Source organism: Carassius auratus, unplaced genomic scaffold, assembly GCF_003368295.1.
Source record: "Carassius auratus strain Wakin unplaced genomic scaffold, ASM336829v1 scaf_tig00023106, whole genome shotgun sequence".
Classification (NCBI taxonomy): domain Eukaryota; kingdom Metazoa; phylum Chordata; class Actinopteri; order Cypriniformes; family Cyprinidae; genus Carassius; species Carassius auratus.
In genome coordinates, this window is record NW_020525236.1 from 316 (window position 1) to 72,404 (window position 72,089).

General features: G+C 36.7%; 3 protein-coding genes across 3 annotated transcripts; 2 read left to right on the forward strand and 1 right to left on the reverse strand.

Moving 5' to 3' along the window:
- Window positions 1-2,071: 2,071 nt before the first annotated feature.
- Window positions 2,072-6,815, reverse strand: LOC113077664 (matrix metalloproteinase-9). The gene is made up of 13 exons (XM_026249976.1): window positions 6,569-6,815; window positions 6,204-6,442; window positions 5,967-6,115; window positions 5,753-5,881; window positions 4,814-4,987; window positions 4,499-4,672; window positions 4,248-4,421; window positions 4,013-4,168; window positions 3,670-3,874; window positions 3,436-3,569; window positions 3,188-3,338; window positions 2,975-3,078; window positions 2,072-2,865 (listed from the first exon to the last, which is right to left on the reverse strand). The coding sequence occupies exons 1-13, from the start codon at window positions 6,701-6,703 to the stop codon at window positions 2,765-2,767; spliced, it is 2,025 nt and encodes a 674-aa protein (XP_026105761.1). The 5' UTR covers window positions 6,704-6,815; the 3' UTR covers window positions 2,072-2,764.
- Window positions 6,816-25,728: 18,913 nt separating this feature from the next.
- On the forward strand, window positions 25,729-30,453 carry LOC113077665 (arrestin domain-containing protein 3-like). Its single transcript, XM_026249977.1, has 6 exons — window positions 25,729-26,148; window positions 28,140-28,200; window positions 28,452-28,599; window positions 29,405-29,501; window positions 29,638-29,894; window positions 30,179-30,453. The coding sequence occupies exons 1-6, from the start codon at window positions 25,896-25,898 to the stop codon at window positions 30,311-30,313; spliced, it is 951 nt and encodes a 316-aa protein (XP_026105762.1). The 5' UTR covers window positions 25,729-25,895; the 3' UTR covers window positions 30,314-30,453.
- Window positions 30,454-64,794: 34,341 nt separating this feature from the next.
- On the forward strand, window positions 64,795-70,888 carry LOC113077666 (adenosine receptor A1-like). The gene is given in 3 exon segments (XM_026249979.1): window positions 64,795-65,769; window positions 69,326-69,512; window positions 69,514-70,888. Coding segments are annotated over 3 exon segments (1,014 nt in total). The 5' UTR covers window positions 64,795-65,428; the 3' UTR covers window positions 70,000-70,888.
- The last annotated feature ends 1,201 nt before the right edge of the window (window positions 70,889-72,089 follow it).

The window sequence follows — 72,089 nt, forward strand, 5'->3', positions numbered from 1 at the left end:
TACACATATTAAATCATTTATATTGTCTCCCACTATTAAAATAATTCATACTCTATATCCAAAAAAAAAAAGATTTGTTAAAATCATTATATAGGAGATACAGTGGGTTTATATAGTTTTTTTTCTAGAATTATATAATACATAATTGTTTACATAATTGTGTAAAGTGTTTTGCAGTAATCAGTGAGCTATGCAAATAAAAACCCATGTAAAACCGCTCAATAGCTTATTTTCTTTCATCCAGTTTTAACTGGACAGCTTCACTTTGCAGAAAAGCTTTTTTTTGCAATAAGGTTGCACAACTAGATTTTTCTAAATAAACTACAATGTCCAAAATATGTATTGCACCACAAGATCTTTCTTTTTAATCATATTTTGTGTTGCATTGTATTTGTGGTTTCCTGCTCATGAATACAGTTGTCTTGTGATGAACCTTTCTAGGTCACTCAAGCACATTACAAGCTTCCCAGCAAAACCACAAGCCAGCGTTGTCCCCGTTAAATTCATTTAAGTAACAGAAAACATCATCTAAATCACTGAATTTCTCAGGTCGCATCAACACCCATCTAGCCGTGATTAGGACATAAAATATTTCCCTTCACTCAAACCTATCAAGGCCAAACGGTTTTTGTCCTTGCTCAACATGTCACGTTCTTGTGCTAAGCACACCGACAATTTTATGAAGAAAATGTCACTACATTAGACGCTAATGACACTTGAGTCCTCTCAGGGACCGTGGCGTTTCTGTCTCTAAGCGCGTGTATGTGCTGCCCTTCATCCTGCCTGCTCGCGCAGCGCCATTTTCCCTCCCGCCGCTGCGAGTTTATTTTTTTTCCGCTCAGGCGATATGAAGAACCGCTCGGGGACCTCGAGGGCCTGAGCGAGAAGGGAGAGCCAGTTCGCCCGAATGTTTTTCTCTTGCTCATCATGGAAGAAACTGTATTTGTACACAATTCTACACCATTATTTTGAGCTACGATTTTTCTTACCTTGAATTGACGAGTATTTTGCTCTTCACGCTCGCGAATGAGGCGAAATAAAATAGACCTTTGAAAGCGAATAGTCGGTAATGGTTTCTAGTCGGGCGCCATCAGCGTCTCCTCGCTTCCTGTCCTCAAAGATGGCCGGATCTCATTTATCCGTCACAGGGAAAATACGAGAGGGACAGACCCTTAATCTGTTTTATAATGTATCGCGATTTGTTTTAAAAAAGTTGTACTATTTAAAAGAACATGGATGCAGAACATCTCACTTCATCCTTTAAGTGGTTTGTCAAATAATGTCGTGAACACGGAGGACTAATTGCTCTCAGAGGACGAAACCGCCAAATGTCTCGCGGATTAATATGACACAAGTTGTTTATCTTAAGAGCATCGTTTATAATTTTTGATTACGCCAAAATAAACATCTTTTATTTCACATATTTAATGTGAGGGGTTATACACGAGTCAGGTTACATGTTTAAAACAGTTTACGTGTCTGTTAAATCTGTTCTGTTGATGTAAATGAGACGTGTACACCACTGCACATTCAGTCATTCCGCGTGAACTTCGATTCATATTTTTACTTATAATCTAGGTTTTATTTGTAAAATTAGTCTAGCGCTTTCACTTGTTTTAGCATTTTCTCTTACGGTGAATCGGTAAAACATTTAGAGCAGCGTTAAAATATTAAATTCAGGTGTATTCGTATAGCGATACAAATCAATGCAAAGCAGCTTTACGGGGAATAAAATTTCTACAATATATTTAGTAGTTCTTATATTAAATCATTATAATATCTGCTTTTTGTATTATAAGTGACTATCTTTAAAATGATAACTTTTATATCAAATGGGCATGCTTTCGTGTGTGGTTGTGTAAATGTTTACATTAATTTCTACTGCATAAAAATATTAAACTTTCTTTCGATATTGATCAGCTGCTAGATGTCAAACACAAGTGTGGCAACAGTTTAAAATGTTCTGCCGTAAATATGTTTTGAATATTAAAGAACTAAACTTAACGTTCTAAACTGCATTAAAAAAACGATTATTTGTCTAGATATAATGATAGAGCAGTTGCACAAGGACTGAATGGTCTTGTTTAAAATTTATTGAGTAATCGTAAACAATGCAACAAACAAATACAAATATAAATAAGTGGAATGTGGAAAATTAAATTAATAATATTAATATCATTTACACCAGGCAAATGATTTCACAATATGCCAAAATCTGGGCTAAATAACATCTCAATATTAGCTCTAAGGCTAAAAATAAATCATTGCTTAGAAAAACATGTGAGTGGGGTCAGTACACAGAGAATGGATGCTTTGTTGACAACAAATGCATTAAGGCTACAATGTTCCTGAGGTGACTCCACTCATACATTTACAAACAAAGTTAATTCCTAGAATTAGCCTGGCAGTGCCTCATTGTAGTTTGATAGAACAAGATTATAGTTTCTCTTAAAGTGTCATTAAGAAACTCATCGTGGACAAAGCAGTTATATAGTAAGCTGAAATAAATTATAAGACCATGCTAAAGCTGACAGACAAATATGCCTAACATCCCGTTTCATGTGCCTAAGATCATTTCAGTGTTAAAACAGTTCATTTCCTATAACAGTTAAAGTCAAAGTCCCCATAACAGAGACTTTAAACTTAATACATTCTGTCTGTGTCTTCCTCACTACATTTTACACTGAAGAGAAATGGTTTCTCTACTGAAAAGGGCTCTGTCATCAGGTTAGGATGTTGTCACTATGCACAGCGACTGCACATCTTAGCATTTTAGGAGGTCGTACTTCACATAACCCACTTTGTCAACCTGCCTCTTGGCATTCCTTCTCCAGTAGAAATTCTCCCGGCAGAAGTAAATGAATCCTGGAAAATATTGACAAATAGCAGAAACAAATGTCATTTGCTTGATCAGATAAATCATAGTAGTTAATCTGACTTTATTAACGTTTTTAGACTATTAACTTTTAGTTACCCTTGTAGAGGAATACGTCATGTGAATCCAAGGGCACTCCAGTAAAGAAAGATTCGGTGAATCGTGGGAATCCACTGTCTATCAGCTGAGCCTTCACATCAAGTCTGTGAAAATAAATAAGAGATGAGAATACTGTGGAAAAACTACAATGAAAGAGCTTTACACTCTCAATCAGCTTTTGCACATTACGGTCCTGAAGCATAGGTCTCATACCTCCAGTAGCTCTCCCTGTTAAACAGGAGCACCTTGCCTTCTTTTCTCTGCACAGCTCCATCTACCCTGTCCAAGTTGTTTGGCAGGCCAAGCTTCTCGATTTTACGTGGTCCAAATACCTCATTTCCAGTATAAACCCAGAACTGTTTTTCTGTGTGCATGAGATAAAGTTGAAAAAGCACTATTATATATCAACTTCAACATGTTTGACAATATTGGCAAAACATCTCAACCAGGATAATAAGTACCTGCAAAGAAGTAGATCTTCTGTGTTAGCTGGTCCTCAAAGGCTGTGTTAATGACAGATGGCAAGGCAGGCCACTTCTCAGATATCAAGAAAGGACCTTCGCGTTCTCCTTTGTTTGAGACCTTCCAGTAGTGCCTTTGAGAGAGAATTTAGAAACATGTAATTGAAAATCAGGCATAATGAAGTTGGTTTTTGTAAGTTCATAACCCTATATATGTAGAGTTATAGCTCATACCCATTCTTGAAGAAATGAAGCTCTTTCTGGATTTCAGTGATGGAATCAAATTCCTTGATTTCGCAAGCATCCTTTGAAGGGTCGACGTGTACTGTGGTAGAAACGGTGGTTGTTTTCTCACTGGGGGTAGGCTTAGTTGGCAGAAACGGAGAGTAAGTGGTGAACTCTGGTTCTGGAGGAGTGGGATTAGGGCCAGGATTAGGTCCTGAAAAGAAATAATCAAATAATATCGATATTAAGACCAGGATAGTAAAAGACTATTGGGTTTCAACGTTTTTGAATAAGAAAATTTACAGTATTCCTAAAAATCAATAAGTGATGGATTGTTTAATTGGATAAATACCATAGAGATACTGAATGCCCCTAATATCATCGCGATGCAGAGAGAAATCCTCTACGTATCTGTACATGGGATACATCAGTGCGTCTTTGACGTTGGAGTGCTCCAAACCAAGCGCATGTCCAAACTCATGAGCAGCCACCAGAAACAGACTGTATCCTGTGAGAGAAAAGACATGTTAGCCAATGTCTCCCTTTCATATTTGTCATAATGTCTGAAGGGGATGATTATCACTTACCCTTATCAGGGCAAAATCCCCATTTTTTATCTGTGTCATAGTTGCTGGTAGTCGCACACCAGAGTTTTCCATCGCTGCGGCCTTCACTGGTGCAAGAAGAGTATTTGTCTCCAAGGAAGGTGAAAGGAAACTGGCATGGCTCCCCTTCGGAATTTCCACCAATCACAGCTGTGTCTGTGAGGGGAAATATTGTGTTATAAAATATCTTACTTCATTAAAGTTTCAGGGTCCAGTCTGAAAGTACTGCTTACCTCTGTTAGGACAGAATCCATACTCCTTATCACTGTCATAGTTAGCTGTAGTGGCACACCAGCGATACCCGTCATCTCGTCCATCTGTGGTACACGAGTCATATTTTTTACCACCAAACACGAAGGGAAAAACACATGGTGCTCCATTGCCGTTCCCATCAAACGTGAAGAGAACTGTGGGAAAATGGAGAAAAGAATGTAAGGCATGGTTTTTGAAATCTTGAGACATTAATTCCACATATTAAGGCCAAAGGAGTCAGTTTAAATGTCTGTTTTGGAATTAAAGCCTCATAAAATCTTGACTGGAACACTTACGCTCACTGGGACAGAAGCCATATTTCTGGTCTTTGTCGTAGTCTGCGGTGGTTGCGCACCAGGGGAGACCATCTGTGCGCCCCTCCGTGGTGCAGGAGGTGTAGGACGTTCCCTCAAACAGGAAGGGGAAGTGACACATCGCACCCTCTGCATTACCATAGTGGGTTTGAATCGCTGAAAGAACCACAATGTCATTGTCTTCTCCACTCATTTTAAGACAACAGGGTATACACAAGTAAACATGCTGACCTGACCTGAGTGACATTTTTAATACTGTATGTAAGGACACCTTACATAATTTATGAAAATGATTAAATGTGATATTATAAAGACAGTGTGTTTCCAAATTTAATTAATTGGCAATTTTATTTTTATTGAATGAAACCTAAAGCAAACATTTAAAATATTGCCCAGACCCTGGTTTAAAAACAGGGCTACAAAATTAGAAAATACAGTTTACAGTATATGAAAGAAATGAAGGAGAGGGATAGTATTAAGACAGTATGTTTCCAAAAAAGAAAATAATTATAATAATAAGTAATTGGATTTTTTTATTTCTGTTGCATGGAACCCCAAAGTAAGCATTTACAATATTACCATTAGCTATAGATTTGAATGTATAAGTACTCATTTGTACTACACAGGAAACATAATATACAAAATTAATGAAATGGCTTATTTATTGATATTGGGTGGAACTTAACATTTCAAATATTACCCCAGATTAATATATTATCAGTTTGACAAACCCTATTTTAGGACAGACTCCAACTGTCACACTCAAAACTGCAGAGGGAGCTATTGTTATACTGTGCATCCCATGCAGCTTTTAGAGAGTATGATGCTACACGGTGTTTAAAGTACTTATATATTAAATACATGCAGTGAAAATAGGGAGTGTTGGAATATTCAATACTCCCTATCAAGAATCACTCTCACCTGGTCCAGAGCCAAGGGTCCAGTATTCATCATCATCGAAATGGGCATCTCCCTGTATTCCCTGACCTGGAGGGTAAGCATGAGCCAACAGCCCATCTTTCCCATCAAAGGGATAAAGATCGCCATGATCTGAAACAAAAACAGCAGCTCAATCAAACTCGTTCAAACATTGTTAAATCGTAATACTTTAATATATTACAAAAACTCAACACACCAGCTTTGCCAAAAGAGATCATGATGTCAGCATTGCCGTCATAGAGGCGCGTGAACGTCAGAGGGGTAACGTCACTCCAGACTTTGAAAGCTCTGGCAAAGGCGTCATCAGTCAAAGAGGCGTCCAGGTCAGGTGAGTAGTTCAAAATCCTATTTATCAAAACAATGCAATGGATTACAGTGTGTTCATTACAAATCTATGACATGTGCTGTATTCAAGGTGCAGATAATATCCCACCTGTATGTAACGTCATTGTGATCCCACTTCAGGTCTCCTCTGAAAGTCTGATAGTTGCGGATGTCTGGGACCCCACAGCGAGGCTGCTTCATGGCATCAATCGTGGCCTGGTCAAGAGAGCCCGTCTCCTCCAGCCCGAGCTGGTTCTGGAGCTTCTGCAGTGCTTTAGAAGTGGACATGACTGCCTGCAGTCCGCTCTTCTTGAGAACATCTTTGTAGCCATAACGCTCCAGGTACTCCTGGAGTTACATATTTAGATAGAAGAGGACTACATTAGAATAGTTCAAATCAATTGCATTGTACTATTTTAAAAGCAGATGAATGAATATCCAGAGAACCCATGAACTAAAACTTGATATACTCACATCTGCCAGCTGTGTGTCTGTCATGTTCTTGATCACATCTCCTGGGAACGTCACATACACGGATTTGAGCGGCACACACCAGGTTCTTAAAGAACAGGTTCCCAGAACCAGAAATGCCAAGACTCCAAGTCTCATGGTTAGCACTTCAAGTCACAGATCACGCTGAAACGATAAGAGCAGTGTTTGAAGGAGATGTAGTACAAGCGATGCTGTTGTTCTCTCTTCTCCTGCTCGGTCTGTCTTCTCTGGTGTCCTGAAGGCAGTATTTATGTGATCCCCAGGGCTTAGTCATTGAGCAGCCACCCACCATTTCAGCACTCCCACTTACTAGCACTTGGCCACTGAGTTTTTTTTTTTTTTTTTTTGCATCCATTCAAAAAAGAAGGGGCTTTCCAGCAACCTCACATTAAGCTTGAGGACACAAAAAATAACAAACAAAGACTGTCTTGTCTTAATTCAAGTTTCTTAAAATAAATTGTGATGCATAAATATAAACATAAGTATTAATTAAAGCATCTTTTGCAATAAATATAACGTCTTTAATAAATGTAAGAAATTAGCAATGTGAATATAACTGTTTTTATGTAAAAGAATAAATAAATAAATAAATAGTACATATTTTAGCAACTGGATTTTTTTCAGCAATTGGTTGTATGAACATAAAAGCACTTAAGAACAAGAAATATAAATAAATAAATAGTATATATATATATATATATATATATATATATATATATATATATATATGTATTTAGCAATGGTCTATAAATGCATAAATGTATTAATGGAAAATAAGGATAGATAAACAGTATATCATTTTAGTAAATTGCTTTATGAGTGTAAATGTATTTATGGAAAACAAACAAACAAATATATGCATTTGAGTGTACATAAATATAAATAATTGTTTTGTTTTGTTTTGTTCACAGTTGGGGACGGTAATGGAGGTAATGAGCACCAGAGAATGTTAATTTTGGATCATTTCCTGTCAAGAACAATGAATGGGCATACAGTCATTCTGTATTGGAAAACATTGGGAAACCCATAAACTGAAAGAGTGGGGGTAAGCAGCCTCATTGCACAATCTCCTCATATTTTTGAGCAGCATTGATAAAGCTGAGTAACTAATATTTGCAGGTGTCTTGCCAACACAGCCCTATTAACTTACAGTATTGTGCAAGGGTATTCATGTGCGCTGTGTTGACATGCAGGTTCTGACTCGTTTTGTGCCCAGAGGCAAAGGAAATCCTAAACCATAAATGGCCATAAATTAAACCAGTTTTGGCAAAAAAAAAACTGTTGCCTTATTACAAATGAGGGTATAAGAGTATTGTTAAGTGATGCAATCATATGCTTATTCCTAATTTCAGTCTCTGACGTGTGTCTGTGTCCGTTTTTGGGGAAATTCTGTTACATACGCCTCACATAATGTAAAACACTGATGAAATATTTGATATCATTGCCTTTTCTAGTCATGAACATAAACAAATGCATCAGTACATTAATAAACTGTGACACACACTGAAACAGGAAAGTCTTCTTGCCTCGCATGTTACTAAAATTATCTTGCATGTCTCTATTTTGGACATTAAAACAAATTTCCTCTCTCAGTGTACACTTGAAAATGAATCAGCAGCTACTGTATAGTGAGGGTGGTGACTGCCTGTATGTTTGCTCTTTTGAGGATATTAATTAAATTAGTAATACAGAATAAGGTACGTAAAAGTGATATGGTTTTTAAACAGAACAATCTAAGGCTGTAAAGCCAAAGTGGGACAAATCTGAACGTATATTAATTGATTCTGACACAGTGATGGGAAAAAATACATTACTGCATAAAACCGTAATGTATTGAAAGACTTCCAACGCAAATGCAATATCCTTTTTAATTATTTAATCAAGATTGAAATACAAACTTTAATCCCTTTCAAAAACATAACGCAGATGCATAATTGCCCAAAATTAGACAATGGGGAACCAGCAGCATTCAGAATTCAAATATAAAAGCTTTTTCATATCTGTCCTCCATTCTCACATCCATGCCAGTGTTTTCACATGCATAAATGAGCCCCATGTCAGCTTTCATAGGATTCATATGTTATTTTCTGAAATTGTTTTTTTGGTCATTTTCTGATTTAGTGGACACCAAAGGCAAGGGACACATGTTTGAGTTGTTTGTGACATGACATAAAACATTTCAGGACAAGTGGATACCAAGCTGACGTTTTGTCGCTTGCATGTTTTACCCCCAGAATGTTTTTATAAATAACTAAAAAGTGCTTTGGAACTGTAATCTGTATGTATATGTAGGACTACTATTCTTCTGCTTTACCTGAATTTAGAGTGAACTGATATAGAAAGCATGACTTATATAGCAAAATATCAAAAATACTGAGAGCATTTTATCAGAAATAGTTTTTATGGTCCACTGTAACGTCTGTATTATTTTGGTGGAGTTTGATTGGGAAATGAATTTGTTTTTTTAAAAGGATAATAAAAATTACAATATAATGAGGCCACTTTTAAACCAGTTTGTGTTTGTGTGTGTGTGTGGACATTGATGTGTGTGTTTAAATTTAGGGTGTGACACTCAAAATTGTGAGTAATAAATTATTAGTAAATCTTCTCTGTATATCTTCTCTTCTCTATATATCTATATATATATATATGCTGAATGAGATCTTTATCAGATCTCATTAAATTCAAATAGAAGCTTAGTCCTGCATCACATTTAAATAATAATAGCTATATAACTATACACACATATATATATATATATATATATAATGCAATTGGAAATAATAGAACAATACTGTATTTTCTACAAAAAAATGTTTGATCATGCTGAGGTAGAGTAAGTCCACATGAAGACTGAAGTCACAATTTTCTCTGTAGACAACAAGGGAGTGACTCTTTAAATTTAAAGACAAAACAAGGGAAATATATTGGTGTTTATGTTTTTGAGACATAAGGCTGGCATTTGATGTGGAAAGCTCTGTTGTTCATTTAAAACCCTTTTGTGGACAAGCTTTAGTGCAACAATGACGGATGTCAAACTTTGACACAACACAAGAAAATAATTTCAATATGAATTAGCATAACAACAACATCATGCACACACACACACACACACACATGCAGACAAGCTACATTTAGGAAGCAACTAAAATCAAGCATAACCTAATTTGCTGATGTGGTCACATTTGTTTATTGCACTGTTGGTATTACTATAAAAAAGATCTTGTCAAAGGGTTTCTCACTTCGTATAGTATTCCTATATTCTGACTTGCTGGCACACTGTTTATTTTTATGGTAAATCAAGTCCTGTTGCTATATCTATTTATAAGCTGGGTTTATTTATTGGACATATATTTACAATCATTTATGCACAATCATACAGGCACTATTATTTCCATCTGTCACATGAGTTCATCCAGATTACTTACGCGGAAACATCTGTATCTGTTTAAGTACGGCGTCAAGTGAGCAATAAAAAAACAGCTCCAGGGTTGTATAGAATGCCGCAGTGTTTTTGTTATTTTACTAAAAAAAAAAAAAAAAAAACGCCTAGCACACAACCCCAGCATTTTCTGCTGTGAATAAAATATATCAACCTGCCTTGTTTGGCAACAGTGAAATTACCCTTAATTTGAGAAAACAATTCTCATGCCATATGTTAAAAGAGGCGACCACAGCAGACATACGATGAGGATGTGTGTGTGACGTCAGTCTGAAAACATCCTTTGTGAAAACAGCATGCTACTGTTCACCCGATGATGTTCAGTCGATGTTGGACGAGTCAAGGAGTGTCCACGACAAGTCCGCCTCTTCTTAACTCTTAGGGTGAAGCATGAAAATAATTATGCTTTAAATGTCACAGGCAGAGATTGCTAGCAATAAAACAACCACATACATAGTCTGCCCTGCCCTGGTCCTCCAGCCAAAGCCTACACAGACACTGAGCCCTCAGACGTGGGTTTGTGTTACAAAATGGCTGAACAACCGAATAAACCGTTCATAAATCATTGAGAGTAATTCTGTATCGTGTTTTACACCAATGAACACTAGTAAAATGGAGGGCTGCACCCCAGCTATGTATTCTATAAAAATATGCTTATATCATTCAGATAACTGAATGGGACTACATCATCCAGCAGACCAAATCATGTATACGACAGAATTTCTATTACTTAATTCTTGAGAAATGGTCTGAAGTGTCATTGTACTCCCTCTGGAGTGAACTGGTACACCAGAAAAAGGTTTTTTTTTTTTTTCCTGTGAAAATTACTCCTGTCTCAGGACTTCTCCAGCATTTTGATTCATTCATTTATCTGCCCCTATTTTTTAACCAAATTTAAAATCCATGCATAGAACCTACATTTTATTTATTTTTTAGAGAACTGATTATACTCGGATGTAAGTCACAATATGGAAGAAAAACTCCATTGCATTGCATTGCAACTTTAAAACAGTAGCTTGCCAGGCTACAGGACAATCATAATTACACTAGTCAATCTAGTCATTTGAGAAATACAAATAAAAAACATATTTAACTTCATATAAGTTACATTAAAGGCTGAAAATGCATACATTTACAATGTCAAATTATTTAATTCATAATATAAACAGTGTTTTATTTTTGTTGGCACAAAAACATTGAGGTTTTTGATTGGCAAGTGATGACGACATTCATAACACTGAAGGGTTTTATCACAACTGACACTATAAGAGTCCAATAACACAAGCTCATTAGTGAAATCTTAACTAAACAGCATTTTAGTACCAAAGTAGAGCATTTGAGCGCTCATGCAAATAACCAAACTGTGTTAACGTAAATGCATTAACAACCGTACTGTGCTAGTGTGTGAACATGGCCTCTGTGAATAAACTGAAGCATTTTAGACACATCATCTGCTGCTGTGTTGACATGCTTTTCCAGCGGCAAAAAAAAAAAAACAAAGATGAAAAATGCCAATGTAAAATAAAGCTACTCTGCAGATAATAAGCAAAAAGTAGCATTTTTAGGCTTTTATCATCAAAGGCACTTGTTTTATGCTTTGCTACTAGCGCAGCAGATGCGGACTAGGTGGTTGCAAAAGAGGTTGAATCATTTCCTGTGTGGCTACATACAGTATGTGATGACATTATAGGAGGTAAGTGGGATTTTTATTTTTGTTTTAAACAGAAAGGGTAGGATATGAGCCACCTTACCAGTAAGATACCAACACTGGCACTTCATAGAAAGCTTAAGTCAACAGTTGCCAAGGCTAAATATGGAACAACATGATAACATCTACTCCCTCAGGTTGAGCAAGAAGTATCCTGAAGATTTCTCAACTTCTCCGCCCATAGGAAACTGGAACAGTCACCGTCCATCAAAGTCCCTTGCAGTTTCAGAATGACATGGATTGACATCGACTCTGTCCCATCACCTGTCAACTTCAATCTTTCCTCGAGAGAGCAGTCATACTGACAAGTCATTCTACTTTCTCTTCCATCCCTACCTAGATATACCCTGCAGCGGGTCCTTTGTCACCATATGTAATGTTGTGCTGATAACACACACTCTCTCTAGCACTGATCTGCAGAGAAATCATATTTTTATATAATAATAATAATTGATAATAACTGCGTGTCAATTCAGCATATTTAAATTTTTCCTAAATGATCATTATGATACACTTGATGATGACTTGAGCAATGGTTGCTGAAAATTCAGCTTTGACATCATAGGTAAAAATGACATTTTAAAATCTATAAAAAAGAAATAAATAAAAAGAGTTAAATATTTTATTTATTTATTTTTTTGATTAAATAAATGCAGCCTTGAGCATAAGAAGAAAAACATTACATATTTCATACTTTTGACATCTAGTGTATAAAATAATGCATTCCGATTAGTATCCGAACCAATGAAATCCACCAAACAAACAATACACAGAGAAACCAGGATATTATGATATTATTTATAATACCATGCAGTGGAGATGATGTTCACCTGTCCCGCAAAACTGAAAAAGGTCACCACTAAGTAAATAGTCACTGCAAAAAGTGCTGTGTAATACATATGCAAAGCATTATTATTTAGAGCCTTAGGTGTCATGTGAAACTAGGATGGAAACAAAAAACAACATCAAAAAAGTCTGTGATCCACGAGATCAGTGAGTCAAAGTGCTGGTGTTAAAATAAAATCCCATGATGACTCTTCCGTCTGGCTGGAGTGAACTTCTGCAAAACTTTTCATAGCGCAGGCCTCACTGCAATGATTCATTTAAAGCATTGAGATCCAGAATCAATAGGTCTTCACTTCTCAGTCTGATGACTGTTGTTTCCCAACTGAACTGTGAAAGGAGTATTACTTATCAGTCTAAACCGCATATTCTAAATTTGTTGTAAATAATAAAAACGAATTAGTCTGTCAGCAAAATCATTAGATAAAAAAATGGTAATATAATTGAGGCCAAAGTTCACAGGAACACACGTGAAGATAAAATAAAGTGGTGTGCACAAAAACAGGAGACAGCAGATGTTTTTGCTCAGCATTAACCGATAAACTTTGTAAACTTTGCACAAAAGCGAGAATTCACTGTCACTCCAAAGCAGCCACAAGCTGAACTCAGCAAGACCTGTAGCAAGCGGTGGTTAAACATTTCCATTTCCAGTAAAACCACACGCAAAGGAAAAGAGAGAGAACTTTTTGCAATGCATAAACAGACTTCAGAAAATCAGTTTAAAAGGCAATTAGGTCACATCCAAATGAGAAGAAAAGAAACAAGAAAAACAAAGTGGGATGGGGGCTAAATCTAAAAAAAGATGGATTTTTCCAATGGCAGTCAGTGCTGCGGAGCGAGCGAAGTGCGGTTTTAGCGGAAAGGATTCTTTTAGTTGGCAAAGAAAAGCAGTTGTAAAGCTGTGGTTGATCACACACTGCCGTAGTGAGAGGGATGGACCACAAAGCTTGATTAACCCATATAATTACAGCTTATTTAACATGTTGGAATACACAGGACTACGCCTTTATAACAGTTAAATGTGTTTATTTTTTCTTTGTAAGCAATGTCTGAGAGGCACAGTAGTCAGAAATGTCTTCTGGCAGACAATATCAGGTATTTATAACTTAAAAATTGATTTTCAGAGGTTACGGGAAACTAAACATCCACAACTTTCAAGAGTCTTTTTGACCTTTTTAGTAGCAACTGAACTCCACAGGTATCCACAAACAACAACACCACCATCATCCTCATCGCCGCCAAGTTTCAACTTCATGTTTAAAACAACGTTTCCTCTCATTGGGGCAGGTTGGGGAATTTCCTCCTCTGCTTGAGTCAGGAGCAGCTGTTAGCATGACCTACACAATACAGGCCCTGACAAGACAAACTGAGGTAGATTCTGTGTGTGTTTATGTGAGGTTATGTGAGGTTAGATAAGTGGTCACCCTAAGGTGAGCATATTTTCTGAACCACTAATTTGTAACACTCAATCTGCAGGAATACTGTATGACTGTACACCAACAAAAACACATATGTGTGCTGACATAAGACAAACACAACAAAGTGTGGCAGGAGAAAAGCAGGAAGTGGCTATAAAGAAGAAATATAACCTACAAATACTGTAACAGTTATAAGTCAAAACAGCTTTGTTTTTCTGTATTTTATATAGCTATTCCATTTACAGAGATAATTGCATTGAGCTTTTTAAATGCAAATAGGGAGTTTTATACGAAATGAATCAACATAAAAACATATTTTGTAATAAATAATATTGATAATCATTTAATAATTACATCAATTTATAATAATAATCATTTAAATTATTTTAATGAATAATAATAATAACTATTAATTTTAGAGTAAGGTGAAATTATTTCTATGTTATATATTATTGACCAAATAAATAAATATTACTTTTTGGCAGGAAAAATAATAAGAAGAATAAAAATAAGAAAAAATTGTACACATTTTCAGAAATTCATCTAGGCCCAAATATCATAAAATGTGTTTTAGTATTTGACAACTATTAAGTGCTGAGTAGGATAATAGTCATAAAAATCCTGGTAAATTCCTGGTTTTCCACATGCAACAGATGATAATAAACCTCCCACATCCTGGCAGGCACATATGTAGGAGTCCCCTTACCGTAAGTGATAATCATCTTAAAGAAAACTCCAGAACCATGTAATCCACAAAACGGAATAATCATTTTAATAATCTACAAACCTGATTCCAAAAAAGTTGGGACACTGTACAAATTGTGAGTAAAAAAGGAATGGAATAATTTACAAATCTTATAAACTTATATTTTATTCACAGTAGAATGTAGATAACATGTTTTGAAATGTCATGCCAAATATTGGCTCATTATGGATTTCATGAGAGCTACATATTCCAAAAAAGTTGGGACAGGTAGCACTAAGAGGCCGGACAAATTAAATGTACATATATGGAACAGCTGGAGGACCAATTTGCAACCTTTTCAATTGGCAACATGATTGGGTATAAAAAGAGCCTCTCAGTGTCTCTCAGAAGTCAAGATGGGCAGAGGATCACCAATTTCCCTGATGCTAAAGCGAAAAATAGTGGAGCAATATCAGAAAATATCAGAGAAAAACTGCAAAGAGTTTGAAGTTATCATCATCTACAGTGCATAATATCATCCAAAGATTCAGAGAATCTGGAACAATCTCTGTGCATAAGGGTCAAGACTGGAAAACCATACTGGATACCTGTGATCTTCGGGCCCTTAGATGGCACTGCATCATATACAGTAATGCTACTTCAATTCAATTCAATTCAATTCAAGTTTATTTGTATAGCGCTTTTTACAGTACAAATCATTACAAAGCAACTTTACAGAAAATTACATTTCTACAATATTTAGTAGTATCTTATAAAAAGTGACTGTCAGTTTATATGACACACGCATATGACAGGAATTTTCAAAAAGACGTAGTCAACCAGACAATGAAAATTATTATCATATGATGCAATCACAATATTTGTTAGTTCCGTATGTTGTTTCAGGGTTAGCATCATCTGGGGTCCTCTGAAGGGTTAGCATCATCTCTTCTCAGGTGTTCTGGATCCAGACTGGAGCTTGAGTATATCCTAGTTACCACCCTTGGCAAAACAGAGAAACTAATAGAGACATAACGTAGCTACTGTTCCAACAAAGTAAAATAAATTAGTTTCACCAAAGATAAAGAGTAAGAATGTGCATGTGACGAGTGGGACGGGGCCGAGAGCCGTGGGAATGGAGCGAGGCCGGTGGAGTGATTGGAAATGAGCGACACCTGCTCCACTCACCGGTCTCGAGTCCCACGGAGGAGATTATAAGGAGACAAAAGAGGAGCGACGACAGTGAAGGATGAGAGAGGACCAGGTCTGGGCTTTATTTTGCATTCTGTTTTTGTTTGCGTGCGACAGTCGTCCGCGAGGGGCTGTGGCGCATTTATGTGTTTTATTTTCGCTGCTCGCTGCTGGGGTGAATCCGCGGTGCCATTGAGCAGGCGTAGCAGTCTGGCACTGAGGACGCTCGAGGCGGTGGGCTGGACTGAGTTGCCGGGGACGGACAAACTCGCTGCCGGCCGCGAGGGAGCGGAAGAGTTGCCCTCGTTTGCCAGGGAGCCGAAGCCTGCTGCCATCCGAGATGGAATCGGGAGGAGCAGTAAATGGGGGACTCCTGCTGGCTGCCCAAAACCGGAAGAGCCATCTGCATCCATCGGGCGAGGGGAGTGTCGTACTGTCCACCGAGGGCCATCCAGTGCCACCGGCAGGCACCACAGAGGAGTTCACCAAGCTGGTGGAGGACCGAGCAGCAATTTTTTTTATTTCACCTGCGACACTCACCGGTCTCGAGTCCCACGGAGAAGATTGGAAGGAGACAAAAGAGGAGCGACGACAGTGAAGGATGAGAGAGGACCAGGTCTGGGCTTTATGTTGTGTTTTGTTTTTGTTTGTGCGTGACAGTCATCCACGAGGGGCTGTGGCGCTGTTATGTGTTTATTTTTTTATTAAAGTTTCATTTGTGTCAAGTGTCCACCGGTTCCCGCCTCCTTCTTCCTGCGATTATGAAGTTTGTAAAACTGTTACAGGGCATTTGATTAGATGCAACTGCAGTCACAATTTATGAGATGCATTATTCGAATGCTTGGTGAAAAAGATGTGTTTTTAATCTAGATGTAAACAGAGAGAGTGTGTCTGAACCCCGAACATTATCAAGAAGGCTATTCCAGAGTTTGGGAGCCAAATGTGAAAAAGCTCTTCCTCCTTTAGTGGACTTTGCTATCCTAGGAGCTACCAAAAGTTCAGCGTTTTGTGACCTTAGGGAGCGTGTTGGATTGTAACGAGAATTGGGGTAATATGATCACATTTTCTTGTATAGCTGCTGCATCTTGGACTACCTGTAGCTTGTTTATTGAAGATGCAGGACAGCCCATGATTAGTGCTTTATCAACTGTAACCAGAAGGTCTGAGAGGAAATCTGCAAATTCTTAAACCACTTTATTCTTAGGAATTCTGTAAACGGCCCTGGTGGTTTATACATTTTGCATCTCTGACAGTGTAACATTAAGCAGAAGTATTTGAAATGAGTTAAACCTGTATCCTGTGTTCTGGGTAACATTGAGAATATCACTATTGTTGCAACACCTCCGCCACGACCAGTCTGTCGGGGCTCATGCTTATAACAGTAGTTTGGTGGAGTAGACTCATTTAGACCAATATAATAATTTGGTTTTAGCCAGGTTTCAGTCAAGGAGAGTATATCAAAACCATTATCTGTGATCATTTCATTTACAATAACTGCTTTGGGTGTGAGTGATCTAATATTTATGAGCCCAAACTTTAAAAATTGTTTTTTTAATTTATTTGACATTTTTCTGGTTTAATCACAATAAGATGTTTTATAGATCCTTACATTAAATTTATATTTTGACCTCACTATTCGGGGAACAGACACAGTCTTAATAAATTGGACAGAGCAAGTACTGTAATGGAAATCACAACATGGGCTCAGGAATAATTCTAGAAAACTTTGTCGGTGAACACAATCCACTGTGTAATTTGCCGTTGCAGGCTAAAACTCTATAGGTTTTACTCTATAAGCTATATCTAAAAATGATCCAGAAGCGCAGGAGTTTTCTCTGGGCCAAGATTCATTTAAAAAGAACTGTGGCAAAGTGGAAAACTGTTCTGTGGTCAGACGAATCAAAATTTGAAGTTCTTTTTGGAAAACCGGTACACCATCTATGTTGTATTCTGAATAAAATATTGAAATTTGAAGTTTTCATTCACAATTTATACAGTGTCCCAACCTGGAATCGGGTTTGTAGTTATTAGAAAAAGTCCTGAAAGATGGTTATATTATAGTTTTTAGAAAAACTACTGAAAGACGGTGATATTATAGTTTTTAAGTAAAAGTCCTGAAAGACGGTGGTCTAGTTTTTAGTAGAGATCTGATAGTGATCTTAGGTAGTTTTTATTAAAAGATCTGTTTTGCGTTTGTGTTGTAAGAAGTCGCTGACTTACGCGGAAGGTCTGGTAGGTGTCGATATTTCAAACAGACACTATAAGGACTAGAAAGGTGTTCGTTTTTATAAGATAGGGAAAGAAGTCAACATGCTTAAGTGGAAGGTTGAAAGGTGTTGACATTTCACACCAGGGAGTTAGACTAGAGAAAGATATATGTTGTTTGTGTGTCCACACTTGTGTAAGCAACGACAACTTGAGATTGTAAAATTATTTTTGTGTTGTCGTCTGACTCTTTGTATAGATATATCTTCATAAGAAGGACACTATGGGCCCTATCATACACCCGGCGCAATGTGACGCAATGCGCAACGCAAGTGTATTTGCTAGTTTCAGTCCAGCGCTGTTTGCATTTTCCTGTCCAGTGCCATGTCGTTTAATTAGCAAATGCATTTGCGCCCATTTGTGCGCCCATGTGCGTGCTGGTCTGAAAAAGAGGCGCATTGCTGGCTCATTGCTTTTTTAAGGAGCTGAAAATAGACTGCGCCATAGACTTACTCAAACCTGGTCTAAAGTCTGTGCAATGTTTTTTAGCACAACTGGCTCTTAAAGGGAATGGAAGATGAGACTCTGGTTGGTTTATTGCAAGTTACACTCAAAAAAGACCCATTACTCAGTAAGAGAATAGGGACAACCCATTTAGACCATGCACCCAGGCACGCCAACCTTTTTTCCCGTCGTTAAAATAGCATAAGTCGATTTGGACACGCCCTGAGTGCACCTGCGCTGTGCACTTTACACTTTGCGTTTAGATCGTTGAAATAGGGCCCATTGACTGGTACACTTGAAAGAAATGAATGATTATATAAATGAATAAATAGCTAAATAGAAAAATAATGATATACAATGACTACATTTATATAATGATATATATATATATATATATATATATATATATACTGTAATACATTTAATAACACATGCCCAAAACATTACCTTATATCTAAAGAAGTCTATCATTATCCCAAAGAAACAATATGGAAAATTAATCCATTGGAGGGATTTAGAATAGTATAAGGTCTCCCAGACAGTTCTATCAAACCTTTACAATTAATCCAGAACTCGGCAGCAAGATAAATTTTAAATGAGCCAAAAAGAATACACGTCACACCTCTGTTTATCAATTTGCACTGGCTTCCAATAGCTGCTCGCATAAAATTCAAGGCATTGATGTTTGCCTACAAAACTACCACTGGCTCTACACCCATTTACCAAAATTTGTTACTTCAGACTTATGTGCCCTTTAGAAGCTTGCGTTCTGCAAGTGAAATTAAATGTACTTTTAAATTAAATGTTCCCTCCTGGTAGAATGACGTCCCCAACTCAATCCGAGCAGCTGAGTCCTTAGCCGTCTTCAAGAATCGGCTTAAAACCCATCTCTTCCATCTTTATTTGACCCTCTAACTTTAACACTCACTAATCTAAAAAAAAAAAATCTAACTACCTTTCTAATCTTTTTGTATTCTATTTTCTTTTCATTTATTATGCAATTGTTTGTGTGTGAGTGTGTGTGTGTGTGTGTGTGTGTGTGTGTGTGTGTAAAGACCTCTAACACTAGATTGTTCTATTCTTTTCTTTTTATTTATTATATTATTTAAAAGCCCATGCTACATGTACTGTGTTAACCTAACTGAGACTTGTTATAGCACTTTTATATCATTGCTCTTTTTTGTGGTTTTGATTGTTTCCACTGTCCTCATTTGTAAGTCGCTTTGGATAAAAGCGTCTGCTAAATGAATAAATAAATGTAAATGAATAAATGGAATAACCAAGGGAATTAAAATAGCACTCAAGGAATGTGAAAACAAAATTATTGCCCTAGCTTCTATAGAAATATATGAAGACCAATCATTAATAATAGCAGATTTCTTTTGGATTTGTGGAAATTAACAATTATTGCCTTCTTTACCTATTGGGTAATTAAGAAACTACCATGGCACAATGGGGAACAGAACAAAATGCAAATCCAGAAAACAACAGATTTAGAATAGCTTATATACCAGACCCTAATATACATATATATTCAATTGGACAACCTAGAGGAATTCAACGCGAATTTAAGGCAAGAGATGAAGTTAGAAGTAAGAAGGTTTTGAATCAATATTTATTTGGATTTAACAAAACAAAAACACAGAATGGATTAATTATATTTATTATAATCAACAAAGATTCATTAATTATACTGATGATGCATTGACATTGTTAGGAGACCAAGTGCATGCAACAAGTAGAATGAGCGTGGGGAGCCTGATTTGCTAAACTAGGAATGTTTTTAGGAATTGCCATATTAATAGGAGGATTATTATTTTGTTGTGTATTACCTATATTAAGGACATTAATTGTTAATGCGACTGTCAAACAAATGGAAATTATAGCATATCCAAATAATAAGCAAATGATTACAAGAGACAATTTAAATTAATATTATCAAAAATGGCTGGACAAAGTACATTTGCAAATATTGAATGAGAGCTTCAGTACCACAAGTGAGGATGAAAATGATGAGATGAACCATACTCTGGGTGTATGTGCTAGCCTAACCTCTCCCCAAGAGTGACCCTTTACGATGCGCATTGTATCTGGGTTGAAGACAACTTACTGTATGCATGCTCTGATTTTTGAGTTTGTGTTATATATTATATATGCTAAATAATGTGAACTATTGATCATACCCCCAATATATATATATATATATATATATATATATATATATATATATATTAAAGGTAAAGAATCAGAATCTTTTACTCCCTTTCTCAACAAATCCAATTAAGAATGGTTAGGGGAGATGTTTGGTTCTGATATCCTCCAGAGCGTGATTGCATAATTGGGACATTGGTAATGAATATGTGTGACTTCATTTAGTCACTATGGTACTAAAGCCTAACTTATGAAGTAACGCTTTGGGAAAGTTAGGTGAGTGAGGTTTAATTAAGCCTCAGAGGGGGGAGAATGTAGAAGATTTTCAGTGACCTTAATTCAGTATAATACATAGAAGTATGCCTATTTGTAGGAAGAAACTAGTCTACTATTATCTATTATTATTTATAGAGACTGTGAGTAACTGTGTTAAAAGCTGCAATAAAGTGAACTATTTTAAAACTCGAAGACCCTGCATATATGGAAAGAATCTGTTCAGGACTACAACAAATACAACATTGAATATATGGAACTCTGTAAAGAGCTCCTAACACACACACACACACACACACACACACACACATATATATATATATGGAATGTGTGGAAAGGATGTTCTGGAGTTTTCTTCGGCAAATGCAACTCGACTTTGTTGTGGTCAGTAAAGTCTACTATCTTGACTTCAAATCCTCTCTTAGCAGTTTATTTTGAACAAGGAAAAATCCACAACAAGCACACCTGAATTAATTCAAACACGCTCAGGTGTGTAAGGATGCAAAGGTGGTTACCAGCTTCTCTGTCTAATTGTCTGTTTGCATTAATTGGCCTATTAAATGTTATTTCTCCATTCATTTCATTTGTTAACTTTTTTTAACAGGTATTCATGAATATACCTGTAGAGGGCACTGTGTATCTCTGTATAACTTTGTGGACAAATCATTAACACACAAACCTTTGTGTGTGTGTGTGTGTGTGTGTGTGTATCCTACTATAGTTGCTTGCATCTCAGCTTATCTAACAGATTTGCTTTATTCAACTTTAAGAAGATCAAGCCCTGTCTTTCGGAACATGCTTCACAACTCTTGTTCAAGCTCTTGTTCTGTCCAAGCTGGACTATTGCGATGCTCTCTTGGCTGGTCTTCCAGTCAGTCCTATCAAACCTTTACAATTAATCCAGAAAGCGGCAACAAGATACATTTTAGCCGAAAAGAATGCATGTCACACCTCTGTTTAACAATTTGCACTGGCTTCCAATAGCTGCTTGCATAAAATCCAAGGCATTGATGTTTGCCTACTAAACTACCACTGGCTCTGCACCCATTTACCTAAATTCATTACTTCATACTTACATACTTACAGTATGTGCCCTCTAGAAGCTTGTGTTCTGCAAGTGAAGGTCGCTTTATTGTGCCATCCCAAAGAGGCACAAAACCACTTTCACAGACTTCTAAATGAAATGTTCCTTCCTGGTGGAATGACCTCCCCAACTCAGTCCGAGCAGCTAAGTCATTAGCCATCTTCAAGAATCGGAGAATCCGATTCCATCTTTATTTGACCCTCTAACTCTAGTAATATTCTAATTTTATTTTTAAAAAATGCCCTTTTTAGACATGCACTCTATTTCTATACTAAAAGCTTGTTTTCTTAAAAAAAAAAAAAAAAGAATGAAAAAGAAACTAACACTAGCTCCTCTAATCGTTTTGTATTATATCTATTTGTTTTCTTTTTATTTATTAAACAATTAACAAAATATAAAAAAATGCCTCTAACACTAGCTTGCTATATTTATTTCCTATTCTATCTTTTTTCATTTTCTTTTTTTTATTCATTATATGGTTAAAAAAACCTTGCCATACTTATACTGCATTGAGCTAACTGTTATATAGCACTTGCATATCATTGCTCTTTATTGATTTTGATTGCTTCTATTGTCCTCATTTGTAAATCGCTTTGGATAAAAGCATCTGCAAAATGACTAATGACTAAATGACTATGAACAAGGCAAAATTTTGACATGTATTGTAATAATCCCTTTTCAAAGTAAACTATCAAAAGAACAAATGCAACTTGTGTTTTCAAAAAGCAAATTTGTACTGTTTACCAAGTAAACGAATCTGTCAATCTCTGTTTCTAGAAATTCAAAGAAAAACATCTTTCAGATGTCAAATCACTTACTGCTCACACAACAGATAGAGACACAAAGCCAGTCATAATGGTTGTGAAATGTATAACACATGAATTCATTCTTCTAAATACAATTGGATTGCTACATTAACATACATGTTTACGCGCGCGCGCGTGTGTGTGTGTGTGTGTGTGTGTGTGTGTGTGTGTGTGTGTGCGTGCGTGCGTGCGTGCGTGCGTGCGTGTGTGTGTGTACACAGGAGTGTGAGAGTGTGAGGGTGCCAATGGATGCTGAGGTGCTGGAATTCCTGGAGGAAGTGCTTCATTAAACCAACAGCTGTGACCGCACTGCCCTCTATGTGTGCTACACTGATAGCAGAAGCTCTTCTTTGTTTATGTATTGCTTTGTTATCATTCCTTTTTATCAAATGAATGTGTATGAAGATTTACTTTTGGTAAAACAGTGTCCTTGCATTTGCCTAATCAATTTAATTAAAAATAATAATTTAATGTTCTCCTTTTCTACATGATACCTCATAGCAATTTATAGATCAGCTTGATTGCAGGTCTCTCTGCTCCACTGTTTCTGTCTGCTCTGGCCTTTTTTGAGCCTGACGTCTGCTCCATAAATTTTGCACTGTACTACTGATCTGCTCTGTTGACAACCTGGCCCATAACATCTCTGTAAGCTCATCATTTTACATGGTGCTTGTTTAAACAATCTTTGAGATATAAGGGCCAAAGGGCCTCTTTTTTGTCAGATATTATCTTGAAAAACTGTAGGCCAACATTCATCCATATTAAAGAGAATCTAGGACTCAGAGCGCTTTTTATCCAGATATTCAGGACAAAGCCTGGTGAAGTCCTGAAGCTGTAATACCTTAAAAACTCTATGCTTAAAAAAAAATCTGCCACATGAAAACATCTACAACTAAGAATATTTTGTTCATGTTGTGTTGGTCAGTAAACTTTGGGGGCTTACTCAAATCCAAGAGGATAGATATTTATCTTTCTCATGCTTCAAAAGCAGCCAAAAGTTCCAGTGCGGAACATTTAGTTTTCAGCATCATTTAATCTGCCCTTATGTAATGTTTATTTAAGCTTAAGCCTGAATAAATTATTGGAGCTTGAACTAGAAACCCTTTTACCTCATTCATGCCTGCTGACCTAACTGAGTTGGATAAGCTGGCATTCATGTGTTAGTGCAGTTTCTGTTGTGCCCAACTGAAGGCCATTTAAGATTAGACTGTAGACCTTAATTAGAAAACACAGGGAAGATGGACTGAAAACCTTTTGTCTGTTCTGGTGATGAGAACAGTAAGCACTGCATCAGTCACATGTGAGTACGAGTAAATAAAGACTAAAGATGTAATGGATTATAAGCAATAGCAATGCTGTATTATCTTAAAGCACTTAAAAATTCCTGCCTGATAGCTATGTTGACATTATGACATGAAATCATGAATCTTCTTTTATTAACTCATTGCAATGCCCAGAAGCTATAAACATCCAATCATTTTGCTTCAACCTTACATATTTTCGAAAAGTTATCCTGCTTCAATCATTCACATTAAATGATACAATTAAAAAATAAATAAATAAATAAACAGGTTAACAGGTTAACTGTTCATTCTAATCTGTATTTAATGACGAGCTGAATGTGAAATTTATATTCATCATGACTAATGACCTTGCCCTTAAAAATCCATGAATATGTGATCTTAGAATCATGTTACATAAGTGAGTTAGTGTGTTTGGCTATTTATTTTTTTAAATCTATAGACTCAAATATCACCCTTCTTCCATATAGCTTCACAGGTATAACATAAGACAACTTCCTTTCCATACATTACACTGTTGCCATGGGCCTTGAGACTGATGCCCACACTTTTGTTAATCCAACATTAAACACATTTATGAAAGCAATTAACCTGTCAATGGTAATGGAAAAGTGCAAAAAAAAAAAAAAAAAAAAAAAAAAATTAGATTAGATTAAATTAATTTAGATTTTGATAATATTAACTAATTACTTCATGGTGAAATATAATACTACAATTAAAAAAAAATACTAAAATGATAGATTCTTCAATAAATAAACAAATAAATATGTGAGCTGCAATATTTATTTCATCAACCTGGCCTACAGATATTGCAATGTCCAAAGGCAATGGAATTGTTCAACAACAAAAAGAAAATTAATTTAGATTTTGATGATGTCATTAAAATCAAGCTTACTTGCTAACAAATGAGAAACTTTTTGATGGGCAAAGAAAGAGGCCAGATTAAGTATCACATTTTAAACTATTAAAAAAGAACAGGATTCAGTGAACAAGGATAGCTTTTAACTGTCTTTTAATTTATTCAGTGTCCTCCCTTCATTATTAACAATTTCATTACCACCACATAAGTATTATGTGGTTGCAGAAAGAAAAAAAAAAGAGTTTTGGCAAACATAAGCTGCCATTTAGGAATCCTGTCTATTTCCGCTGAACACTTAAACAACACTTGCTCACTGTCATCTTAACAATACTGTGAGCAAATGTTCATAATGTTTAAATAAAAAGGGCAATTATGACACAATAGAAAGTGATTGCGGATCAATTCTCTTTATTTCTCCCCCCCCCAAAAAAAAAAGATTACACTGATTATAGCTCAGGTTTGGAGAGCAGGTGCACCAAGAGCAGAGGGATCTTTGTTTTTATGAAAGAACCATGTTCGCAGCTTTTCATGTTTCCTGCCTCTCAAGACAGCTGTTTATGTTGCCATGCTCTAAAAACACCTGTTCCCAATAGACTCCTTGGTCTGACACCATAGAACCATAGTGGTTGACTTTCAGTTTAGACCTGTTGACAAGAGGTGTGTCTTTTCAAGGTGAAACCTGTTGAGCCAGTTTGTAAGCCCTCCGTCAGAAAGATGCCGAAAGGTGTATTTTTTAAAGACAAATATAGAAAACAGAATGGATCATTACAACTCTGGGCGTCGTACAAATACACTTACAGTAGCAATACAAATTCAGACTGGACCTGTTATCCCAGGAAATGGCGATCCGTAACTTTGCTATTGAGTATGATGCCTTAAATGATCGCAACACCTTCAGCAATGGGGATACTTTGGTGGGCAGAGTTATCATGGAAGTGTCAAAGGAAACCAAAATCAAGGCTCTGACTTTCAAGGTGAAAGGCAAGGCTGATGTGTCATGGACTGAGACGCAAGGGGAAGACAATGTGACGCACTGGGATAAAGAAAAGTATTTCTCACAAACTCAATCTGTTTTACCGGAGGATAACGAAGGTAATATCTAATGTGACAGATGATGTTATAAATGTTCATCTGTTCAAAACAATCTTTGCATTTAATGTCATTTATTCTATAGTGCAAAACAAAGACAGTAAGAAATGGAAAAACATTAAATACTGGACAACATTATGATTGTGTACTGTGGTGTGTGTCTGTTATTTGTAGGCAAACTGTTTCAAAGTTTTGGGTTTGTAAGATTTCTCATTTTACAAGAATAATAATTTCATTTAGCAGGAACACATGCAATTTATCAAAAGTGAAAGTAAAGACACTTATGATATTACAAAAGTATTAGAAAAAATATTTTGTTTAAATGCTGTTCTATTTATCAAAAACCTTGCAAAAAATAGTTTCCACAAAACTTAAGCAGCACAACTACAAACCCAATTCCAAAAAAGTTGGGACATTGTACAAATTCTGAGTAAAAAAGGAATTGAATAATTTATGAATCTCATGAATTTATATTTTATTCACAATAGAATATAGATGAAATATCAAATCTTGAAAGTGAGAAATTTTTAAATGGCATGCAAAATATCGGCGACATGATTGGGTATAAAAAGAGCCTCTCAGATTGGCAGTTTCTCTCAGAAGTCAAGAAGGGCAGAGGATCACCAATTCTCTCAATGCTGCGGCGAACAATAGCGGAGCAATATCAGAAAGGAGTTTCTCAGAGAAAAATTGCAAAGAGTTTGAAGTTATCATCATCTACAGTGCATAATATCATCCAAAGATTCAGAGGATCTGGAACAATCTCTGTGCGTAAGGCCCTTAGACGGCACTGCATCACATACAGGAATGCTACTGTAATGGAAATCACAACATGGGCAGAGGAATACTTACAGAAAACATTGTCGGTGAACACAATCCACGGTGCCATTCGCCGATGCTGGCTAAAACTCTATAGGTCAAACAATAAGCCATATCTAAATATCATCCAGAAGCGCAGACGTTTTCTCTGGGCCAAGGCACATTTAAAATGGACTGTGGCAAAGTGGAAAACTGTTCTGTGGTCAGACGAATCAAAATTTGAAGTTCTTTTTGGAAAACTGGGACGCCATGCCATCTGAACTAAAGAGGACAAGGACAACCCAAGTTGTTATCAGCGCTCAGTTCAGAAACCTGCATCTCTGATGGTATGGGGTTGCATGAGTGCTTGTGGCATGGGCAGCTTACATCCAGATGTCATCTCTTTCAGGGAAGACCTTGCATTATCCAACATGACAATGCCAGACCACATACTCCATCAGTTACAACATCATGGCTGTGTAGAAGAAGGATCCGGGTACTGAAATGGCCAGCCTGCAGTCCAGATCTTTCACCCACAGAAAACATTTGGTGCGTCATAAAGAGGATGATGCGACAAAGAAGAACTAAGACAGTTGAGCAACTAGAAGCCTGTATTAGAGAAGAATGGGACAACATTCCTAGTGTTAAACTTGTCTCCTCAGTCCCCAGACGTTTGCAGACTGTTATAAAAAGAAGAGGGGATACCATACAGTGCTAAACATGGCCTTGTCCCAACTTTTTTGAGATGTGTTGATGCCATGAAATTTTAAATCAACTTATTTTTCCCTTAAAATTATGCAATTTTCTCTGTTTAAACTTTTGATATGTCATTTATGTTGTTTTCAACTTTTTTGGAATCAGGTTTGTATTTTCAACATTGATAATAATAAATATTTATTTGAGCACAAATCAGCATTATAGAATGTTTTTGAAAGATCATGTGAGTATTGGCCTTTAAAATTTCAGCTTTGTCATGATAGGAATAAATTACATTTTAAAATATATTAAAATAGAAAGCTATTATTTTCAAATATAGTAATATTTCATTATTATTTTTAAGAGACTTCTTTCAAATAATGTAAAAAAAAAAGAAATCTTACCAACTACACACTTTTGAATGTTAGTGTATTATTAAATACCTATATGTAAGGACAACATTAACAACATTATGTAATGAGTCTGAATCTTTTTGCTAGGCTCTATAACTCTTGTGGCTGGCAGACATGCCTTACCTTTTGCCTTTCAGCTTCCCTACCAGTAAGTCATCACCTTCTTGCCCTACAGGCATTCAGTCTGCTTGATAGATGTGACTTATAGATAGACAGTATATACTTTATTGATTCCTGAGAGAAAATCAATCTTCCTTTGAAACAATCTCAGTTACATTTTGCAAAGTAGCCAATACTTCAATGTGCTATATCCTGTATGCTGAAATATTGATCATATCATATGATGCTAGATTCTTTCTGAAGACTGTTAGTCATCGAGGCCAAACCTCTCTCTTTCAGGGGCCTGCCTTCATCTTTTAAAGGTGCTCATGGTAAAATTCATTACCGGATTTCAGCCAAGTTGAGCAGGTCTATGCGTGCAGCAAGTAAAGCTGAAGCCAAGTTTACCTTCGTAGCCAGAGCTGATTATGACCAGTCAACACTTATGGTATGATGACAGCTTTTATCAGTTAGACCAGAGAAAATTTTCAAAGCCTCATTTTAGTGCATGAAATACAAAACAGACATATATGGACCAATAATAATATCAATATGACAACTTTATCAAAAAATAGGGGTGGGCGATATATCTTTAAAAAAGGCCTTTATGATATCAAAAGTTGACATACCATACCATACATACCAGTGTCAACATCACAAAATCTAATACTAGCCTGAATAATAATAAAAAAATGATAGACAGCAGGAATATTAGACTTCTGTCACTTTAAGAGCTTCCTGGATCCAATATAATGTGTTTTCTTTCTTAGCTGTTTACTTTTACATAAGACTTAAATTACTGCAAGGATACATTTTGACAAATACAAGTGTGTGTACTTAACTGTTCAAGGCCTATATAGCGGCAAAAATAACTCAAGTTCAATACCTGCTCTATCAGAACCATTTTCATGTGCGCAATCCTCTCAGACAGCACTCAGAAACAGTCTCTCAGACAGCGAGCTTATATAGCGAAATGAGTAATACGTTTTCATGGCCACATAGCACAGCAATGTCATTTTAGCATGTAACCATGTCCATGATAGAGATAATAGTCCAAAATCTCTACCAGTTGACAAATTTCTACCTCTTAATCATGTCTACTGGTATATCGCCCAACCTTAAAAGGCCCAAAAGATTACATTTTCCTGTTGTTGAAACAAATTTAAAATGTTTTACTCTGGAACAGATTAACAGATGTAACTATAACTTTATAAATGTTAATTAAGTAATCCTAAAACTTTCATACTCTGCAGGCATCTCAACATGGCAGTAAAGACAAAGATGTCATATTTTTTGCCTCTGGAAATATTTCGATGAATATTTTCCTGCCAAAGACAGGCTACCAGCAAGGTAACCCAAGCAATATACCCAGCATTTTGATTAATTAATGGATTCATAAATAAAAAATAAAAAAAACATCATACAACATAGATAACTGCTTTGATTAATTTGACAAGCTGTAAAACAATACTTATATCTCAAACAGGTGAAAGGCTAGTTGTCAACGGTGAGATTGTAAACAGCTCAACTCGAAAAATTGTGCCAAAGTACATTATCTACCAGAAGCAAAGCTTCTTTGCTGGAGGCCAGAGAGCTGTTCATACCACCCAGATACTGAAGGATAAAGGAGAGCCTTTAGTGTCCTCCACCAGACAGAATGTGTCGAAAGTATTAGTCCTTCCCACAGAAATCAGCACCACCATCCAGAACTGCAGAATCCTCAAGGTCGAATACAGACTGAAGGTAGGCACCAGAAAACAAAACAGGCCTCTAGCAGGTCTCCAAAAGACTTTGATTTCTTTTCAGCAGCAAAAATGGTTTAATGTACTTTGTATTCATGAATGCTACCATTTTTTTTATATTATAGTCTGCTTTTGTGTTTTCATGAAACAAAGGACTGGAAATAAAAGATAATGTCACTCAAAAAAAAAAAAAAAAAAAACTATGCTCAAAAAATTATGCTTTGTTTTTACTGTTCAAAGTTTCTTTCGTGAAATCATCTACAGTATTGTTTGTTTCTGTTGCAGGTTATTTTGGAAGTATCGTTCACTAAAAACCCTGTGATTAAACTCCCGTTGATCATACTGCCTCAACATGATGGGACCTCATCCAAAGAGATGGAGGCAGGACTACATGGAGACCTGGCCAAAATGAATATTTGAAATTAATATAAGCAATGAGCACTAGATTTGTTTGCACTTTTGTTTGTACACTTATTGTATCCTACTATAAAAAATCTTTTATTTTCGAAAATGTGAAATAATATATGACAAATAAGCCAAAATGTGATATATTTCTCATAATAAGGGAACAGTTCACTCAATGAAAATCTTGAAATAATTTTTTCACCTTCATGTTGTTCCAAACCTGTATGTTTGCAATAAATAAATAAATAAATAAATTCTCTCTCTCTCTCTCTCTCTCTCTCTCACACACACACACACACACACACAGGGAATGTTTTTTATTTTTATTTTGAAGAATAATATGTTCCAGAGGAGAAAGAAAGTCATACAGATTTGAAATGAAATGAAAATTAGTAAATATTAATTTTCATTTTTGGGTTGACTATCCCTTTAAAATGAAGATAATTATATCTCTTTCTAACTAAATGTATTTTATCACTTCCATCCTTAAAAAAAAAGTACAGAGTACAATATTAAAAAAATAATACATAAATCATTAATGAATGTCTCCCTGAGAGTGTAATGGTCTTTATTGTTGGCTATAATCTCTCTGTAACCTCATTTGTTATTAGATCAGCTCGGTTAATTCAATGAAATGGGAGAGTATGTCATGTTCCTTTTATAAAGCGAGCATGTGAAGATAAATGGAACATCAGAATGGCATTTACCGTGACACTCAAGCCCTCACGCTGATATAAATACAGAGGAAGACTCAGCCTGTCAACCTGGAGGCCACTCCGCTCCAGCGGATATCTTTCTGCACCAGTATCCTAGGGCTCTTTGCTGTGTGTACTAACTCACAGCTCCTCAATTCAGTGCTCAACACACACTTTAGTGTAGACTGAAGGATGTGCAATCAATATTACAGCTAATCTGTGACCTTTGACCCCACAGCAAAAGATGTAATACAGAACGTCTGAGCTTTGTAAATGGAGGACACTGAATTTATCTGTTCCATCGGAAGAGCCCTTTGATATATTTGAGCAAAATAAAATAAAAAAACACACACAAAAAAACACTATACTTTAGAAATAATAAATAACAAATGACTTATTTAAATGATTAAATATTCTTGTGGCATTCATGTGGAGGAAAACCTTCACTGTTTACAACATCAACATTTAAAGATGTATTTCACTTCATTTCTACAATGCCAGTTAGTGATCAGCAGTCATCTTTAGATGACAGTGATTGGATGAGTTCAATATTTTGCCTTCCCCGGCTGAAAAAAACAAGTGTTGTTACTTCTTACTTACACGACTTGACAGTTTAATAGTGTCTGTTCTCTGGTGCTCAACATGTAATTGTAGTAATTCACTTATCGAGTAGAAATCGTTAACTGCTGTGTGTGTGTTGGCTTGCACCATCAGTAAATAATGTCAGAACATTAGATAAAGCTCACGGGAGGCTGAACATAGACAGTTTATCGAAAACCATTGCTCCAATCTAATTACAGGTGACGTGAGACTGATATCCTTTCTGTGAGAACTAACACAAATAGGTTAATTAGGGCAGCATAATTGAATTGTTGCATTTGTTTAGATAAACCAGATGACCTTTAATTAATCCTTAACATTAATAGCATACATGCATACTGTACAATCTCCTGTGTGAAGTGGACTCAAATTAACATGTGATATTGAATGGCTAATCCTAAACTGCAGCTTCCCACAGAATACCTTTATGTTATTTACAGTACACACATGATCCAACTCACTGCTAAATAAATAGCAACTGATTGGGTGGAATACCACACATGATGAACATTTCTCAGCATGAGGTGATCCCGTAGTTGGCCTACAGAATGTTGCTCATTTTAATGTCAGAGTCATGGGCTGTTCCTCAGTTTCCTAGAATGCAAAGAACAGACTTGCCACATTGAAAGAACACACTGGGAAGGACATGAGGACACAGAGCCTGAGATATGCCGAGATCTTGTTGCTTAACTGAGTATCTCAACACATTTTAAGCAATGGGACGGCACCATCCAATGCACAATAAATTGTGTAAATGAGCATGCATATTTAATGTTACTTATGCTTTGTCAATGTTAAGATTCTTTTTAATATGGCAATAAAAAGTAGTGCAGGGTTTCCAAAAGGACTTCATCACTTTATTCAATTAAGCCAAACATTTTTTTTTCACAAGCTTTCACATATTTGTTAGCTTGCTGCGGGAATCTATCAAGTCAGAGCAAGATAACTTTAAAGCTCACAGACCTCTGCACTGACTTTTTTATATCGACGTTGGTTCTCAAGTCTAAAGTCAATGTATCCTCAATATCAAAAATCCAGGTACTTTCATGCATCCTCTGTACTTGTGTTCTTGAGGATTAAAATAAACTTTGGCAGTTGATGATGATGTAGAACAAGAACACAAGGACATAAATCAAACATTTATTGAGAAACAGCCATTTGCTATATTTTGAGTAGTGCTATATTGAAATAGGACTAGTCTTTACATACCTGTCAGATGTGTCATCCTTTCTAAGAGACTGGCTCTTGGCTAGAATAAATTGCAGTGTGGACCAGATTTATGCTGTTTAATCAAAGGTCTGGCTATGGGAGATTAGTGCAATAATATAAAAATTGTGACATCTTGGCACCAGCTGTGAAGGCTATCATTTGGCTACAGAATGGGTGAATAGTACGCCACATGCAATTTGTCACAGTTTCTCCAGGCCTGATTCTGTGACCACTGAGATTTAGATTAAATATTTTCCTTACGGATCATAAACTGGAGGAAGAGAAAGAGGTCTGTTGGAGCGACTGAGCTGGAGCGGTCACCGCACCTCATTAGGTCCAACATTTAGCCTGTGTTTGAGCAAATCTATGAGCAGACAGCTGTCACAGTTTGCACTTACTAATGAGAGGAGCAGCTTATTTAAAGTCAGTGAACATACTCGGACTGAAGGGAACTCATCGGTGACCCACCCAAATGTCTGTAGCCACTAACCAATATCTCAAAATTAATATGGTTTTATAACAACAACAACAATAATTATAATTATTAATGTCCTCATTTGTTAGTCGCGTTGGATAAATGTATAATATAATAATATAATAATGCATCTTCAGTGTCAAGAGCACATCTGGGTTCTTTCACGCATCCTACTCTGTAGCTTTTTTATTTATTAATTTATTTTACATTATGCATTGCTGAGCGTGATGAGTGGGGCGGGGCCGAGAGCCGTGGGAACTCCACGTCCCACGGAGGAAATCGGAAAGATACAAAAGAGGAGCGACGACAGTGAAGAACGAGAGAGAACCAAGTCTGGACTTTATTTTGTGATTGGTTTTTGTTTGTGCGGGGCAGTCGTCCATGAGGGACTGTCGTGCTGTTTTGGGTTTATTTTGTTATTAAAGATTTATTTGAATGTCCACCGGTTCCTGCCTCCTTCTTCCCTGCATCGTTACGTTTTTTTATATTGTTACACCGAGAATGTTATTGTTCATAAAAAAGAGCTTTAAAGGAAGAGTGCTTTTTTCTGATTGGTACGATGAGCAGGGAATTACATGATGAACTCCAGATGTTTGGGTATTACTATAAAAGGTAATCAATTATACTTATTTAAAAGTAAGATGTGTACAAGCTGCTCTTGAAAATGAGATGAATGAGACTAATCAGAAAAGCATATCTGAATTAGTGTGAAGAGAATCTAAACTACAGATGGATGGCAGTGTGAACTGGGAAAACATAGCACAGCAACAGAACACCTCATTTCTCTCCTAAATGAAAAAGAATATTTGATAAACAACAGTAACCACTAGAGATGCTAGACAGTCCCTATTTATTTCTCATGAAGATGGCAGGCCCATTTTACTTCAGCCATAATTAATTGCATGTGGAAATTTGGTGTCACACTTAAGACATGCTGATTAAAATGGTCCCTATAGGAAGGACACTTCCATATTTGCTATGCTGCAGGGATTAGGATTGTTATTTTACAGCTTTACATTCAAATATGTGTACTTTGCATCTTAAGGCTTTTTAGACATTATTTAACATGGGTCAGTCGTTCAGACCCCATCGAATATGTGGAATGACTGCATGCTCTCATAAGCAGAAGAATTTTGCACATATAATAATTCAGGAAGTCATGCATGTACAGCTGTTTGTCTGGTTAGAGGGGGAAGGGAATTTGAAGAAAAAAGTGAGAAAGTGAGGACCATCTGTTGTCCCTGTGCAGATGGAATAAAATTTCAGCTGTTCCCAATAAATGGCTTCAATTTGTTGTGTGCAATGATGCAAATCACAAGTCCTTGAGTATTTTTTTAGGATTTTTAAACAAGTTGCACCTCAAATTAACTAAAAATGTTCTTGCACTCTTAAAATAGATTCTTAAACTAAATATAAAATGGAACAAATATGCATACAAGGGTCAGAGTAGAAAGGTTTTGTGAAATGGAGAAACAACCATTTCTACAAGTATTAGCCATATTCATGTCTGAAAGTGAAATTTTAATATGTGTTGCTTTTTTTATCCCTAATTAGCAAGACAGTTTTGGGTTGAAGTTGATCAGAGGCCATGCTGTATCCCTGAACACTGAAACAAAGATGAATTTGTGCTGTCCTCAAAAATCTGCATCTGCACTTTTATAGTACTTAAAAGATTTTGTTGCTGACAGATGAATGCAGTCATATTCATCATTTGTCTGTCCTTACCTGAACAGGTGCCAGAATCTGTCTGGTGATTTCAAGATCAATGGACCATCATGTTATTATGTTATTGCTTATATGAAGAACTTTTCTCTGTTTCCCTTGGGACCTAAAAAGCTGCTGACAGATACTCCCACATGGTTTTGGGAGGTTGTATAGCTTGAATTCCCTCGCCCTTTACTGTGGGGATCCTTCTTGTATTAGAGTCTCAGCTTTCAGAGGAAAGTCCTTGAGAAATATGAGAAGTGTGATGTGTGAGTAATGCTGATGGCAGGTTTACAGGCTGAGCTGTGTCCAATTCTATTCCACTTTCTGTTCCAGTATTTTCTCAGTTGATATTTGATGTCTGGAATATGTTGTAGTGGTCCACATAAGGGCTGTTGTCAGTCCAAGGTCTGGATCTGGCTTGGCTGAGACAGCTGAAGATCTGATATTTTTTAATGGAATGTCTCATTAAAAAAAGTAAATAAAGTAATACATATACACTCACCGACCACTTTATTAGGTACATCTGTTCAATTGCTTGGTAACACAAATTGCTAATCAGCCAATCACATGGCAGCAACTCAATGCATTTAGGCATCTAGATGTGGTGAAGACAACTTGTTGAAGTTCAAACTAAGCATCAGAATGGGGAAGAAACGGGATTTAAGTGATTTGAACGGGGAATGGTTGTTGGTGCCAGATGGGCTGGTCTGAGTATTTCAAAAACTGCTGATCCACTGGGATTTACATGCACAATCGTATCTAGGGTTTACAGAGAATGGTGCAAAAAATATAAAATATCCAGTAAGCGGCAGTTGTGTGGATGAAAATGCCTTGTTGATGTCAAAGGTCAGAGGAGAATGGGCCGACTGGTTAGAGATGATAGAAAGGCAACAGTAACTCAGTAACAATAACCACTCGTTACAACCAATCTTACCATCTTTGAACACACAACACATCAAACCCTGAAGCAGATGGACTACAGCAGCAGCAGACCACACAGAGTGCCGCATCTTTCATCTAAGAACAGGAAACGGAGGCTACAATTCGCACAGTGCCAATTAGTACCAATTGAGCATTGTTTAACCACCACAGCCAACCTGAGTATTGTTGCTAACCATGTCTATCCCTACATGACTACAATGTACCCATCTTCTGATGGATACTTCCAGCAGGATAATGCACCATGTCACAAAGCTCAAATCATCTCAGACTGGTTTCTTGAACATGACAATGAGATCACTTTACTCAAATTGCCTCCACAGTCACCAAATATCAATCCAGTAGAGCAGCTTTGGGATTTGGGGGAACGGGAGATTTGCATCATGGATGCGCAGCCGACAAATCTGCAGCAACTTCATGATGCTATCATGTCAATATGGACCAAAATCTCTGAGGAATGTTTCCAACACCTTGTTGAATTTATCCCATGAAGAATTAAGGCAGTTCTGAAGGCAAAAGGGGGTCCAACCTGGAACTAGCAAGATGTACCTAATAAAGTGGCCAGTGAGTGAGTGTGTGTGTTTTTTATAGTATTTTAAAAACTATATTTCAATTATTAATAAGTTCATTAATTTGAAATAAATAAAATAATTTATTTAAATTGTCCTATTGACAAGAACATATTTTAGCTTTTTTTAAAATGTATCTCATGTCATTGATGATTTCACATGAGACACATATTTGTTTCTTACCCATATTTTTTTCTCTCTCTTTTCTTCATTCCATGAACTGATGAAAGGGTTTAGAATAAGTATATGGTAAGTGAAATATGACACCGCCAACACAGGACCAAAAGGCTCCGGACAACTCTTGGTAACCACCGTCATATGGACTAAGTGTGACAGCACACCCACCTACACCCACATCAAAACAATGCTGTTTGGTTCCCCTTTGACATTCTTTAACCACAAGTCATTGTTTTAAATAAAGAAAAAACTTTTTTTTATTTATTTTTTATTTTACATTTTGAGTAAATTAAAACTAAAAACTCCCTTTAATTTCAAAATTTTCTCTGATTATCTAGTCCAATGCAAACTGGAAATCCCCCGAGCTGTTATAGCAATGTAAGGTCTGTTGAGACAAAGACTTTGGTTACATACAGACTGAAATGAAGAACAGTGTGGAATCAGCATTTTAGGTTTTATTCAGGTTACCAAGGCAACAATTCCCCCAAGTGTGTTCTAGGACTGTCCTTAAAAGAAAAAAAGCGTATTAGACATGTACTAAAGTAGAGTGGAGCTCCAGTGAGACAAGTCAACAGTGGATAACATAAGGTTATTAATGGATTCAATGAACCCCTGGGTCCTCAGGCCTGTGCTGCATCTTAGTAGGGTTCCTCTTCTCTGATACAGGCCCGCAGATCAGTGTGATCTCACTTAATGTGATTATTCGGCAGCATGCTGACTTTTGTCTCCTTTAAAAGTCAGATGGAGCACAAACACTCAAGAGCAGTGATAAACAGCACTGAAAACATCTCAAGAACAACACACCTTTTTTAAAGGCCAATCCTGGCTCAATTGATGCCCTACTGTAAATGAAATAATAAAAGACCAAAAAACGTAATAAGAACCTAGAATAAGAAGAAGGGGGAAGATGACCACCTTAAGATCAGAGTGCATTTACTTCTAAATTGCATTTGTAAAATAACTATGATTCAAATATTCTATGTACATTATGTACTGACTCCAACATTTCATAATTATTAAAAAATAATTATTAATTAAACAATTTTTAAGAGTTGCATTTAAAAGCTTTCGAATCTGACTCCTGGGGCCCCCGGGCATTTCACATTTCACATTTCACATTTCTCTCTTTCTGACCTACCCAATTCAACGTGTCCGTTCATTTGTGGAGCGCTCCATGACCTGAATTGTTCATGTCAGATTAGTGATAAAAAAGACATGCCCTAGGAGCAAGAATGAGGAACATACTATCCCACAACTCACAGCAGCTTCATGCTCTCTGAGAACACAAACCCACTGTGCAAAACATGTAAACACAAACCTATGTGACCCTGTACCTCAAATGCTAAAACCCCTCTGCTAGCAACAGCAAGGTCATGAGTTTGACCATGGAATCCACATACTGATAACAGTTATAGCTTGACTGCACCATAACTGAAAATACCCTGCCATGTGCAATGAATCCTCTTTAATTTGTGGCTCTCCACAAATTCTAATTGCCAATATTCCAACTGAAAAATAACCTGATGTGAGATTACATGTGCTTTTGACAGGTCTCATACTTTATCCCTATTGGTGACACTGAATATACATAGTTTTTAAATATTATGGATTTTCCAAAACCTTTTCATCTTCAGTGTCATCTCACCCAGTGAAAAACAGCTTTCAGGTCACTCTTTGTTCTGGTGTTGTGTCTTGCCTTAGTTATAAATAACTATCTTTCCTCCAGAGGTGGCTGAGGCTAGAAACAGCTCTCTCAACCTCTTCCTCTTCCTGTGAAAGCTACACCCAAGATGTCACTGCAGGGGGGAAGGAACAACCCACCCACCTCATTCAAAATAACTCACCTTTGCCCTAAATAATGAACAACTATTACCTTGCTTAAATTTACAGTAAATATAACCATACTTGTAATCTAAAACACTATTCTTGGTGGTACAGTTTCAGGCAGATTTCAGTGGAGATAATTTATTCAGTTTTTAGTAGAACAGGTATAAACGTATACCTGAGGTGCTAGACTAGTCATTTGTGCTTTAGAGTGAGTCTCTCTGCAGCACAAAATAGAGAATGACAGTTAATTAAAACAAATCTCACGCTCAGTTTTCACACCTCACACTACTCTGATGAAAGTGTTACTCTCGCAGTGTTTTTATGAAGTAGTGTTCTGCTGTCTTCACTCATCGGCAGACAAGGCTGTGTTCTCATTACCGTTTTATGAGACCCAGGGCATTATAAATCTGCAGAGCTAGTGTTAGAACAAAGCTGCTATCCAAAGATCATTTCACACAGTCTCTCATGCAATACAAGTATCATAAAAATGACAGCTTAAAAAAGAAAATGCAAAGTGAAAGCTATCTTGGCCTAGTGTTTATTGATTTTGTGCAGGTCCCACTCTATCACTGTATATGAGCCAAAATCATTTACTTGAAAAGCTGCTCAGAGAATTTAAATAGAAAATAAATTCTAGGTATTGTTTTGGATTTATACAATTCAACTGGACTGTGTGGCTCAGTGTTCTAGTAAGAAACCAAGGCGTGTATATTTGCTGGATAGCATGGCTATATTAGCCCCTGTTGGTAGATGCTGTAACTACATTTAAAAAAATATATAAATATATATATTCTGCCATTGACAATCATTACAAGTGAGCCATCTATTTTAAAGCAATTTTAAAGGTTATTATTTTGGAATGGAATAAATTGTTATATATGTAATCATTTTCTAAAATGCCAGTGGAGAAAATTTGGAAAATTATGTCGCTAGTCATCCATTCTGCTGAAAAACTGGCCAACCCCTGTATGTTGTGCTCTGCTCTAAGAGCAGAAAATGTCTAAGGTTACGTATGTAACCCTGGTTCCTCAAAGGAACTTGAGTTGCGTCGAGAATGAATGGGGAACGCGTCCAGCGTGACGTCTATGAATAGCATGTATAATCAGTCCAATGAAAGGGCAAGACGTCATAGGCGGGTGACGTCAGAGACCAGGAAGCATAAAAGCATGAGCGGCGAAGCCGGTAATCAGCCTCAAAGGATGAAGCAAGCACCGGCCAGAGATGCCGGAAGTGTGGCACTGCGACGCAGCGTCTCGTTCCTAATCAGTCCAATGAACATCCTGGAACCAGGGTTACATATGTAACCTTAGACGTTCCTCTACAGGAACTCGAGCTGCGCCGAGAACGAATGGGGAACAAATGCCCACGCCGCCAGACTTTCAAATCTCTGCCTAGTGTGGAAGAGCACAGCTAAAGCAAGAGAAGGAGCCTGACAGAATTCAGGGACAACCCGTCCAATGGCCAAACTTCAGAAGGAGTGAGTCTTGACCCCCAGGAGAGGGGAGATCAGGAGACTCGAGGCTTAGGATAACATCCCGATCACCGCTTAGCATAAGCTTCTTATGGCCGGAGGCCTCAGCCTCAGCACACCATGGAGGAAACATGTAACCAGAGGGTTTCTGCCCACTGACTGGCCACCGAGAGGGGCGCGGGTAGGCCACCATGGCCGCCACATAGACCTTCAGGGTGGAGTGGGTCAACCCTGCGGAGAGCCTGCAGGAACTCCAGCACTGTACCATCCGGGCAGTTAACTGGGTCGAGCTGGCAGTCTCCGCACCAAGAAGTGAAAAGCTTCCACTTCAAGACATACAGTTTCCTCATTGAGGGTGCTCTGGATTGGAGAACGGTCTCACAACCTTGGTTGATCTTCTTGTCATTTAACAGTAAAAAGAGACTATTCTGAAAATACCAACTTTGTTACCTTGTAGAATTACATAGAATTGGAAAAAAAAAAAGTCTAAAAAACAATCAATTGCCTGTAAAACTCACTTGTCTTTATAGATCCGCCACAATCGACGTTCTGCTAGAGCGTGGCTACCAGGGAGTGAGATTGCATTTTGACTGGCTTATTGCTGCAGAACGCAGTCTTAACGCGACTGCTGTTAAAAAAATGACAAATGCACAGCAAAGCCTGGGAGCAGAGATGAACAGTTATCTTATCACACCCAGTGAACAATACAAGCATCACACAACTGTGTGTTCTCAAAAGGAGTACCTGACAAACACTGGCTGGGAACCTATGACAGCATCAGGGGTTATCACTAAGGAATGCACTCTCTCTCACTCTCTTTCTTTCTACGGTTTTCGCATATCTAATCAGACCTGAGGCAGAAGTGCTGAGTCGCTGCTGACTGAAAGCATGAACAAATGGTGTGGAACATGTTCTTGTTTTGTTTGATATAAATTGCTATGTACTCACGGCCTCCAGACAGAACCATTAGCATTACAAAATCACAAATCAGCTGGAGCCATGGAGCCCGTTCCATTAAAGAAAAACACCACAAGCACTGCTCTGACCTTTGCGCTTGCTGATATGTTAAAAACAAACACAGATTTTTATCCAGTTAGACAGGTGTAGGGGTCACCTTCAGTGAAACAAATCAGCGTGTTAGAAGAAACGCCATGTAAATATGACTCAAGGTCATGTATTACTGAAGTGAAGCTGTGAGCATCTCTCAGCACATGAAAAACTGTTCCAGACTGATCTGAAGCCCTGCTGTTTTAATGGCAACATGACAACTACTTTTTTCTCTTCACTGTTCTGCAAACACTCCTAGTGAAAAGAGCAGCACTGCATGACATTAACCATCTTGATTAGAGAGAAAAAACATGCTAGCCAACCAACTTTACTAAACTTCAAATGCTGTAAGCAGTAAAGTTTTCTATGGCAGCTCAGGGCCGGCCTTGGCCAATTTGCTGTCCTAGGCAAGATTTACCTGGTGGCCCCTGCCTCACAGCCCATTCCACCAATAATCATTGCGTCCACCATCTTGTCAGCGGTAACTTTCCCTGACGTCTTTGTTGAAGAAAAACATTCCTTCCATTTCTAGTTCAGAAAAATTAAGAAAGTTCAGATAATTTGTTTTTTTTTTTTTTATCTGGGGATTTAAACATTTCTGAATTAATACTTAGGCACTAAACAACTGTTTATCGGTCATCTTTGGCAATATTGCATTATTTGTAAGGTCTCAACAACACTGTAAAAAATGAAACTTCTAATTTCCCAGTTTACAAAAACCTTTGAGTCTCAAATACCAAAAAAAGCAATTTTCTTGAAGCCAACAAAAGACCAACAAAATTACCCCAAATGTTGCCCCAACTAGTCAAACACAGGTGTCTGTACAATGAATTTCATATTGTTGAAATGTTAAAGCTTTGTGAGTTCCCAGCATGCATTGCAGTGTGAATAAATTATGCAGTTACTGTTATAGCATCATTGTTTTGCTGTTTGCTGACTTAATTTCAACTTTTTTATTATTGTTTAATCATTATTGTTAGTTATTTGTTGTCCTGTGATCTAAAGAGCTCATCTTTTTTAACATGTGTTGGTTTTAACCAGTATTGAGGCATAAAAATGTTATTAAAACGTGTTATCATGTGACACGAAAAATCTCGGATCAACTCCAGACCCTTTTATAAACTCTTAGACTTTCTATAAGTTTGTTCACAAACTTTTACCTAATCTAGTTTATTTCATCATATTATATCAGATTTCCTCTGTCTTTGTCCCATTTTTCGTCTTCTTTTCTTTTCCTTTTTTTCTTCTCAGAGGGCATCTGTCTTTTGGACATAGTAATAATTTATTAGTGAACCTCTGTCACAATCAAGTAACTGATGTATGAAGTGCAGCTGTGCAGGGGAATATTGATCATGCATCGAACCTGAGTGAGTCAGGAGAGCAATAAATTAGTCATGTTTTTGTGGGTGAATATTTTAAATTCATAGTATTGAAGAAGTTTCAGCAATAAAGAAATAATTATAAAAAGTCATTAAGAAAAACCCTACTCTGCCTATGCTATGGACCAAACTTTTTTGACAGCTAGACAAGCACCAGACCATAAGACTCTGGTTAAAATAATCACAAATATGATGTATAATTAAAAATGCAAACAAACTATATAAATACATTTAGACAGACAGGAAAATTGTTTTCCTTTAGACAGGCATAAAGTAATTTTCAAACCAAAAGCAGTAGCTAGACAGCATGCGATTTTGGATGCAGCATTTGTATGCACCCATATATGATTTCATCACATGTGATCTCTAGAGAACACAGAAGTATTTTCAGCATAGAACAATGAACGCAGCATGAGATATTATATCTGATTTGAGAACAAATGACTCTTATGAACAGGCTGTTATAAAAATAAGAACCTTGTCTTAATGACGTAAATAAAAACAGGTGCTTCTCAGTAAATCAGCTCGTCTGCTAAAAATAGCTCATTCAGAACCATTGATGTATTCACAATTCACACCCTCACTGACTGAACTAAAAGTCTTACAAAATAAACCCTGAACAACAGTTACTGTGATGTATACTTCAGACTTGGAGACTTTATATTGGTCTAGACAAAAGTTTTTAAACTAAATATTTTTTTTAAAGAATTTAATACTGTTATTCAGCAATGATGCATTTAACTGATAAAAGTGACAGTAAAGAATTTACAATAGTAATTAAAAAGAAATGCTTTTAATTCATCAAAGTATTCTGAAAAAAAGGTGTGCCTTAGGGATGTAACGATTCAGTTAACTCACAATGTTATACGATCCACAAAAAAAGCTGCATTTTATCCTAAAATGTAAATGTCAATAAACAAAATGTAAATTTTAAAACAAACCGCAAATCAAATAAATAAATAACAAAAATAAATGATACTGTATATCTTCATATAATCTAACCAAATCTTTACCTGTCTTCTTGTCCATTTAGAGGCAACCACTGCATTTTAATCAAGATCCAAACAAAGATGCTGCATATATGCAGCAGGAGCCGTTTCTAATCCATATTAGATTGTATTATTTCGAAATTTCAAGCAAAATCAGAATGGTCTGACTTAAGCTTTGTGTAACTACTACATAAAAACATATCTGCATTAAACAAACAGCAGATGGGCTGAATGAGATGCAATTTTTTCTTGGTTAGTGCTAAGGAGTGCTGCACTTATGAAAACATTACTTTAATATGCATTGTACAAAGGCAAGATTAAAGGAAAATACCATCTATATATGGTCAGTTTCTCTCACAGATATATTCATATAAACTCCCACCCCATCTATATCACTATGTGTTTAACATCTCAACCAATTTGAATTGTCACACTTACATATTTGTATTGATTTTCAACTGGCTCCGGTGAATCATTACATCCCTAGTATCTCAGTGTTCACAAAAACACAACACAAATGTTTTCAACACTGATAATAATACTGTACTTAAGCACTAAATCAGCATATTAGACTGATTTCTGAGGCTCATATGACAATGAAGACTGCAATAATGATGCTGAAAATTCAATTTTGCCATCACAAGATCCAGACCGACCTGCTGTGTTAGTGGCATCATGGTAATGGAACTGACGGTTGTGTAGTGACACTGCTTTTTCTCTTCGCTGTATTCTGCACACCTCCAACTGAAAAGAGCAGCACTGCATGACTCCAACCAGTTTCACCATCCAAAAAAAAAATAAAAAAAATTATAGCTGACCATCTTAAAGTTTAAGGATTAAGCACAACAATATAATTCACATATTAAAAATAGTTAAAAGCAGGTCTTTTTCATATGACAAAATGAATTTAAGTGGTGTAGCTGAATTATGAAAGACTCAAAACCTGTTTAATTTAAAATCCTCTTGACTCAATCTGAGGAGGCACATGCCTCAATTTGAATGGGCCTGATGCTTCTTACCCCTTCATCAGACTTCTTGAATAAAACAGAAGATAATGTGTCTGCGTGTGCATGCCAGTTATTGACTGCACTGCCGGGAGATGAAATCTGATATTGAATTTGTACTGAATCACGGTGAATTATTGACTACTTTATTTTTAGGCAGCGGCGTATTAATAATTAATCAAATAATGATTGCCCATGTTTGACGCACTGGGCTTTGATGCAATTTCTGGAGGTCTTATTTCAGAGGCACTGAACTTAAATGAATGAGAGAGAAAGGGGCACTGACGCAGCTGCATTAGCAGTCTTGTTCACACACTGAGTCATGTACAAGAAGAGGCTGTCCGGCGCTAAGATGAAAACACTTCACAATATGGATGCACAATTGTGTCAAATGCAGGTTTCAACAGACTCTCAAAAAACACTCACACACACAACGCACAAATGTCATGTACTAAATGTAGGAGGACACTCCCAGAGGGGGCTTCATTTTGCAACACTCTGCTTAGCAAGGCAGACTGAAATGCCTCTCAAAGAGCAAGTCAGTCAATCCTGATGTTGATGGATGGCAGACTGAAACAAGCATCTTGGGTCTCTCGGGTCTGTCTGTCTGACACACTTCAAGTGTGCTGATTGCAAAACTTATAGTTTCACGCCAGACCTTCACTGACGCCTGATCCATATTACACTCAAAAGTCAATTATAAATCACTAGCTCCAGTCAGATTGATATTTACAGTTTTGTTTGAGGGATTTTTTGAGAATTTCTGTAATCAGAACTGTTTATTTTTCTTACATAGATATTTTCATGTATAGGTTTGTATAAGTATTTTCATAAGTATCTTGTATTAGTTATGAGAGTGTAATAATACATTCTTATTTCTTTACAGACATTTTGCTATCTTTCATTGAACTGTTTTTTTTCCCCATGTTAAGCTATTATTGTAATATAAGCTCTCTTCAAAAAATGTTTTGGCTCCATAGACAGCATACTTCTGATGTCATTTCTAGTGAGGAAAATAGTATTTGCTTAGTTATCACCAAAGCTCTCTCTACTTTGTTGCAGATCAGTAAACTATTATACTGCGTCATACATCTGTCCGAGATAAGTTTCAGTAGGTTATGTGCAAATGCTGCCTGCAAAGTTGTTGCCTAAAAGACAAGAAAGGCAACAAGTCAGTTGCCTAAGCTATCGGAAACAACCATAATCAATTTTAGATACATCTAATTGGTACGTCAAAAGAAACTATTGTGGTGAATAGCAGTCAAGATGGCATTCCAAGGACCAGATTACACCCCTCTCTAACTGCTGGTGTGGAGGGAGATGTGCCACACTGTGACTGGATCTTGATGGAGGAACATAAACAGCTGTTCAAAAACATCTGATAAGATGCCAATACAACTGCCAGACACCTCTAGCAGGACAGGAAGGGACAACGTTGGCACCCAAGACCATCTAACCGAGGACTTCTCATTGGACAAGGTTTAGGAAATGACTGCCATAACAATACCTCCAGATCTTTGGAAGCAACAGCATTGGCTGAAACAAAGAAAGGCCACAAAGTTCTATCCAAATCAATTCATACATACATTTGGAGACCTTTAATAGACGTAAACTACAACGTATTCACGTCACCCTCAGATAAGGTACAGTATATGTTGATGGCCATAACAGTTCACAGTAACAGGCCTATTAACATTTTATGTTATGAATAGGTGATAGTTCAGCGTTTCCTATCATGTTTGGACTCTTTTTGCTCCCATGAGGTCGCTAATAATTTGAAAGAGGTTTGGTAAAGAAATATTGCATGGGTAAGATGTTAAAGACATGGTTTCACTTTGTACTCCACTATATGCAAATGAGTTCCGCACTAGGGCGGGCAACACCATGGCCATCTCGGACACAAGTGGCCAATCACATTTCTGCAATGGAGAGGTGGAAGATTCCAGTCTCCTCCTCATCAGAAGGAGATAAAGGTACCTTTCCCAATAGACACTCCTCTGAGTCTTTCGTCTGGAGAGACGGTAACAGATAACCGTTCTGAGTCTCCAGAAGTCCCGCATGTTTGAGACAATACAGTAGCAGATCAACATCTGTTCTGAGTCTCGGTCCTGTAAGGAAGGAGACACTAACAGAAACACCAAAGTTCTGTTTTCGGCCTGAATAGTAGAAGCCAATAACAGATACAATGGTTCTGAGCTCCAATCCTTTGAGGGAAAGGGACACTACCAAATACAGTGTTCTGAGTTTCTGGCCTGATGAAGAAAGAGACTTCAAGACAGCTAAGGATCAACTCAGCTCTTGAGTAAATCTTCTATATTGCATTCGGCTGCCCTTCAGGTGATGGACTACGTCTGACTCTTGTCTCTGGAAAGCAGCACAGTCCAGTCCGCAAAGGCCCTCCGCATTGGCAGAAACTGCCTGAAACACGCGGCTCCTCAATGACACAGACTCATCTGACCCAGCTGTCCAGTCCATGCTCTAAGGACACCCCAGGAAAACAGAAGTTCAGCTGGAACTTTTTTACGTTCCATGGAACATAACTTACCAAACCTCTTTCCTAAAGACCTTGATTTGGTTTATACCTGCCGCCTATGTTTCCTAGATTAAATTCTCAACAGCATTGCATTTATCCATTCTTCACTCTATTTATTTGTTCCTACAATTTATTTGGTATCTTTGTTCTTGTTTAGTTGTCTGTTATCTATTAGGAGTGTATATCCATTTATTGGTATCATTGTTGTATTTGTAGCTCTTTCCACGACAACACAGACACAGGCTGGTTCTTTAGAATGGTTGTTTTATTCTTAGGGTTGTTTTCTTTATGTCTTCGAGCATTCCAGGTCTTTAACACCATTAACACCACAATGTCATGAGAATTGTACACAAGTGAAAACAGTACAAAATACATCAAACACAAAACGGTGGTTAGTGCTATAATAAACACTTTCGCTACAATTTACAAACAAATACCTCATTGGCCGTCTGTCATGAAAAAAGATCTTTGAGTTTATGAAAATCGTATTTTTCTTTGAGTTTATAAATAAATGTATTTTAATTTAGCAGAGCCTTGCGATGCAGCCACTCATCATCAGTCCATCCGGGCGACTGACAAGCAAGTCATTTCTGATAACGTGACGCATTCTCGCGCCTTATGTTTACAGTACAGTTTTAGATATATAAGTTGACCAACTCCCTCCCTCTCATATTGCCAAAATAACAGTCCTCGACTGGCGCTCTGAACTGAGCAAGGTGGGAACTGGTCATCTGATATACTCATAACCGCACCTTGAGTGATGTGTGACCCAAAAATCACAACATCTTTGGTGACGTGAGTCTCATTTACTACACTATTTTTGGTTGCTTTTCAAGTTAATTAGTCAGTCTCTTCCTGTCTAAGTGTCTGGTTCTCAGCCAGAATATTAATCAGGCATTATGCTTTCAGATGTCTGGATGACAAACACAAGGCAAAAAGCCTAGAGTCAGGAGGTAAAAGTAGCAGCAGATGAGTGTTCATTGGCCCTTTAAATGCTGCGGTGGTTCTGATTACTGAAGGTCAAGAGCATGAGCATGACCTGATTGACCGTTTCATCAAGTGCTCTTAAAATATCCTCAGGCCTCTAAAACTGACTACCCCACAGCAGGTAAAAGACTGTAATGTAAAAGATGAAATGTCACGTCCTATAGAACCGCTCAGAAATGGTCTGTATTCCCCTGCACTGTTATGGTACGAGCACAGATGGCTGTTAAATTTTTCAACATGCAAGATGTATCTTACATAATCTCAGCTGCTCACTTCTTTCTGCATGTTTATGAGGACTGTATTCAAGGTTAGACTGTTCTTGAGTGTAAACAATACATCATGAAACCATGAAACATCTGCTCATGTTTATTATAGTAAATAGCCACATAATATTGTAAATAATTGCAAACAGTCAAATATTAATATAAAATAAAATAATAGTCTCAAACTTCCTTAAATACTTACAGCATCTTCTCTGTACTAAATACATTAGTTCAATATTCAATTCAGTACATTTATTCCATCATCTGAAAGAGTATCCACCCATGCTTTCATTCTTTCTTGCACTGATTGTCCATTTACTCCTATCCTCCAATCAAGAGGCTCCTCTGTGTGCTGTTTGTCCCCTAATTGGACCCATGGGAAATTAGGGTGGACACATTTGAGGACAAACAGCCAGAAAGCTTTCAAGACAAAAACAAGGTAATCAAATTTGCTTTGGTTAAACATTCACAGACTGAACTGACTCCACAAATGCCATTGTTAGCTTACAACTTTTGCTGGTCATTTCAACAAGATCTCTGGTTGACCAAAAGGAGCAAGCTACTCTATTTGCAGTTCAGTCTGATTCACATCAGCCTGACACCCACAAGCTTTCATGCATTCCATGCCTCAGATATGTAGAAATAAGATTTTGGCATTGCTGGTCCTGCAAATATATCAGCTTCATCAGAATCACAGATTGCTGTTTCCGTCCCAAGACCAGGCTGCAGTCTCAGGCCAAAACCTGAATACTGATTTACAATTTTCAGGTAAATAGGAGCCTGAAAAGGTCAGTGGGTATGGAAACAGATTTTCTGAGTTCCAGTTGCTGTTTAAGCAAATATTAGTTCAAGCAGAAGGAGAATCTACTTACATTTGAACAAAATAAGGCTATAAGGAATCACATTTCTTACATTAATCTTATTAATAATAACTTTTAAATAAATTAAGACACATATCTTATATAAATAACTATATTTAAACAATTACAAATCTAAAGCAGAAAATTACTTCAATGCATCTTGTAAATAAGTTTAGAAAAAACTCTTTGTGCACCTTGACAGCAATATGACAAAAGGTGCATGGGATATACTTGGTATTCATGAAAGCAAGTATGCAGTTCCCTGCCCTTGCTTTGCAATATTGCTCAACCCTGACTAAGTCATTGCCCTAAAGGATTAAATGAAGACCTTGAACTTGGTGCTTACTTTCCTACTGCTGTACCTTCCTTTCCAATTAATTTCCTGGGCAAGACACTTTACCACTGTTTAATGCATTCTCAATGTCCATTTTACACTTGTGTCTGTCAAACTGTTTTGCTTAGGGCATCTTTTAGCTTCTCAACTGTGGGCAGTAGTTTACACATTCTGAAACCCGCTGTTCCTTCAACCTGGGTTTCCTGAGGCTGAGCGTTTTAAAGCACTGGATCACTATTCTGTGCTGTTGCTGACATGTAATTGGACAGACGGGCAGCTAGTAGCCCTGCAGAGTTGTCCTGTCAATGTAGGATGTGAGCTGCACAGTCAAGTTCTTGACATTCACTGCTTTGGGTCCTTCTTGGATTCCGAAAATGCTTCAAAGCTTTTAACAGCTTCCTTTCTCCCTGCAGCAACATGGCATCAATTTGTATTAATTATCCATAGTTATTATATACAGTGGCCTAGTTGAATAATTCAACAGCAGGATTCCTTCGCTTGAATGTATTTACATTTACATTATATTTATGCATTAAGCAGATTCTTTCATTTAAAAGTGACCAATAAGAAACTTTCAAAGCAATTTATTATAAAAGGAAACAATATTTGTAGCACACTATAAAGTAGAAGTTAGTGAAATGCAGAAAATAATAGGCTACTTTTCTAAGGAATTATACACAGTGGATTTAAAGGCAATGCTGTTTACACTCATACAAAAGTAGATGTTTCTTAAACTGAGAGTTTAGTCTCGTATAAATAGCAGCATCTAATATAAATAGCAGCAAATAACACCTTGGTTGCAGACAGTACAGTAGTGATAGATGCTATTCACACAAACTGTAAACAGAAATAATATGTAAAATATCCTAGCAATGGTGGGTGGAGTTACTGAAAATAGTCTGTGCCAACACTGTTGGCTATTTGCATTCAGAGTAAACAGACACTGATTAATTTAAAATTCAGAATAAGTTTCATGCCGCTGAAGGCATTTTTCAAATTATTCACATAACATATTTCATCAGCAAATGCACAAGGTTTTCTTCAAAATCCTAAGTGTACAAATTCCATGCAGGCTTATTCAGATAGGGTCTTATTTCTATCTTATTTTTATTTATTTTTATTCTAACAGAGGTTTTGTAATTGGCTGAAAAGCGAAGGCTGCTCCCCTGATACTTTCTTGCTGTTTACAGAAAGAAGCTAGGGCTCTCCTTTAGACAAATGTGATTTCTCAGGACATCTATATTCAGTGATAGTTTTTTATGTTGAATTTACAGGACTTTTAATCTAGTCAGAATAGTGGAGGAAAGAAAAATTTGCCTAAACATGTCAGATGCCTCACTGGCAGCAGGATTATATTGAGATTACGCAACCTCTGTGAGCCATCTGGATCTAAATCAGGCAAACCATCATCAGACAACAATTGTTCTGATATTGCCGAGTAGCTAAAAATACTCCACAAGTCTCAGAGGAATTATTATTATTTATTTTTATTTATCTTTGTTAAGACGTTATTTGCATTTTTTAATCATGAATATGACGCCACAGTACATTACTCACATTATGTCAAAAAGAGGAAAAAAGTTTTCTGAATTGTTAGATGAGTTATAAAAATATATAAAGGACATGAAATCCATGAAATAACCATGAAAATACTGATGAAAGCGTAAGTGAGAAGCCAAATGGAGTGAGAAGTATAAAGAGAATAAAGAAAAAATACATATGAATGAGCCTTTTAGAGTTTGAGCTGATTGAGGTAGAAAAATATGTTCATCTCTCCTGCTGCGTCAAACTATTTGCAGCCAATCTATTCCAAATGAGAACACACTGTGAAATTATCTGTTTCTCCACTATACCTGAATTACCAGCTGTGCCTTCTGATAATAGAGGATTACACTCACTCCCACAATGCAACGGGGCAACTCTAGATAAGCGCCAGGAGCCACTGTACTTGACTGAGCAAGACTAAATTAAGGAGAAAACTATAAATAGATCTGTGGAGGAAACAAACCAGTCAAGTAACCCTATAACCTTGTTTAATCCCGGATGTATGCTGTGAATTTAGTGAATGCATAACAAAACTAATTATCACTCAAGTCTCCATATATTAAACGTCCATGAAAATAAAGGAAGATGATGGAATTTGCAATTTCAAGGTTTAATCTCCATTCTGTTAAAGACAACATTCCAGAAGCTGCTTCCCTTGAAATTAAACACACAGAAGACTTAAGCTTAAGATTGTTACAAATATCCTTAGATCTTGGTAAGATGAATAAAAATAATCAAAATTAATCTGTCTGACTTTAGCTGGAATATAAACCACACACTGAGAAGGTTTAAACTATTTAACAAGAAGGTTCGATATTTGTACAAATCTGAACTGGATGTTACATACATTTAAAAATGTTGGAGGTCTGTAAAGAAGTCTGTTATGTTCACCGAGGATATAAATGCAGTAAAACAATAATATTGTGAAACATTATTACAATTAGCTGTTTTTATTTGAATATATTTAAAAATATGATTTAGTCTTCAGTGTCACATGATCCTTCAGAAATCATCCTGATATCCTGATTTCCTGTCCAAGTAATCAATTTTAAAAGTTGACAACAGTTGCTGCTTAATATATTTCCAGGATTTTTAGATGAATAGAACGCTCAAAAGTAACAGCATCTCAAAAAAAAAGAAGTTCATAAATAAATCGTAGTGCGCATGCATAATGTCTCTTAGTTTTTTTTCCAATTGAACGCCACAATGTAAAATCTTTATAAAATGTAAATATAAAACAAAAATTTTATCATATGCTCTTTACCTACGTTTTCCTCTAGAACAAATCAACCCCACACAAAGTCAATAAGCAGAGTAGAGTAATGCTTGAGTTGGCACTGCGTCTCCCTGCAGGCTTAGACAGAGCCCTTTAAAGAACAGAGCCCAATATCTTGCAAAGTATGAACTCAGAAGGGTTTAACATCCTGATGCTGTAAGAGAACACTTTGCTCAACAGAAAACATTTTACTCTCTAATTCTTTAGGAATTTACAGCACTTTACAGAAACCAGAAACCATTCAGCTAATATGAAGAACCTATAATGAAAAAAAACAAGAATTTATGCTTCCCAAATATGTTAAATTTAGAACTCATAAACACAAGAGACAGCAACAATGGATATTATTTAGGGTATATCTAAATCTACAAAATGAAGAGAAACCCAAACTAAAGGAATAAACTGCTTAAATGATCTCTGTGCAGCTGTAGTTAATGCATTAAAAGTGTTTGTGTGCATGTCACTGCGTGTGGCTCTTGCGTCAGACCGTCAGCATGTGTCTTTTTCTTGTTGAAACAATGGGTGAGTAGTTTGCACCAGTAAATCTTTTTTTTTTTTTTTTTTTTTATAAAAGCCTGCATTGCAAAAGATTGTGCAATACTGTTACATCCATTACAGTCATATAACCTATAACCACACTGGGGAAGAGCTGCTAACTATGAATCGAGGAAATTCATTTGTAATAAAGGATAACAGACATCAGCCCTGCATAAAGTCACAATCGTTAGGCTTGACTTTGATGTCTTCTCACTGAAGAAAAAAAAAACCCTGAAATGAATAACAAGCGTCACTATTCACATGCATCTTTATAAATGAAGGCTACTACTCATCACATCATGCATAAATATGGCCGTCAACACACAAAGGAGAGACAGAGGCAATGTAAGATCATTAGTAACATAAAAAGACATGACGCACTGAAAATATTTTACTGTTTGGACCGTTCGGATATCTTGAACCCATTCTAGCACTGTCATCATTCTGATGAAAAGAACAATTTCACGGCATGTGAAATAAAGTATCACAGACAGGACAATGGTAGGATTGACATGCCAGCCTCAGCTCAGAGAGGCACTGTGCTATTCCAATCTGACTCAATAGACCGCTGACAACAGCTCAGGAGGATCTATTTGTCTGCTGGTTCATGAAATGAGCTTGGCGCGACCAAGCCATAAAGACAACAATGTTGGAGAAGTGATAGTGTGTTGGTGGAGTAATATTGAGAACTGACATTGCCTATATGTGAAATAAGCAGCTAAATTGTGCCTAAATCGGTCTGTTTTCCCAGATGCTGTTTAAACATCAAGGATGCTTTAAAAGCTCTGTGCCTATAAACACTTCCTTTTGGAACCACGACTTACGCGACGTACAAAACATGCAAACAACATGGCATTATCAAAACCTCATTTACATACTGTGGAGGAAAATTTTATTTTCTGCATAATTTGCTTCTCTGTACGAGAGACTGTCTGAAGAGTGCTTCAGTTTACTTCAGTATGCTTTAGTTTTTGATGAGCTGAGAGATAATAGGAAATCTATTTAATGTGTGTGGGTGTGTGTGACAAGAATGATACAGAAATTGATTTTTATTTTATTTTATTTTTTTGTGAAAAAAGAGAAAATGTACATGAATATACAAATTCACCATTAAATTAAATTCAACCAAAGCTAAAATGAAGAAGCTACCCCAGATGGCTTGCTACTTCCGCCGAAAATAGATTATTCTAGTTAGATCAAATGATAATGACAACATGGTGAATATAGCACATCCAGATTACATTCATTCTATATAGAACATATTTCTCTTTATTTCAGAGGATAATTGATTCGATTCCGAAAACATCAGTGTTTTGAACAAATCATCAGTCAATGATTTAATAACTCACTCATAAAGATTATCTCTTGTTCCATTCCAGTTGAAGCTATGCTTTTAAAGAAAAAGTCAATGATGCACTTGTCACCACCTACTGGTGGAATTATGTAACCAACAGTCACTGAAAAATGACTGGTCTAAACAGACTGACATTCTTTGTGGATTTGATCAATGTTGTGAACCTAAAAGGTAACTTTTAGAGGTGTTTTCCCCCTTTATGCCCTTTATATTTTTCTTAGTTCAGAATAAATGAAAAAACAAAGTTAATTTTGTGGTATGGAAACAGAATCCAGGAAGGCTCTATCAAATCGACTGCTATTCTTGGTCTGACACACATTTTCTCTCTCCCTTTCTCTCTCTCTCTCTCTCACTCTCTCTCTCGCTCTCTCACTCACACACACACACACACACACACACACACACACACAGATCGTTTAGTTATTGCAGATCTTGTAACTCTGTGTCAGCGTCTTTACATGGTGATGCGGTATATTCTTTTCCTGCCTGCTCCAATGAGTCACTGATTTTCTCATATTTTTTCTTCGATCATGTATTACACAAATTCATTTAGAAAACAAGGATGTTACTGTAACTCCCAGACAATTGAGCATATTCACAGAGTACTATTTAGAACTTCCAGATAAAGATAAGCCTGCTCGTCATCTTCTGGTGAAGCTCACTTTACATGTGCTATTTATAGGTAGAGACTCTCACAGAAACCTCTCCTGCCTCATTCTTATCAGAAACTGAGAGACAAAATAAAGCAACACCATAAATAACGATAGCGTAATTATACGTATATGGTCAAATAAAAAATTAAATAAGTTGGTATAAAAATTAAATAATGCATTTAATACTTTGAAACGTTTAGATTCAATTTAACAATTACATTGTTTAAGTTTTAAGACTTGTTGCTGCTGTAGTTTTGTTAGTATGGGTTTAGTCTGAATCACTTAATTGAATTGAATTGCACAACTCTATTTTGAGATCGGCCCATTAGATGATTCATTCAGTTGCCACTGTCAATCAATGACTCACAGCATGATTTAACAAATTCACTCGCGTACATTTTACATTCACGTTTATCATTCCTGAAACTATATATGTGGCCATTTGGTCCTCATAATTAAACAAATCTTTATCCAAATTGTGAATCAATTATGTAGAGAAACCGAGCAGTTGACCGGAAATGACTGAGCTGGCTTATCTAAAAACAGGAAGTAATCGTGAATATGGTCAATTATCTTGTGGTCCGATGAACTCTGCTGTTTAAAGAGTTACTTGTTACTCCTAGTCTATTCTAATAGAACTACAAAATATAACACATTTGAACAATAGCAATACTCCTATATATGTTTCTCTGCAGACTATGCCCACATTTTTTAGAAACACAAAGCTAGAGGCAGCAGTTTCAGTAAAAATCTGCAGATTGTGTTTTTAAGGAAACATGTCAGTTGTGGAGAGCTGTTATAGAGCTGTTCTGCCATAGGTTTGATTGGGAATTAATATTGGTATTTAAAATAGCATTTTTAAGTTATTTAAATATAAAATATGTCTTAAGTGTCAATTTTTCGGAATTGAAATGTATACATAACATGAAATAAATAAGCTTTCGATTGATGTATGTTTTGTTAGGATCAGACATGCTCTAGATTAAAATAGGAAGTTGTAAAAGTAATGTCAACCAATTGACTTTTTTTTTTTTTTTTACTCATAAATCAAATCGTGCTATTCAACAATTCCTGTGAATTAACCTTTCATGTCAGCTCTCAATTTGACTTTTGTCCTGAGTGAAAATCTTGACTGAGGCTATGTTTATCACCTTGGATGTGTGTGATATCGTCCGTTCACAGAACAGCAGGACTGACAGGTAAATGACACATACCTGTATCATAGTGCCCTCACTTGTAATGCATATCATTCCAGGCTCAGTTCCAATTTATTCCCCTCTGGTGGTGAAGAGTAATTTATGGGAATCATGGGAGGTCAGTTGTGCAGAGAGTTCATGCCTGATGTAGTTGCCACGGAAACAGACATACACTTACGCTCGGTGTATGACAGGTACCATTTTTGCACTGCCATTATGATAAACCAATTCAGGTGTGGTTGGTGTGGTTGGGTAGACTGCATTCTGATGCCTGTATCGCTATGGACAATTGATAAGGTGTTGAGAAGAATCCCACATTTCACACAAAGACATTCCTAGACTCCTGCTATTGCATTTGTCCTCTGGCATCAGGCTTTCCTTGTCTACAGCTTGGATTCTTATCACTTTGACTAATTCAGGCCATTATGAGGATGTTTGGGCAGGAAATGAGTTAGCTAGGTATCAGGCCCTTGGAGCTTGTTCAAATCCTATAACTCAACATACTCTCTACATTTGCCCCAGAGAGAAAACGCTGTAATCAAATAGTAGGTCAGAAAGCAGTTTGTAAGCCACAGAACTGATTTGGCCGTTACACAAACATTATCTTATTTATTTAGATGTAATATTCAAGTGTATCTCTTGAGCAGCACAAAGCAATCTTAAATGAATGCATAATTCATTTCATGTTCTGATCACGGTTTACTAAATGATGATAATAGTTCAAAATTGTATTTCCAACCCCCCATGGAGTGGCCGCTGAATATTTGAGCTCAAATCACCCACAGCCACAAGCAGAAACTGTGGGAAACACATTTTTATCCACACCTCACTCTCTTCGAAAGCACAATCCATCCTCAGAGTGAAGCTCATCCCTTCTGATTTCTTAGGTCTACCTCACAAACTGCAATTTCCAGCAGAAGCTAAGCGGAAGAGAGGTGTAAAGATCTTTAATTTGCAAGAAATAATGCAACATCACGCTCCCTAAGGATGTTAAAGCTCACACAGATGTCCATACACACAAAAAACACACACACAAATCAATGGTTTGCCGTAAAAGGGCACTACAGGTCATTCATGACTGTGCCTAGATGTATTTTGTTAATTAGAGCCCTAAATTAAGTAAGTGAAAGTGTATACATGAAAAGCTCAGGTGGTAATAGACTGAAAGCTCTGCTTTGCTTAGTGGCTCTCAAAAAATGTAGACTGCTAAAAGGACTGACAGTCACAGAGGAAATGTAATTTCTCTTTGCTAAAAGGACACAAGCTTTAATTAAATCTGAAATGAGCTTCACGCAGACATATTCATTTCTGAAAATTGAGTTTCAGGCACTGTTTTGTGCAATTTGTCTACTCTCCCAAAGCCATTTTTATTTTCATGTTTTGCTGTAATCTTAACTTTTGTGAGGATCAGATGGTTTACATCAGCTATTGCAGTACACCTTATGCATCCGGGAATTACAGCTTCAGCAGTGTATAGTGCAGTGGTGGAGGTTTATACTATATGTCGTCAGTCACACTACCTGCAAATGCTGATAATTCGCCAGATGGTGGATGCATTTCCGCTTTCATTCTTTCTTATCTTCTCTTTTCAACAGTAGGGGCCTGTGATCACATTAATAATCCATTTTTGTCCAAACAGCAGAAACCCAAAATCATTGTTTGCCAGAGCAACTTTCCTAATCTCCCAAAGCTCATCTCACTTAGAGCACAATGTAATTCCCCATACCATCCTCCACAAAATACATCTGACCTGCTTTTTCTCCAAAAATAAATGAAAAATAAATGAAATAAATGAAAAATAAATAAAATAATAAAATAATTTTCCAAAGAATGTGAAAAGCAGGAAGAATGATTCCTACAGTAAACGTGAGATATAATATAAAAACAGGCACAAATGTATTTTAATTCTAAGTTTGAGTCTTCTCTTCTATGTTATAGAATTTTAAACTTTATAATGCAAAATTCATTTTGAATTTAAGATTCTGCAATATTTCTAGGTCACAGATTTGTGACAGTGAGCATGTGAACTCTTTTGTACAATTTAGTTTTTTATTATTATTGTCTCCTCCATTAAAGACAAAGAAGCTTAAACATTTTCAATTATTTATGAACTAGAATAAATAAAAAATAAAAATTCTAAGTTGTAATTTAATAACATTTTTAATAAATAGTTTATCATTTAAAATTTTGTCCATTTTAATAAAAAATGCTAAATATCACATAAAATTTGAATGAACACAAATTTCAGCTTTATAATTTTATTGCTGATGTCATTAAAGCAAAAGCGGAGAAAACCAAATGCAAAGACACAGATGTTTGGACCCCACTGTTAATTAATGTGAGCACACATATTTATGTAAACAACATTTGTACAAAAATGTGTTTTTGTTGCTCTCTCTCTTTTTTATCTTAAACACAAACCACCTTAGTATGCCGTCTGACTCAAATGAAAAAGAAAATCCAACAAATCTCTTTCCCAACATATGTCTCAGCTTCTCAGACACCTTGTAGCCCTTTAAACTTTCTGTTGTTAAATCCTCTTTCCTCCTCACTTCATTCCTGTTTTTTTAAACTAGCTTCCTACTTCTCTGTTACTCTTACTGCTATCTAACTTCATCATCTCTTTATCTTCCATTCTCTCTCTCTCTAGCTGTCTCTATGTCTAATAATACCCTCCTCCCTGCTGAATGTCTTGCCGATGGTCTGCAGGGTCCACTTTTCTCACAGAAGTGCTACACTGTTCTTCTGCTTCCATGTCAAGACACGACTCCACAATGAAACCAGGAACTGAAACAGAAATGCACTGTTCTGCACCTGGCATTGTTCATCATCTCAGCCATTCTTCTTCTGCTAACAAGTTTCTTAAGCAGCCAGGAGACATTTGTTAGGTTGCTCCCATTTTGTTACATCTGTTCAGATTTTATTGCTACTAAAATGCATGGGATGACAGCTAGAGATTGGAATTCATGGGCTATAATGACTAATGAATCTCTTTGCAGAGTGCGACACGATGGCTCTCGTGGCTCTGAACAAACAGTACGCCATTTAAAGAGTGTCTGTTTCAAAGAGTGTCTAAGTAGATGATACCGAACACTTATGCAGAGTGTTCGAACACAAATGCTTATTATTATAAAAAAATAATGAGCAAACGCCACTGAAACGAATGGGGATGCTAACTAGCAGCTATTGCCAGGTATGATAGACCTCCTTGGGTACAACTGTATCAAATAAAATCGGGGTAATGAGAAAAAAACATATAAAGCAGGAATTGCTCACAACCTTTTCCTGATGACAGTGCATCATTTAATGTGTTTATATGGCCTTGTACAAATAAGTGCATTATTGTGCATGTAAACACATTCATTCAAAAACATACATTTGCTATTTCTGGTCTGCAGTCGCATTTAAGCTCAATATTTGCTTTTCATAAATGGACTGAGTGGGTGAGCATCTCCGTATCCTTGTATGCATGTTACTGAGAGAGAAAAAGAAGAAGAGAGGAGTATTGTAAACGAGGCAACATTAAAGGAACAGACCTTAAGGTAATAATATTGCTTGGTGAATGGCACACGATAAAGAAGCTCTGCATGATGACCTACAGGATCACTCACTCTTTTCCACTGTCTCTTTGTGCCACTGGGGAAAAATACAGCCTACTCATAGACCCCCAACCACAAATTATATGATTCTCAGAGATGAAGTGCGGTAATAGCCTCCAGAAACCGTGTCATCCGGCTTCCTGTTATGGACAGAATGAAGTGGAAAATTGGCCATTTAGAACAGAACCCTGGCTGAATTTTAATTGACTGGGGTGAGAAAATTAAATCATATATAGATTCAAATACACAAAATGAATAAAATAAGAGAAATAACAACAGCAACAAAAACATCTCCATTTGAATGTGAAATTTACAGTCAAGACATGCTTTTCATTTATTGTGATAAGGTAGAAAACAAGCTATGGTTACCTCACAGTTTTAAAAAGGAACTTCAAAAAGATGTGACATATGAGGCTGACTCTGACAACGCACTTAAAGTAAGTGCACGGGCACTCTTTTCTATTCCTCACTGTTTTAGTTTAATAAAAAATCATCTTTCTCTTGTTTTAACTGCCAGCATGCTTGCTGAGGGACCATCTGCTGGTATTTCTGGCTTTAAAAATCTAGGAGTGTGATGACAAGCTGCTCTCACTCTCTGTTCTCATTTGGCAGCTCTTCAAGAGGTCATGCTCTTCACAGAGGCTTCACTTTCAAAAGCGGAAAAATTGAATTTGTAATTAAACAGTCATTTATAGTCATTGCCACGTCAAATCATCATACTGACTCTTAATATCAGACTCTATGGGAAAATACCCCATCTAGGAGAATTGCCAATGTTAGTTACTGTTTACAGATGAGTTGTCAAATGCGAAATAGAAGCAAAGTTGAACTGAATGTAAAATCACACAACCAAGAACGCTGCAGTGGCAGAATTATAGCAACTTAGTGTTGCAGGTATTGGCATCTGCGGGAAGACCAACAACACCATTGTGATATTGCTTTTATACAACAGTTCAATAAACAAGACATTTTAGAAGAAATTTTCGCTCGGTAAAAGAAACTAGGCCCAAATAAAACCAAAGGAGAGTTCACTGCCACACGTCAAACACCAGTGTTAAGCTCCTCAGTGAATCAGTGTTTGTGAACAAATCAGTTGAATAAATGACTCAATGACTCACTCGCATTACAAAGACCGCTGTTTCATTCCTGAATGCATTAGTGTTTTTGAACAAATCGGTTGTTTATAAATGAATGAATAAACTCATAAAAACGTGTCACCACCTACTGGCCTCACAATGAACTTATATGCCAGTTTACAACAAGAACAAAAATGGCAGTTAGGATAGGGTCAACACTAACTCAAGATAACATTCGGCTTATTTTCAGTATGCAATGGCATTATGCTTCCCACCTAAATAGCTTAAGCTTTTTAGAGTCGGATGGATTCTGATCGGCTGTCAATGTTTTTATATTTCTTCTCCTGGAAAAATATTGCTCTGTGATTCCAGCAATATTGTGAGTTATGATATGGACTTTGTGTTCTTAAAGTTAGAATGATTAATACAACTTGTCCCACTTTGCAATAGACAAGTAGAGTGATACAAACTGAGACTCTCAGTGTCATTGTCTATATTGGTTTAGCCTATCAGATTCAAGGACCAGAACTAACTATTGTATATTAGATAAATCTGAGTAAAAAAAGAGTCTACAATGGTATCACGCTGACCAATAAACAGCCATAAAGCAAATGAAATCATGAACAACCACAATCTGTATTTTGTAAAGTAATAAGTATGTATCACTTGGTCACAAACATATTTGTTTTCTGTCATAATGGCATGATTTTAGGGTCTATGTGAGCACCTGTAGGACTCCTTAGTGACATTTAAGAGTTGATCCATTACGGCATGATTCCCTCTTGAAAGTTGCTTTTAAAGACAGACATTCTGGGGGATGACTGATGTGAACAGGTCTTAAAGGGTGTCTTGACTAAGAAAACTGTAACAGAACCAGCTGGCATGAGTTTAATAATGTCAACTGCAGCTGTGCAAATCCCAGATGTTTGCTAAAGAATACCCAGCAGTGCGGACACTCTGAGTGGGTCATTAAGGTGAATAGGCAAATACTGCTGTTGGTAAAGTGCTGCTCTCAAACTGTGGACACAGCTAATGTTCCTTAGGGAGGACTGCAAACGAGAGAAACACACAGAGAGCTGCACATCTCTTTGTCTTCTTAATTACCACAGCACACCCTCAAAACATTATGATCATGAACCTCTGAGATTTCAGGCATGCATGTGGATGATAAGGAGCTTGACACAAAATGGCTCAGCCATTAAAAAATCTACACAAAAGTGTCTCATTGGGACTGGCCTTGTGGTTAAAAAAGTGCTTACCACATCACATTTCTTTTCAAGGACCATACTCAATCCATGCCTTCTTAGGGTGCAAAGCCACTTTAATGCTTGCGACATACAAGGTGAATCAGAGGCATGTTCATGCCAAGAATGCGGTCAGGTTGAGTAAAATGCATCACAGATTTCTACTTCATTTAGCAGAACTAAATCAACTGAAAGGCACGTTAAAACAAGTGCACTTTCTTCCTAAGAATCAGTCTGGGAGGTGTTTACTGTTTCCTGAGAAAAGCTGGTCACTGGTAAGGTAAATGTTTAGACAGTGTGTTCAGTATTGACAAGGACTAGAATTGTTTGGGTTTTATTAGTTAAAGCAAATTGTGTTTGTCCATTCTTGTCACATGTCAGACTACATATGATAAATGAATGCATAAGATGTAGGTAATAAGAAAGGTTCACAAACATTTTTATTGCCAAAGTATTTGCAACTTAATTGCATAAAACTGAAAATGCAAATGACTAAACATACAGTAAATAAAAATAATAATAAAATAAAATATATTTTTTAATAGTAATAATTTATATTTTACAAAAATATTTTGTAAAAAAAATTGTGTAAAAACAGTTTTTTACTGAAATTGCTAGTAGATTTGACTATTAATTACACCATTTTTTTACTGTGTAAAAACATGATTTAGGCTTTAGGTTTCGTTTTGTGACCTCTCGTCCAGTAACGTCGCAAGGACTGTGTCAAGTGTGCGACCGCACAGGGCCTCGCGCCTGTAGACTGCATTTTATTTTGTTTATGTCTTTTATACTAGTTTTTCCACTCATTTTGTCCTTTGAAAGACTTAAATATTCATAACCGATAGACAGTATAAGACTCTGTGTAAAAGAATGAGTAAAGCTGTTTGTTGTTAGAATGATAAAAAGTTTTAAAAGTTAAACTTTTGAGCTGGCCTGCCTCAATGGTCCAACAGCGCTCGTCAATGTCAAAATGATTGAGATGGCCAATCAAATCAAAGAAGGCGGGTCTTACTGTCACTGTCACAATGCAATGAGAACAAAGCCCCTAGAAGACAAGCCTCCAACCATAGCCGAAAAAGCGTAATGGCTAAAGGAGACCAGAGGCTGTTTTTGTTTTTTTTTTTTGTTTTTTTTAATGGACATCAATGGAGGAGTGGCATCAAAACACAATAAACAGCTTTTTAGATGAAACAGCTTATCATTTAATGAATCGACAGCCTATCTGCTAATCTAAAACATATTTTATACTAAAAAATTATTTTGGATTAAACTATTTTTAGGGTTTACAAAAGTTCATTTCCCATTCATTCCAATAGTATCTGTAAACTGTGATTGAGTGTTGCACAACTCTGAATGTAATTCAGTGATGGCAAGGCTGTAATATGATTGGTTATTAAAGTTAGCCATTATGCTTTCTCCAATAGTAAGTAATACAGACCCTTTCATCTCCCTATAGTAAGACAAGCTCTGACAAGATTTTGTAGAATGATGTAATAGAAAACAGTTTTACGATAGAAATGTTCAATGACCGACGGTAATGGACTATTTAATGATGCAAACCACTCTTATTATGAAATCTTGCCGTTTTTAAAATATGCAATCATGATTCATGTAAATCATAAATGAAGGCGACAAGATGTTTGCTTTTTAGACTATTAGGCATTTGAATAAATAAAATATTACTTTCAAATAGTGTAAACTGATTACCACTTCATATGAAGAGTTCAGATACAAAAGCCTCTGTGTCGTTTGAAATTTTCTTCTAAAATTTGCATTTTTATCAGGCTCCTTCAGTAATTTCACTTTAGTAATTTCACTTTAATGGCAATGAATAGTTTCTTTTCTTTCCCATTCAAGTAAAATAACTGCACCCCCACCCACCAGCCCGCCCTTGCTACGGCCCTGTTCCTGCCTCTCATGTATGACCTATTAACCTTAACTCTTTAACCACAAACAGTGTAACAGATTTGATAAAAGCCAGTCAGATTTCAATTGTAATCAGACATACAAGACAAAACAAACACCCTTATCCCAAGAATCCACAGTCTGTTTGTTCGATTGTTTGTTGATTTTGTCCTCCCTTGAGTGAGATCTACTGATGTGGTTCTGTCTGTTGGGGTTTTGACAGTATTAGTGCCAGCACTACAGTATGTAAAAAGATGTTTACCATCTGGAATTTCCAGCTTTTACAATTGAACCTTCTCCTGTAGGACACAAAAGGGCCACAAAATATATTCAGTCATGTTATTAGTTTAATTCCAGGTATGGTTGGATAATTAGTTACTGCACAGCTGTGCACTGATCTATTGATATAATGCCCTATAGGAGGACATTGGAGATTTGAAGAATCAGACAAAATCCAATGTCATGAAGCACTTGCATAACTTAGGCTATTCTCTTCTTATGTGCTTTTTATATTTAAATTTAACTACTTGGGTTTAAAAAAAAAAAAGCTCCAAATAATGTTTCATTATGTAGGCTATATATTTTTCATGCAAAAAAAGTAATTTAAAACTAGGATACTATTTAAAAAAACATTCCCATGTATTCATATAAGACTTACTTCATAACATAGGAATGTGACATCTCGTTCGTGAGAATCGGCAGGATAAATCTCATGTCGTAATTCTGTATGCAAGAGAGATTTCACCGCCCTTGATGGATTATTATGTCTCATATCTTTGGAGCAGACTAATATTACAAGAAACACTTGGGCACTGTAAGCCCCATTTCTATCCCGAGCGTCAACGTTAAATGCTCACTTAAGACAAATGCAATGACTAGAAAAGGAGATCGGGCTTTCTACAAAAGAAAGTAGCGTACGCAGGCTGTCCCTCAGCCATTCTCAAGGAGGGAACCAAAATAGACAGCGCGGTGTTTGGGATGGTCTCTTTTCACCGGTCAAAGGAAAACGTAACGACCTTTTTATTTTTGTTGACATTTTTCAAGAATCTACACAGGTTAGTTGGACTTCTTTGGATCCCAAAAGTGTTTTAAATTGTTAACAGGTCGAGTATGGGTGAGACAAAGAGCTCTACCCATCGACTGTTATTCTGGGGCACCGCATAGCTCACGAGAGTGCTGCGTGAGAACGACCCGCGCTCTGGACAATATCCGGTTTCACATATCCCAGGAACAAATATGGTGCGTCTTTCAATTTATTTCCCGACTCCCTGGACATCCAGAGAACTGCCTGACAGTTGTAGGTGACACTGATACATTTATTTGAACGATTTTGGGATGAGTAAGTGGCGCGCGCATCTCTCACATGAGCGCAGGTGGACCCAGTGAAGAGGCGCTATAGCAAACGAAAAGAAAAAGCGAAAAACCCAGCGATATATTCAGTTGAATATTTTGTAAGACACTTCTGTGGTTTTGAGGGGTTTATTCTTATCCCGTTCGTCCATTTCCAACTGTAAATAGGCATGTGTGGAATAAAGCTGATCTTCTGAGGAGCAGAGTATTAACGGGGGGATTTTTCTCTGGACTACCAAGTTAATCAATTTACACATCACTTTCACTTGAAGCCCCATTGCCGTGTGGATATTAATCGTAGCCTACTATCGATTCCCGTCGAGAGAAAGAATGCCTGAGGACCTCTCCGCGGCCAAAGCCTTCTACATGGGCATGGAGGTGGTGATCGCCGTGTCATCCGTGATAGGAAACGTGATGGTGGTTTGGGCGGTAAAAATTAATAGATCACTTAGAGATACTACGTTTTGCTTCATTGTTTCTCTGGCGCTCGCGGACATTGCAGTAGGAGCGCTGGTCATACCACTGGCGATAACTATAAGTATCGGATTCCAGACTCACTTCTACAGCTGTCTGCTGGTGGCGTGCACGGTGCTGGTTCTGACCCAAAGTTCCATCCTCGCCTTGCTCGCTATAGCCATCGACCGATACCTGAGGGTCAAGATCCCAACCAGGTAAAGTTATCATTCCCTCATTCCATCTGGTGTTCTTGTGCTGTAGTGCTACTGTGCATTATGTTGTCATACAGCCTATCATATGTCACACATGCACATTTTAATACTGAGCTAATGCTATTTTCATCCTTTATAAACCTACCTAAAACATAACCTTTTTGTATTTTTTTGAGATTATGGTGATTATTGACTGTCCTCCACAAAATATGATCTATTCACCAATCCTTATAAATATTGTGTCTATACTGTCTCTGATCCAACTATATTGCCAAAAGTATTGTGACACCCCCTTATAATGAACAGGTTTGACTACTTAGTAATTTCTATGAAATCTTAATATTTAAGCATATAATGATATTCTAGGGAATTGTTGGCTTCTCATTTTATAGATTTGTACTCATGGAAATACCTAATGTAGTCAAACCTGTTCATCAGAATTGAGGTGTCCCAATACTTTTGGCAATATAGTTTATATGAACTAGGATCCAATCACTTGAGACCAATTGCACAGAAAAAAAAGTTTTAGTATTTAAAAGTAAGATAGTATTTAAAACCCTTTAACTGCCTGCTCAACCAAATGGTTGATTTGTCACTTTATGGTAAACGTAGAAAAGCTAAGCTAATGTTTTCAGATAATCATTTCTGCTGTCAGAATGTACTATTTGCTGAGAAATATAACTTTCTGATCATTCATTATAGTTCATATTTTCTGATTTCCATAGTATGTGTAAGAATTCCGGTACTTTTGCCATAAAGTGACATATCAACCATTTGGTAGAGGCCGATATTTTAAAAATTATGGGACGTGTTGAAAAAAAATACATTGAGTGTGGTAACTAACGACATAAGGAGATAAGAAATGCAAACAAAAAAAATTTCAAATGCTTTTTTCTTGGTGGGGCAGTTAAAGGGTTAAGTATTTAGTATAATATTTAGTATTTATAATAATAAGATATAATAAGGGTAATGAATGGAAAAATTTACATTTAAAATATAAATAAAAATGATGAATAAATATTTTGAATACTGTTGAATACTATTCTGTAAGTTCCACTTCCACTTGTATTAAGATTTAAAAAAAAAAAAAAAAATGAAAATCCTCCTGAATCCTCCTGAACCATTAATTTATAATAAGAATCATATTGGCTACTGTCTGGGTAGACCGTTTTTTAAGCAAAATGCAGTTTATGTTGCTCAAGGGATACAGATGGAAGAAACTACATGCGCATGACCTAATGACATAATATGACTCATGCATTTATGTACTGCTTACACCATTTGTGTGCACTATTTGCAGAGAATAAATACCATAAATTTGACAGTATTTAACAAAAGAATGTGTCTTTAAGTAAGCATTTTTTTTCAGCAGTTATTCTTCTGTGGTATGTGCTTAATTTCTTTTCTTTTATGATCCTTTTTTGTTACAGTTTTTTTCCTTTTTGTTGTTTCTCGAACTGCCTTTACTTCCTGCATAACACTTAATGTGAAGTTTCATGAGAAAAATCACATCACATATCACTTTATCACATCAGTACACTGTCCCAGTCATATTAAGATCTCCGACATGCACACACTATCTGTTTTTAGGTTCTAGCTACATCCTATTTGCAAGACTCTATGGCTAGGTTACTCTTTATCCCCAGAGGAGTTAAACATACTCAACAAATGCAGCTAAAAGGCATTCCATTTTTAAAGATGCTTTTTGTGTGGCCGATATAGCCACATCTGTGTTGCTCTTTTGTCAGTTTAATGCATCAAACACAGGAGTTTGAATCCCAGATGAGTTTATTCTATAATTTGCATTTAATATTGTGATTTCACTGGCATGATTAATGATTACCATGACCAGTACTATATAAGCCAGAATTAACATAAAATTGGCCCATTTGAACACTTCTGTGAGGAGACTTGAGACCAGCAACAGTATGAGGGAAGTACCCAACTGATTTTGCAACACGGAAGTAAGCTAATTTCTTTGAAAGTGCAATTGAATGACACAGGAAATCTCACCAATTCGAGCTGTGGTCGCTCTTACGTCAAAAATTAAGTGGTTAGCACAGGGTGCTGCAAGGAAAAAGTTATGTCCTACAAAATGTATTTTCTAGAGTGAACGCAATCCCATGAAGCTGTTGGTGTTGTGAATGAGCTAACTGAAGTGTGTTTGAGAAGTGTATAGAGTAGCTGCCCTGAGTCACTACCTGTCAGCTCTGCTAGGATCAACCACTGCACAATAAATGAGAACGCAAGATAGTGAGCGGAAAGCCTACTACTGTGGAGTCCAAAGGTGTGAAGGCAACGGCAGTTTTGCAGATTGCAAATCATATTGTCAGAATAATAATTTAAGTGAGAAGTTGAATACAGTAAATTAACTTCTGAATAAATCATCTATCCTCTAATATATCATCAGTGGGAATTCTGTGTAAGTTCCATCCCTGTTATCCCAACATGATCCCAGAATAATGGAAGGTTGAGCTGAAATAAAACTGACCAAAGTTCTACGGTCTACACCTTTTACTGATACTGAATGTAACGTTGCATTATTACCTACAGACAGAAGAAAGGGACAAATGAATCCCCTTGAACTCCATTTTATTTTATTTGTTCCACTCTTCAATAATGCATATAGCTTTTATTTTGTATGAAGAGTAGTCAAGCATCACAGCTTTCCAAACACAACTATCTATTTTTGAACAATCCGGAAACTGTTAATTTAGTCATAGCAACTTAAAAACAAAGCAAATATCACTTCTCTTGGACCTACAGTATGCTCTCATAAAAAGGTACAAAACCATCACTGGAACATTTTTTTTTTTCCTGAAAGTGTATGCATAAGTTAAAGTAATAGGCTGGGATGCACACAAATCTATTAATATTAAGATGAAACAAACAATTTATAATTTAACATTTCTGTTTTTACTTTTTGCAGTTAATAAAGGCACATTAAAGCAATGATTCAAGCCCAAACTATCTACTGAATCCCTGAACAAACAGAGTCTATTGACTCAGAGCACCTTTGTGTGGAATTCAGTCAGTCAGCTCCAGAGACTTGAATGTCTGCCATTAAAATCACAGGTACCTTTGTTCTAAACTCATTCACACGAAAGACAAGGAGTTTTTGGAGCGAGAACTAGAATCTCAGACAAAAGACTGCATCTCAGAGAAGATGCAAGGATGAGACGGAGTGGGTGTGACTGAAACAAGCTTTCTGGTGGTGGTACTTTGTCACAATTTAGCTCTTAGTTAGACAGCAGGTAAAAGTATCTGGCTTTGGGGTCATCCAAAGATACCAAGAAGTACTTTACAAAGAGACCCTGATTCTGTACCGGTAGTAATTACATAGAATTTAGACCTTTTATTTGATTGTAACATTGTGGAGATACATGTTTTTTATTTTTTTTATTATTATTGTAAAGTTTGGAGTTATAATATTACTTAATTGCAGTATTAGTCATGTGTATCATAAGACATTGATTTAAATTGTTTTTCAAAATTACAGTGAAAAATTAAAGTTTTTTTTAACTTTATAAGTTTCTCTCTCATTGTTTTTGTGTTTCAGTTATAAGCGAGTGGTCACTCCCAAACGAGCTGGAATTGCAGTATTCATGTGTTGGACAGTGGCCTTTATAGTCGGCTTGACTCCCATGCTTGGCTGGAACAATTTACACAACCTGCAACATAATGACAACGGCTCAATCGACCTTGACCTCATCGTCACCTGCCAGTTTGAGAACGTCATCAGCATGGGAGTACATGGTCTACTTCAACTTTTTCAGTTGGGTGCTTCCCCCTCTGCTTTTCATGCTCATCATTTACTCTGAAATCTTCTACATGATCCACAAGCAGCTAAATACGAAGGTGTCCTGCCACTCTGAACCAAATAAGTATTACGACAAAGAACTGAAGCTGGCAAAGTCTCTGGCGCTAGTCCTTTTCTTGTTCGCTGTTAGCTGGCTTCCTCTCCACATTATGAACTGCATCACACTGTTCTGTCCGAACTGTAAAAAACCCATGTTTCTCATTTATATTGCAATTCTGCTGTCGCATGGCAATTCTGCTGTCAACCCTATTGTTTATGCTTTCCGCATCAACAAATTTCATACTGCGTTTCATAGGATCTGGAAGCAGTACTTCTGCTGCAAGGAGGCTCCTCCCCCTGAGAGCCAGCCAAGCGAGAGACTGGATAACAACCACTACATCGCTGCCACCATCGCTTTGGAACATAGTGTCTGACTGGCACCCCAGGATTCTCTAAGGAGGTCGAATAGCTTCTGCTGGCTGGACGTCCAAAGCTGTCACGTCCTGGTTTGTCTCTTTTGAATGTAAATCAGAGCTCACCACAGACTCTTGGATTACTGAGACAGCATTACTTTAAAAAGCACTGAATGAGTCAAAATCATTTTGAGACGTGGGGAAACCACAGGTATACGTATCCACCCAGACTGACCCAAAGACGGAATCCAGTTGCTGGGCGGAGGTATAATTTGTGTAGGTGTTGTAATTGCGCTTCTGCAAAGTTCACTAAATTTATCAGGATTTCATTTCAATTTTAGTCTATCTCCGTGTTCAATCTGACTCAAATTTAAAGTAGTCATTAAATTTAGGTGACATTTCTTATGAAAAACTGATCACAAACATTGATTGTTCATTTTTTATTATTTCGATATTTGATTATTCTGGAAATCCCATACTTTCACTAATGACCTGTAATAGCTTAGTAATTCACGGTGAACACACTTCACAGCCTGGCCAATTTTGTTCTTAGTCAGAGGAAACATGGCCATTAAATACTTTTAAGCACATAACAAAAAGTGTAATTTTTCTCTATAATCATGAAAACTATAACTTGTTAAATCAGTGACGGTCAGAAATGGATGAGTCAAGGGGCAGATCTTCTCTTCAGATTAGAAAGTTTATCGTTTTCTTGCATGGTTTCGGTTTTGTGGGAGTTCTTGACATTTGGTTTCAGGAAGAGATCATTTTGCCTCTTACACAGTAAATCTAACTTTATTAATCAGCCTTGACAGATGTTTTTAAATCAAATTAGTTTACTAGTACTTGCAATTAAATTATAAAAACATAAGGTATAATGCACACAATTGTGTTTTGTGCAGTTATATATATATATATATATTTATATATATATATATATATATATATATATATATATATATATATATATATATATATTATATATATATATATATATATATATATATTTCACCAGTTATTTGTTCAAAATGAATGTATGCAGAACAGATATAGCGCTGTACACTCTCAGGTTCTTGGATATTCTTCTTGTATTCTGAACCTTTGTGCACAATGATGGGAAAAGGATGTCAGAAATACTGACAAGGAGGTGGACACAGGTTTTCTTGTCCTATTATGGAGTGTCTCAGCACAGGTCTGTTATTGTGAAGGACAAAAAAAAGTACTGGCAGGCAGCTGACATAGGATTTTACTCACGGATGCAGTGAGCTTCTCTTGCCTTTTAGTAAAATACTGTGTGTGTGTGTGTGTGTGTGTGTGTGCATATGTAAGTGTAAGTGTAAGTGTATGTTTGGGTGCTTATCATAACAAAACTGGAATTTTTTGAGGATATGAAGATACACTGAAGTCCCATTTATCCTTTTTGGTGACCGAAAAAAAAAAAGCAAAACTGTCAGTACCTAAGACTATATCTCCACTGTTTGAACAAATTCAGGTTAATAAATGATCAAAACCAATACTGTATTACCTTTCAGTATTATAGCAGAATTTAGCTACACTTGTTCCAAAATCATAATAATCAGTTTAAAACAAAAGCATGCTACACTACTAAATTACATTTTGTCTTGATCTTTTTGGGCGAAGTAACCCCATTAAAGGTGAAGTGTGTGAATTTTGGGGATGATAAAATGCTTTCTCCTGTCCCAGATATAAGAAAGCCATTTGTTGGTTGATTTCCCTGAAAAGTTTAAACACTGTGGCTCTGAGGTGCCATCAAACTTTGCTCTGTTTGTTTGAGCATCCTGACCAGCTCGACTCTGACATCCTGACTGTGAGTGCCAATTGCACATGGGGAGTGATTGGGAATTATTTTTGCCATTCTGTTCTAGTGGCGTATGAATTACACACTTAGTTTGTCACACTAGTGTGGGGTTTTTGATCTCACATGGAGATGAAATATCAGGTCTATATTGACATCAAGCTGAACGTGTATCTAATCTGTACATAGTACTCTGTCCAAGTACATTATGTTCATAATTGTTAAAAAGACAGTTATGAAATTACAATCATTTGTACATTAAATATTTGAGTAAATGGGAACAATGGGCTAATTC

What these genes read in the sequence shown, in the direction of transcription:
- LOC113077665 (XM_026249977.1), top strand. Translation starts at nt 25,896, where the DNA reads ATGGCGATCCGTAACTTTGCTATTGAGTATGATGCCTTAAATGATCGC. An exon ending in GCCTTTCAGCTTCCCTACCA is followed by an intron (nt 28,201 to 28,451) that starts GTAAGTCATCAC and finishes TCTCTCTTTCAG; the next exon opens with GGGCCTGCCTTCATCTTTTA. An exon ending in ATGACCAGTCAACACTTATG is followed by an intron (nt 28,600 to 29,404) that starts GTATGATGACAG and finishes CATACTCTGCAG; the next exon opens with GCATCTCAACATGGCAGTAA.
- LOC113077664 (XM_026249976.1), bottom strand. Translation starts at nt 6,703, where the DNA reads ATGAGACTTGGAGTCTTGGCATTTCTGGTTCTGGGAACCTGTTCTTTA. An exon ending in CTTCATTTCTTCAAGAATGG is followed by an intron (nt 3,570 to 3,669) that starts GTATGAGCTATA and finishes TCTCTCTCAAAG; the next exon opens with GCACTACTGGAAGGTCTCAA. An exon ending in TGACGTATTCCTCTACAAGG is followed by an intron (nt 2,866 to 2,974) that starts GTAACTAAAAGT and finishes AATATTTTCCAG; the next exon opens with GATTCATTTACTTCTGCCGG.